The 72,089-nt window shown below is 40.6% G+C and overlaps 4 protein-coding genes and 1 non-coding gene across 7 annotated transcripts in view; 1 reads left to right on the top strand and 4 right to left on the bottom strand.

Annotated features, from left to right (window-relative positions):
- The window catches only part of LOC141614617 (F-box protein SKIP23-like), a 1,170-nt gene extending 187 nt beyond the window's left edge, over window positions 1-983 (bottom strand). The window contains exon 1 of the mRNA XM_074433364.1: window positions 1-983. This exon is cut by the window's left edge and continues 187 nt beyond it. Within this exon, the coding sequence (XP_074289465.1) occupies window positions 1-983 (983 nt within the window).
- A 16,699-nt stretch (window positions 984-17,682) lies between these two features.
- LOC141616433 (small nucleolar RNA R71) lies at window positions 17,683-17,789 on the top strand. The gene has a single exon (XR_012530782.1). It is a non-coding gene; the product is annotated as a small nucleolar RNA R71 (small nucleolar RNA).
- A 5,660-nt stretch (window positions 17,790-23,449) lies between these two features.
- LOC141612272 (putative F-box protein At4g22660) lies at window positions 23,450-26,533 on the bottom strand. Of its 3 annotated transcripts, XM_074431010.1 has the most exons (3): window positions 26,443-26,533; window positions 24,258-25,245; window positions 24,086-24,169 (listed from the first exon to the last, which is right to left on the bottom strand). In XM_074431010.1, the coding sequence occupies exons 2-3, from the start codon at window positions 25,216-25,218 to the stop codon at window positions 24,165-24,167; spliced, it is 966 nt and encodes a 321-aa protein (XP_074287111.1). In that variant the 5' UTR covers window positions 25,219-25,245; window positions 26,443-26,533; the 3' UTR covers window positions 24,086-24,164. The 3 variants fall into 3 exon arrangements, with proteins under 3 accessions (XP_074287109.1, XP_074287110.1, XP_074287111.1); XM_074431008.1 differs by having other exon boundaries at window positions 23,450-25,245; XM_074431009.1 differs by lacking the exon at window positions 26,443-26,533 and adding an exon at window positions 25,710-25,781 and having other exon boundaries at window positions 23,450-25,245.
- LOC141612270 (synaptotagmin-5-like) lies at window positions 23,450-47,514 on the bottom strand. Its single transcript, XM_074431007.1, has 13 exons — window positions 47,313-47,514; window positions 46,915-47,019; window positions 46,773-46,823; window positions 46,536-46,656; window positions 46,288-46,409; window positions 45,631-45,732; window positions 45,397-45,471; window positions 44,950-45,029; window positions 44,711-44,861; window positions 44,098-44,622; window positions 43,872-43,985; window positions 43,332-43,652; window positions 23,450-23,793 (listed from the first exon to the last, which is right to left on the bottom strand). Exons 1-12 carry the CDS (start codon window positions 47,415-47,417, stop codon window positions 43,467-43,469), a joined length of 1,737 nt encoding a protein of 578 aa, XP_074287108.1. The 5' UTR covers window positions 47,418-47,514; the 3' UTR covers window positions 23,450-23,793; window positions 43,332-43,466.
- LOC141615297 (F-box protein At2g17036-like) lies at window positions 27,620-41,705 on the bottom strand. The gene is made up of 2 exons (XM_074433706.1): window positions 41,528-41,705; window positions 27,620-29,094 (listed from the first exon to the last, which is right to left on the bottom strand). The coding sequence occupies exon 2, from the start codon at window positions 29,065-29,067 to the stop codon at window positions 27,916-27,918; it is 1,152 nt and encodes a 383-aa protein (XP_074289807.1). The 5' UTR covers window positions 29,068-29,094; window positions 41,528-41,705; the 3' UTR covers window positions 27,620-27,915.
- Window positions 47,515-72,089: the final 24,575 nt, after the last annotated feature.

Raw genomic sequence — 72,089 nt, 5'->3', positions numbered from 1 at the left:
TTGGCCGAAACGGACATTGTAGAATTACTACCTACAAACAATGTCGCATGATCTGTAATTTCCTCCCATCTTCTGTCTTTAGTATCGAGTCTATAGACCAAAAAACGAAATGTTTCATAAACATCAGGATGGTAACCATTCCCATCTGAATCCAACATTTCTTCCTTGAATCGTAACACCATGAGAAGATCACAACCTGATTCCACCAAATATAGTGTTCCTAACCCACTTATGAACTCCTCAAACATTTTAAATTCTAGTAACGAATATTCCATTGGCCTTATAAGCTCATGACCCTGGAAGTCCTCGATATTCCAATATACAAGCGATGCATCATTGTACAAAGCAAATACATAACCATTCATAGCCACGACATCAAACATCCTAATACCATAATCTTTCTTGATGAATACTGATGTCCACGATTTATCCCCCTGTTTAGCAAAAGCTAGGTGATCAATAGTAATTGCTATAATAACAAACTCATTTTGAGCCACTTTGAGCACGACGAGCCTCCTCATAAACAACCTCAAATACCAACTAATATATTTTTCTTCATTCTCATCGATCTCTTCGTTATATGGGTTTTGATCTGGGATGGTTGTCACAGATGGGAAATGAATTTCAGCCTTAGTGATCGGATTGAACAAGCGTACATCAAGCTTACGGTCAACCATTGCAACCCAACCATAGCCTGAACCCCAACACTTTGCTCCAAAAGTCTCAGGGAAATTCAGTTTGTAACACTTATTATTACTAGGATTAAAAATCTTCCGTACACAATGCGGATTATTGCTAGTGTTTTCAGATAGTAAAAGCCATGGCACTGGTATAGGTCTCCATTGGTGCTTTATTAAGGATGAAACATGATTCCAAGAGGGACATACCGCTGAAAAATAAATAAAATCTTCTATCGTTTCCAACTTCATTGCAATGTGACCAAGAAGATCGAGAGGCAATGTCGACCAATCAACAGCAGCCATGATCTTGCAAAATAAAAATCGTCGAATCTAAAAAAATGACAACAGCAGTATCAGTAACAATAACAATAATAATGATAGATCTGCGGGTATCTATTAAATTCAAAAATCACAAAGGAATATAAACAGAAGAGTAGAATAAACAATCTAAAGTTATTAACCTATGTATTTTCTTTGTGTGAGATTAACTATTTATAAGGGGTTTAAGGTTTCACCCCTACTAGTAGTAGTACAATGTGAGTTAAAGTTCTTTTCCTTAACTCAAATTATGATTTCCTTGTTTTTTTTAGGAAACCATTGTTTACCCCTAATCTCGTACCGAGTATATATTTGGAGAATAATGGTTTTCAAAGCTTTTTCTACCAAAATGCATCTTCTTAAAACAAGGAAACTCTCTCTTAGATAAGGAAGTTAATTAGAATTTATTCCATTAAAATTTTAGTTTAGCTTTTTCTTCATTTTAACAAATCGAGTAGACGGAAAATCTTTAATATGCAAAGAATTTGAATTTACAAATACGATATGAATGTGGAACATTTTTGTACAATTTCAAATAAGTGTGTAAGGTATTAGGCGATTTTATACGAGTATTTGTGTGGGGGTGCCTAAATTATAATTAAATAAGTTTAAACAAGTGTTTGTGATGTCCCAATTTGAAAATTGAACAACTTTTATCTTTGCTACTTTCTCAATCCGTTTATTTGTTTGACTTTGGTTTTGGCGCAAAAATAGTGGAAAGAGGGAGGGACCAATTTATTACATGACAAGTGGACTCATTAAAGGCATTTCTAAAATTAAAAAGTAAACAAATGACCGAGAAATTCCAAAATGTAATAAACAAACAAATAAACAGAACTGACGGAGTTTTTTTTTTTTTTCAAAATTGCACGTTTTTTTATTAAATATCAAAACAACTCTTTTAATTCAATCAATGAAAGGGTAAGAATTTAATTAATTTGACTATCTACTTTGTGTATGAATTTAAGTACACCAAATAAAGTTAACCGTTGAAACTGTGTTTTGAGAAAGGAGAGGAAGAAAAAGAGAAAAAAATAATAATACCTCAAGTCTGAGGATGGTAATTATTCAAGAAGCTTGAGACAACTAATTTTATGCTAGACTGCTAAGGGGTCAGAATTTCCCCTACTTATAATATGGTTTCCTTTCCTATTTAGGAAAACACTTCCACCGAATAAAAATTGGTGAATTACAATTATTTACAATATCGGTCCCAGTTATTTGTTATCCTATTTTATTTTGACTGTCATAGTCAATTGTTGTACTTTCTATTTTAAGAATGAACTAATGAGCAATTTGAACAATCATATTCAATATTTGGTCAACTTATCATTTACTCCGTAGTAATTAATTCTCTCCTCTTTAATCTTTATATCAAAACCAATGGAAAGAACAATTAGCATAAAGTAGGCAAGCCGGGTTTGGTAAAATACTAAAAGTCCAATTGTAAAAATTTTAGCATATTAATTTGGGATTTTTGGTAAAGAGGAATAGTAATAGAGAAAGGGGGTGGCGGGAAAGATGAGCTAAGGATTAAAGAACTAAGCTTGTCTACGATAATAACATTACAACAATATTACCGAGTGCCTTAAAGGGATCCCACAGGGGTCGGATGTATGCAATCTACGGGTGTCTACTAGCAGCAGTAGAATTCAAATATTAAACAGAGATCACTAATAATACTACTTCAATTCTTCTAATAATAACACTAATAATATTGAAAAATTACTGTTAAATCAAAATCAAAATCAAAATTATAATAATATTCTACAAATAATACAGCAATAAAACCAATCAAGAAAGGAGAGGAAGAAGAAGAGAGAAAGGATACTTGAAAATGGTAGTATACAAGAACGAAGAAGCTTGAGAGCCAGAATTTGCCGTCTTTGGTAAAACTCGTACAAATTTTAGCCTATTTGGGATTTTTGGTATTTTGGCTTTTTGACAAGGTAAACGTAAAAAAATACTACTCCGTATTTAGTAGATTGATCTTTTGTGGTATGAGAATATCCTATGAATCTTTCCTTATTTGGTTTATTAATGTGTGTCCTAAGGGCACACGTTAGAAAAATCCATCTATTATATGTTCATTAGGCATAAGATGAGAAACCCAAAAGAGAAAGAATTAATGATGTTTTTATGGGAAATTGCAAATTAATTCTTTTCTTTGTGGATTTTTTACCTATGCCTAGTGGGCATTACGGTTTTTCTATTATATGCCCACTAGGTATAGGATAAGGATGATACCATATATATCCATTTCATCCTTTCAAATAAGGATGGTAAGTTTTATAGCCATTAAATTTCAAAAGAGTTGGACTCGGTGCAGGTTATAAAGTAGGAAAATAATGTTTAATAATGACTTACTAAAAAAAATGAAGGACTTGAAATTTTCCATGGAACTCAGACCTCACAATCAGGTCAATAGGGTTTGGGTTAGTCATTTCGGGTTTGTTATATTATCGAGTTAGTTCGGGTCGTTTCGAGTTTCGAGTGTTTTCCGCGTATGTTTGTCCGGTCATTTTCAGGTCAAGTAGGTCGGGTGTTTTCCGGGTATCTTTACTTTCAATACATCTGAGGTAATACATCTGATGTATGTAACACAATAAGGTGGGATATTAAATGACTTTTAAGAAGACTACCTTTGGTAGGGAGACCATTAACATAAGTTTTCCTAAGGAAAATTTTTGACTTTGGAGGCATTTTTAATTTCCAAATCCATTAAAATTCGCATTTATCAAAACTTTGATCGAACAAATCTACCCAAACGTAGTTGACCAATCTAATATCTAATACTCCCCGCATCTCAATGAAATGTTTGCATATGATGGGGCATATTCTGCACCCTCTGACCAAGTCAACGTATTGAGCAAGGTCAAAGATATCCACAGCAAGTCAACGGCTTGAACAGCCTAACCGACGCAGCCTGTCGGCCTGTCTCTTGTGTCTCGGCTAGGAAAACTAGCCAGCCGGGGCACATATCCGCGAACTCATATCCAAGACCCCTCGGCGGCGAGTCAACAGGGTCCGCCGGCCTGCCATAGGTCCCTCGGCCGAGGGTAGCTCAGTCTTTCCACCTGCTAGCCACTTGGCCACTTGGCCACTACGTGACAAAAGGTGAAAGTCTATAAATACTCCTCAACCCTCATTGAGGAGAGGATCCACATTTTAACCTAAGAATCACTATTCATCTGGTAATATCTTCCTTATCTCTCTACAATACATACTTCGCCAAGTAACAACAACTTATCTCTCTAAGTTACTGACTTGAGCGTCGGAGTGAGTTCGCTCGGTCCAAAGCCGAGCCCTCGGTTTGTTCACTGTTTCAGGAGACCGAAAGGAGGATTCAACCAAAGACGTCATTCTACAAGCACGGGTGGTAACAAATAACTGCTCTGGAATTACACCCGGAACAATTGGCGCCGTCTGTGGGGAAAGATACTAGAAGCTAGTCACATTCATTCCCAAACAAAAAAAAAAAAAAACAAAAACCCACCCAAAAAGCTAAGAAGATGTCGAAACAACAAGAGGTATTCGTAACTGACGAAACCGAATTCCAACAAGATGATACCGTCCACAATTCTGGAGTTGCGCAGCCCTCCACCGGCCGGGTAATTCAACCGGAGTACGGAATGCCAATAATACCAGATACGCCGCTGCCTGCCAACCAGGTCACCATCATGGGACATGTGGTTGATGCAAATAAACCGAAGCTACTCCTGGATATATATTAGTACGTACGGCTCACACTTGTCACACCGACAAGAGCGACGGAACCCGTCCCAGAGACCGGGGCCCGAGAATGTGACTACAAGAGATTTGAACGTAGCACCGGAAGAAGCGGCCTGTCAAGACGCGGGGGAGCCCAGAGCGCTAGTGGCAGACCTGAGTCCTTCCCGCACTCACGGGAGGACGGCGTCGCCGCAGCGCCGACGAGGCATTCCCCAGCGAAGTGGAAGAAGTCCGACTTACCAGAGTCGGAGAAGAAGTCCGACTCACCAGAGTCGGGGAAGAAGCCCGACTCACCAGAGTCAGGAGAAGAAGCCCTTCCCGCCACGGGGAGAGGAGCCGGACTAGGGATGTGAGGAGCCGATCGCCGCGTGCCGTTCGACACGTGGTCAGACAGCCCCTCAGCGCCTACGTCCTAGATACCCCGGTCCCGACTAAGCTGAAGTTGCCACCCATAGCATACAAAGGGGAAGGCGACCCAACCGACCACGTCGAGGCTTTCGAGTCTCACATGTCGGTATGGGAGCAACCCGACGAGGTTTGGTGCCGAATCTTCCCAACAACACTGCAGGGGATGGCACAAAGTTGGTACAAGGGGCTACCCGACGGGTCGGTATACTGTTACGCCGACCTAAAGGACGCATTCCTAGCCCAGTATTCTTGCAACAAGAGGAGGGCCGTGGAGACATCGGACCTCCTGACTATCAAGCAGGAGGGAGGCGAGTCTCTCCGAAGCTATGTAAAGAGGTTCGACGCCAAGGTTCAGCAGATCCGCGAGCTGAACAGCGAACTGGCGGCCTTCGCGCTGATGAAAGGCCTCCCGCGAGGGGACCTAAAAAATGAGCTCATCAAGTGCGGCGGCCTGAACCTGGAGTCCGCCAGGAAGATGGCCGATCAAGCCATAAAAGTGGAGGACTACCCCAAAACCTGGGTAGGCCCCAGCGAGGCCGAGCCCTCAGAGAGAAAGAGCCTCCGGGAGGACAACCCGGACGAAAGACGCCGTGACAATAATAGGTCACGGTCGGACAGATCTGCCAGAAAGCAGAGCTCGGCGGGCGCCGGGGGGAGTTCGGGAACGTACCACCAAAGGCGGTACAATGATCACACCCCCCTGGTTGTATCTGCCGCCGAGGTCTTCGCCCTGAGCAAGGGCGAGGGCCAGAAGTGGGAAAGGCCCTCCAAGCCGAAGGGAGACGGTGACACGAGCTAGTACTGTGAGTACCACGGCCACACCGGTCACCTCACTGATAACTGCCGGCATCTGAAGAATGCCATAGAGAAACTGATCCGTAAGGGGAGCCTCGGCAAGTATGTTGCCAAAAGTCAAAAGACTGATGCCGGCGGTTCAAATAAGAAATCCTTCTTTGAACTGATAGGAGTGATCCATGTTGTCATCGGGGCAACGAGAACGGTGGGTCCGCTCATGGGCACAAACGGCACCTGAACGAGCTGTATCAAGCCATCAACTTTGTGCCCAAAACAGCGGTCCCCGCTTCCAACATCCCCGACATGACTATTGGGAAGAAGGACTACGAGGGAGTCATCGCCCCTCACAGCGACCCACTTGCAGTCCACTTGGACATATCCAACCACCTGGTCAAGAGGTGCCTGATTGACACAGGCGCCTACACGAACATCATGTTCAGGGAGTGCTTTCTCAACCTCGGTCTGAAGGTTGATAACTTGAGCCCTTGCACCAACCCCTTGTACAGCTTTTCCAGGGCCGATCTGGTACCCCTGGGGTCAATAAGACTGCCGGTGATGTTCGGCGAGGGGAATGCGGCTAAGAATATCCTAGCCGAGTTCGTGGTCATCGACGGCTCGTCCGCCTACAACGTCCTCATAGGCCGAGTCACTCTAAGCGAGGCCGATGCGGTAATGTCCGTCCGGGCCCTGACACTGATGTATGTCTCGGACCGGGGGGAAGCGCATAAGCTCACCTCCAAGGACGTGAAGGACGAGGTGGTCAACACCGAGATATCCGCCAGAGGATGCAACATGCAATCCCTCAAAGTGGCAAAGAAGTCAGAGAAAGGGAAGAGCCCATCCTTGCAGCAGGAAGGCGACCCGATGAATACCAACGTCGGCATGGTTGAAGGAACCCCGACCGACCAAGAAGAACCGCATCTCGGCGTATGGGAAGTAACTACCGGCAGGTCCCCCACGGCGAACAGCTCAGGAGTCGGCATCCTTATCACCAGCCCAAACGGGGACGTGTTTGAGCACGCTTTGAAATTTGCCTCCTCGGCCTCAAACAACGAATCCGAATACGAGGCGGTGATAAAGGGAGTCGAGTTAGCTAGGGCTGCCGGGGCGGAGCACGTCGTGGCGAAAACATGCTCACTACTGGTGGCCAACCAAATCAGAGGAGAGTATGAAGCTCGAGACGACGGGATGGTAAGATACCTGGAAAGGATAAAAGCCGACATCGCCAGATTGAAATCCTTCCAGATACAGTGCATTCCCAGGTCCGACGCTCTCTCAAGACACACCGGCTGACAGACATGGAGGGTGCGCCTTTGATGAGCCATTAGGACGCTGACAATCTCAGGAAAAATTTTGTATAGCGGCGGAGGTGCCCAAGACAGCTGTGGGCACCCCAACGCATGTTTATATCTAATGAAGAATCGTCCAAGTTTTCCATGAAAGTGTTCATTTCCCCCCATAGTCATCATCAGAAACAGACACCGGCTCACACTGTCACACCGACAAGAGCGGCAGTCATCATCAAGAAGCAGGCGCCGTCGCAGTCACCCCAAGTAGTAGACGCTACGGCAGTCACCCCAAGAGGTAGACGTCGCAACAGTCACTCCAAGTGGTAGACGCCACGGCAGTCATCATCAAGAAGCAGGCGCCATCGCAGTCACTCCAAGTAGTAGACGCTACGGCAGTCACCCCAAGAGGTAGACGTCGCAGCAGTCACTCCAAGTGGTAGACGCCACGGCAGTCATCATCAAGAAGCAGGCGCCGTCGCAGTCACCCCAAGTAGTAGACGCTACGGCAGTCACCCTAAGAGGTAGACGTCGCAGCAGTCACTCCAAGTGGTAGACGCCACGGCAGTCATCATCAAGAAGCAGGCGCCGTCGCAGTCACCCCAAGAGGTAGACGCCACGGCAGTCATTACCAGCACAGCTGATACTCGCAAAAGCGATCAACATGCCTTGAGAACGTTAAACGCAGTTGAGATACGCACTCTAGACTGCCTCGGCCAGGCCGAGGCGAAAACAAAAGAGGCGCTCAATTAATAACGTAAGAAGACAACTCAGACGAAGACGAGAAAAGACCTCGGCCAAGCCAGAGGCAAAGTGAAAACGTTTACAGTTAAGATGCTCAACTATTAGCGCAAGAAGACAACTCAGAAAAATGGGGTAAAGACCTCGGCCAAGCCGGAGGCAAAAGAAACGAACTCTTATTAAAAATGTTCAAACAGGTTACAAGAAATACAGACGACGGCCGTCCCCATAAGAATAAGCCAAAACACAACCTACCAAAGTTGTACAAAATACAAGCAAAAGAAAGGCAAAAGGTTACAGACATATCATTTACGCGCCAAAAGATGGCAGGGAGGAAAGGCTTAATAATTGGCCCCCGAACAGCTAAAGCTATCCGAGACGCCGGGTGAGCCTGGTGACGACCGCCCGTCTCCCTATGTTCGTTGCTGCTTGCCATCGCAGCGTTAGCAAAGCATCGTCCTTAATGGGCGACCCGGAAGTCTGTCTCGGCGAGTCTCGGCTTTCTCGGCGACCCACGGCCTCAAGCGGCCTCGGTTTGCCTTCATCCTCTCGGCTTCCTCCTTGGCCGCCTTAGCCTCCTCAGCAAGGGCCGCCTTCTCCGCGGCCGCCTCTTCCTCCTTCTTCACCCTTACCTCCTCCTTGGCCTTTTCCTTCGCGGCTTCCTCCTTAGCTTCGAGCTTGTCATCAAACAGCTCGTCAAATCTGTCCCACGGAAAGGAGCCATCAAGAGGGAAAAGCTCCTCAATCACTTCCCTGGCAGCTTCTTCGGCCAGGTCCCGGTATTGGGCGCACATGTTAGGGAGAAGAACGGTTTGGAGTCTCTCAATGTCCTCCTCCCTTTGGGCGATGATAGCATCCTTGTTCCGGACCACCTTCCCCTGGCACTGGAACAAGTCCCTAAATTCGTTCCTCTGCGTAAGGTAAAGGTCGGCGTGCTTTTGAACGAGGTCGCGCATCTCCCGCAGCTTAGCAGCTTCAGCCGCCGCAGCCTCGGCCTTGGCCCTCTCAGCAAGTACTTCCTTTTCAGCGTCCCCCCTGAGTTTTCTCTCAAAGACGGACGCCTCTTGACCTCGGCCTTGGCCCTCTTAGCCTCCTTGTTCGCCGCGTCGAGTTCCAGCCTTAGCCGCTCGAGCTGTGGGGCAGCTTCAGCCATGGTCTTCTCCTGCTCCATAATGTGGGAGCCGGCTAGCTGAGTCCATTTCGCCAGCCTCTTGCCTATTCTCATCCCCTCTTGATCGGAGCCATTTGGTGTTCACAATTAAGCATATGTGGTCGTTGGTCAATGGTCGATACAAAACACAATTTATACTTCACAAACAACTCTACAATTAGTAAAGAGGCAAGTAAAGGTCGGATCCCAAGGGACGGGTATTGAAATGAAGATTCTATTGTAACTAGTGGTGTCTAGGGGTGTCACAAATTGGGTTGATGTAGAAGGTTACTAAACTAAAATAGCAATGAGAATAAACTAACAAGATAAATAAAATAAGGGTGTAAACAATTGATTAAAAGCACTAGGGTGTCATGGGTTCATAGGGGAATCATGGGATATGATCATACAAACATGTTCTCAAATTATAAGCAAGCAATTATTGTTGTGATGGATTGAGTTGGGTTATATCTTACAATCCTAGGAAAGTTTGGGTCCCGGAGCCGAATCTCTTGGATTGTACAACACCTACAAGTCGACTTAATCTTCCCTACTTAACACATGCATGGTCTAACAAGACTCGAGTTGGGTTATGTCTTACAAGTCAAGTTGAAAGGATAGAAGATGATAGTAAATGCAAGGATTCATAGGCTTAGCATTTCATCAAATATAACATGTGCATGTATTAAGATCAAAACAAGCAAGCAAATAAGATATGAAAGCATATTAATTTAAGCATGAATCATTCCCCATGTTGGTTTCCCCTAATCACCCATTAAACCCTAGCTAAGAGACTACTCACTCATTATCATATTGATCATGCTAGAAAGGTTGTCAATCATACTAACATAATGAAACATGATGAATAAATGAAAGTAATTAGCAATAATTAAAAAGGGATTAAGAGATTATACCTACTAATGATTCCAATAATAAAGCAAGAATAATAGAAGTACTTGAATCCTAGATTGAGAGGTTGTCAATCCCCCAATAATAACCCAAATAATCTTCAATTACCCAAAATAAAGTAAGAACAAGGGAGAGATTTAAAGAACTAAAACTTGGATTAAAACTTGATTAATATTTGATTACAATATTGAAGAGAGATTTGATTGATATTAACTACACTAATTATTGATAAGAAGAACATACTCCTCTAATTAGACTAATGGGGTATTTATAGTGAAAATTAGGGAGGATGCATTAGGGTTAACTAAGGGCTAAACTAGTAATTACACTTTTTAAGTTGAGCAAGGAGCCTCCGGGATTATCCGAGAGAAGGGCTTCTCTTATCGATGCTTGAGGAATGAAAACGTGCTGTGCTGCGATCCGTGCGGATGGGAGTCGGGACGGCCGGCTCTGGGCTGAGGAATCCGAGCGGATTCTTGTGCAAGACGCTCGGACTGGCGAGGGGGAATCCGAGCGGATTCCTTTGCGGGACGCTCGGATTGGCGAGGACGGACGGATTCTCTACAATCCGTTCGGATTGTAGTTCAGCAACTTTCCTTCTTCTTTTTCTTCCCTTTTCTTCATGAATTCCTTGGGGATTTCCTTGGGGACTCAAGGATCCTTTTCTCAACAATGCTCTTCTACTATGCTATGTACAAAGGCCTTCTAGTCTTGTCTCTCCTTGATGCTTGGTCATTGAATATGATCAATTTAGCCTTGTTTTGCCATGAAAATGCAAGATTCTTACTCCTTTCCTACCAAGGGATCAAAATCTCAAAGAATATGCAAAACAAAGAACTAAAGATAAGAAATGACCCAAATAGGCACTAAAAAGCATAGAAACAATGGTAATTCGGGGGCTAAATATGCGCCAATTATGGTCACATCAAATATCCCCAAACCGAACCTTTGCTCGTCCCGAGCAAAGAGGTGACAAAGACTAGGACCAATACTAACCTAACCTAATAATAATAGCCGATATGAGACAATTAGCGGGTCTCACTCCGCCCCTTCAACTCACAACAAGACAACCATGAGGTAGGATGCCTTCTTGCAAGGCAAGGTGGGTCTTGCCAAAATGGCGACACATCCAAACATTAAGCACACAAAAACACATAATGGATGCATCTACAAAAATAATAGCCACTTTCCTCATCTAAGTGGCGGAAATTATCTACAAGGGAAGCAATTCAAGGGTACACAATCCTTCATAGATGCAATTTGTTCAAACTACTAAGCCTAGAAGGATACCAATAAATCACCTCCAAAAGGTGTCAAGCTAGGGTACCTTTGTCCTCAATCGTTAAATGCTTTTGTCAAGAGTAGACTCCCTATGGTGTTAGAAACACTGGAGGATCGCGGAATTCCCCCTCTTGCCTAGACAAGAAGAAGGGTCGTCCCCTCTCTACCATGCACAAAAATGGATATGATGGATAAAGGGATCAATAGATATTTGAGTTTCATTTTGGGAGTTTGCTTTCATTTTTGTTTTCCCCCCAAATTTCTTTGGCATTTGACTTTTTGAGAACACTTTCTTTGCCATTCTTTTTGATTTTTGGCATTTCAATACTTGACAACTTTCAACTTTTGCATTTCTTTTTGAAAATTTTCAAAGTCACCCCATATGTAGGGAGGGTGGCTTATATTTGAAGCATAGGAGTTTTCATTTTTGTTACTCCTCTTTTCTTTTGATGCATTTTTGCAAACTTTCTTTCATTTTTCATTTCATTGAACTCAAATTGATTTCTTTTTGTGCCCATTCCCTTTGATGACAAAAATGTGGTAGAACATGGATGATGGATGGATGGATGCATGGTTTCAAGGGTCACCTTGGAATAAACGGTAGCCAAGGAGTTATCACACCACAAGGTACTCTTGACTAGGCCTTAATCCATGGGTCAAAGGATACTAGCATGACACATCCTAGGGTGTTTTACAAGTATTCTAACAAGCAAAGTCTTAAGAATAAAAAGCATCTACTAGGGCCTATATACACTTGTCAAGCTTCCCAAGTAGACGGTTTCGCAAAGTTTTCCTAACATGCAACTACATGCCATGATGCAACTAACATATAAACATCCTAATGCAAATGATTCTACCGACTAATATGCCAAATAAACTAGATGCAATCCTAAGTTCACATTGTTTATACCGCATCAATCAAAATAAAGCCACATAGTCATTAACATAAAGAGGAAAAAGGAGATTGGAAAGATCATACCATGCGGTCTTCAATATCTTCATGTCTCGGATGTGGCGTAGTCAATCAAAGTGAACAAGGATGAACAAACACAATATATACAAGACAATATATACAAAGGAAATGAACTTGTTTTTGGTTTTTCAATTTTTCAAATTTTTATGATTTTTTGAAATTTTTTCAATTTTTATGGTTTTTGAATAAAAGTTAAGTGTTAGAATTCCCATCCCCACACTAATATGGGCATTGTCCTCAATGGCCAAAATGATGGAAATTATGCAAGAATGATGCATGATTTCTATACTAAATGCAATTCTACACTAAGCTTATACTACATGATGCATGGTTTTTGTTATGACGGAGAGGATAATTTAGATTACCTCCCGTTGCGTATGCATTAACTTCCCCAAACCAAATAAGACACTATTGCTAATGTCAAAGCATGGGGGAGTTCATGCACACACTATGCTATGCATGAAACTAGATTGTCATTTTGGATTTTCAAAAATGGGAACAATAAAGAAAGAACACCTCAATGGAACCGAGGTGTGAGTCCTTTGATGTTGCTAGGACTAAACCAACAATGATCAAAATGAAATAAAATACAAAGAGATATAGACAAACCGTGGGAGAGTAGGAATCTCCAAGGCTAGTCTTCCATCATGCTACTATCACCATCACTTCCCTCATGAGAAGTGGTCACATTGCCACTTTCCTTGGCACTTTCTTCTTTGCTTTCTTCATCACCATCTTCACTATCTCTTTCTTCATCTCCACTTGCTTCTTCCTCAATATTATCGTCAATCTCTTCATCATTTCCAACAACCTCATTGTCTTCCACCACTTCCCTAGATGCACCCGGAAACAAGGCTTCTTTATCCGCCCAACTAGGCAAAGGACAAGATGGATCAAGGAGTCCTTGCCTAGCTAGATGTAGGAGGGGAGGATATTGAGCCAAATATGCATTCTTCCGATCTTCATAAGCTTGCTTGTGCATGGCTTGCATAAGAAGAGTTACATAGTCTTTCCCAATTTCAACTCCTTGCGGTTTGAACTCTTCATAATCATAGGGGTAAGGTGGTATAACAATGGAAGAGGAGGGGGTTTCATGATCACCCTTTTGTTGTTGAATGATGTACTCGGCTTCTTCGGATAGGGGAAGTAAATAGTTGGTCCGGTGGACACTAAGACGGCAAATCTTTGCGGGTAAAGTGAATGATCGAGCCTCACTTGTAAGCCACCCATACTTGGTATCAGGGGATTGTGAGCAACCCACTTAAACTTGTTAATCAAGATGGACATATCAATAAGATGGCCACCATCCTTAGCCTTGTACTTGCTATCCTTATTGAAATTAGGATCAAAGTGCTTGGCTAGGACCGTGACAAGGCCGCCATTAACAATAACGGTTTGACCCTTCTTCCCACTATCTACATGGAGCCATCTATCAACCAATAGCCTCAAAGAATTGTAAGGCTTGGTGTGAATTCTTCCAATATTCAAAGTTGATTCAAGGAGAATAAAATCGAGTCCCGTGAAATGATTGGTGTCTTTCCTAGCAATTATGGTATTTCCCACAACTTTGTGCCATATTCTTATGCCCGGATGATGGACCAAAAGAGCACGACAAGCTTTAAAATCTTCAAATTTCTTCCCGGAGATTGCCTCCCAAAGAGGCTCGGGATCATACTTCCCATATTGCTTATAAAATTTATGTTCATCGCTAAGACCCAAAATTTCACCCAATTCCGGAAAGGTAATGCGTCTACTAGTGTTAGCTAGACGAAACTCAATATTTTCCCTATTCTCAACTTTTGTCACTTTTAAAGAACTTAAGAATTCCAAGACAAGGGAGGGGTATGTTACTTCCTTCATTTCAAACAATTTCTTTAAACCCATGGCATTGAAAAAGACTCTTGTTTGTTCAAGAACACCCAACTTCTCTAAAGCATCTTGGCATATGAATTTGGTGGATTGAATTTGTTTCATAGCAAACTTGACAAATGTATTTCTATGGGAATCGGAAATGAATGTTACCTCCGGGTAATGCAAGAGTTGATTAATTACCGGAGTAGAGGGTGATGCTTCCATAGGAATTTGTTGTTGTTGTTGCACTTCCAAGCTTGGTGTTGATACCACCATTGCCAAAGCTTTCTTCATTTGTAGAGCTTTTTGCCTTTGAGAGAGAGTTGTAGCCTTTGGTGCCTTTGTTGCCTTTGCTTTTGCTTTTGTTGCTCCCTTTGTTCTTGCCATTTGATGAACTAACCAAGAAAAAGATCAAAAATCTTCAATTTGTAGAATGCCCAAATCGATTTTGAAGGTGAAAGGCTTTGCCTTTATGAGAACAAAAATCGATTCAAAGGTGAAGATTTTGTTCTTGGTTTTGATTGTTAATGAAGATGGAGTGATTGATTTGTTATTTGAAAGATGGTTTGATTTGATTTTGGTGAGTTTTGTTGAGGGTTTTTGTTTTTGAGATGGAGAGGATGAGGGTTTTGATGTTGTGGGTAGTGTTTATGAGTGAATGAATGAATGAATGAAGGTGGGGTGGGTATTTAAAGAACTCGACAATTTTAGGACGCAGGGGCAATCCGTGCGGATTAGGCGCAATCCGCTCGGATTCTTCAGCTTCAAATTTTCAAAAATCCCGCCTAGAGACGGGCGGATTCTGGGGAATCCGCTCGGATTCTTCTGAGATGAGACGGGCGGATTTTGCTTAGGACGGGCGGATTCCAGTCCAGAGATTTTTCTTTGTTTTTCTTCAGCTGCAAGACGGGCGTCTTTTTCAAAAGACGGACGGATTCTGTGAGACGGGCGTCTTTCCAGGAATCCGCTCGGATTCTTTGACAGTCAAGAAATTTGCAGTTTTCAGCTCAGCCCAAGACGGGCGTCTTCTCAGCAGGACGCTCGGATCCTCTGCAGACGGGCGGATTCTTAGGAATCCGCTCGGATTGGTCCTTGTGTACACGGATTCAGTTCCATCCGTGCACAAACGCATTCCCTTATCATTCTTTCTTTCTTTCTTTCAAATCTTGTGTTCTTCATTGCGGGGGCACTACTAAGGCATGAATAGCCTAGGCAATTGCCATCCCCACACTAAGGTAAAGCACTACACATCAATTAAAATCATTAGTCCCTCCCTCACTTCTCTCTTTTCATGACAATTATTTTGATCAAAGTAAATAAAATCCAAAAATGACAAAAAAAATGCAATATAAAAATTGAAAAGTAAGTTAGGGGGTTAGAAATATTTACAAGTGGTGGTTTAGGGAGGACTCCACCAAACTCTCATTCTTGATGAGATGTCAAGGAGGCATGTTCAAGGTGTTGTTGATGTTGCTCAACACCTTGAAGAAGTAATCAAAAGCTTGTTCATTGTTATGGTAGAGGTCCTCAATAGACCGTGGTTCTTGTTGTTGATCATGATCGATGGCATGCCCAATGTAGGGATTAAAGATCCCTTCAAATTCGTCGTCCCAAAGACCACAAACTTCATTGAGTTGATCATTGAAAATCTCTTGCTTAGATGGAGACAACTCTCCCAATTTCTTTTCTTGGCCAATGAGGCCATCTTCTTCTTCCTTGGTTGATTTTGATGAGCTTTGCAAGCTCTCCTTGTCAAAATTCACTTGCTCTTTGAATGGAGCATCTTCAATTTTCTTCCTCCATTGGAGTTCCGATTTCTTCTTTTCATCTTTTCGGCTATAATGATCAATCATGAAACATGGCTCATGCAAACGAGGAGCTCTCATGGTCTTGTCAAGATTAAAAGTTATGCTTTCATCTCCCACTTCTAGAGTGAGTTCTCCATGTTTCACATCAATCACCGCACCCGCGGTGTGTAGGAAAGGTCTTCCTAAGATGATTGGAATGTTGGAATCTTCCTCCATATCAACTATGACAAAGTCCACCGGGATGAAAAACTTCCCAATTCGCACGGGGACATCTTCCCATATCCCTAGCGGTGTCTTCGTCGATCTATCGGCCATTTGAAGAGTGATATTGGTACATTTAAGCTCTCCCATTCCCAACCTTTTACTTACCGAGTACGGCATGACACTCACACTAGCCCCTAGATCACATAAGGCTTTGTTGATCGTTGTGTCGCCAATGGTACACGGTATTGAGAAGCTTCCCGGATCCTTTAACTTTGGAGGTGAACTCCCTTGAAGTATTGCACTACTCACCTTGGCGAAGGCGATAGTCTCAAGTTTCCGGATTGACTTCTTCTTTGTGAGGATATCTTTCATGTACTTTGCATAGGCCGGAACGTGATTGATTAATTCCGTGAAAGGAATTAAGACTTCTAAGTTCTTCACAATCTCCATGAACTTCCCAAGTTGATCATCAAATTTAGGCTTGGCTTGACGACTTGGAAAAGGAAGTCTAATCACAATGGGCTCCTTCTCTTTGGCCTTCTCTTCATTTTTCTTTGAACTTTCTTCTTTTGATGATTCCCCTTCTTTGGGACCTTGCACCACAACTTCATTCTCACTAGCTCTCACAACTTCATCCTCAACTTGCTCCTTCGGTGCTTCATACCTTGTACCACTTCTCAAGTGAATGGCACTAACCGTTTCATGTCTAGGGGGATTACTTTGTGGTGGTAATTGCCCTTTTTGTCTTTGTGAGCTAGAAGATGCTAGTTGAGTTAATTGTGTTTCCAACATCTTGGTGTGAGCTAGAATGTTGTTGATGGTGGTGTCTTTTGCTTGGCTATCTTTTTGCATTTGGGTGAAAAATTCTTGTTGATTCTTTTGCATTTGGAGGACCGCTTTTTGGACATCAAAACTTTGGTCATTGTGGTGATTGTATGGATTTTGATTTTGGTAACCTTGGTTTTGATTGTAAAAGAGTCTTTGATTTTGATTTCTCATGGGTGGTGGAGTGTATGTTGTTTGAGGGTTTTGGACATTTTGGCTTTTGTATGAGAGATTTGGATGGAACTTGGTGTTTTCATTGTAAAAATTTGAATAAGGGGTACCACTTTTGTAAGCTTGGAAAGCATTGACTTGCTCGGTTGTTCCCCTACACTCACTTGAGTCATGACCCAAGGTTCCACAATTCTCACATATCCCGCTTGGGATTGATGAGGATGCCGTCATGGCATTGACATGATGCTTTGATGATTTTGAGTTTTCCTCAAGTCTAGCCATAGCTTGTTCAAACTTCAAGTTGATTGTGTCAATGTGAGCACTAAGTTGAGCACCCAATTGAGTAACGGTGTCCACTTCATACTTTCCTCCTCTAGTAGCCTTGCGAGGCCTACTATATTGCGAATTATGGACCGCCATTTCCTCAATCTTGTTCCATGTTTGATTGTCATCAACTTCGGTGAACATTCCATTTGATCCCATATTGAGAATGTTCCTTGAATCTTCATATAAACCATTCCAAAATTGTTGCACTAAAAACCATTCGCTAAGTCCATGGTGAGGACATGAGCGACAAATACCTTTGAACCGCTCCCAAGCTTCATACAAAGATTCTTCATCCCTTTGCTTAAAACCCGTAATTTGAGCTCTTAGCATATTGGTCTTTTCCAGTGGGTAGAATTTTTTGTAGAAAGCTAGAGCTAGCTTCTTCCAAGAATCTATTCCAAGGGTGGCCTTATCAAGGCCCTTCAACCATTGCTTTGCGGTGCCGATTAACGAAAAAGGAAATAAGACCCATCTTATTTGGTCTTGAGTCACGCCCGTTTGAGAGATAGCTTCACAATAATCACAAAATGTTTCCATATGAGAATGAGGGTCCTCACTAGGCATTCCCCCGAATTGGCTCCTCTCAACTAGTTGGATGAAGGCGGACTTGGCAATAAAGTTTCCGGTAAGATGTTGTGGGGTAGGAGTACCATTTGGTAAATCCTCCTCGGTGGGTATAGAGTGTGACGAGAATTTAGGCATTGTAGGTGGATTTTGTGTGGTATTGTTTAATGGGTTTTCTTCTCCTTCTATTGCGAAAGGATTGACAAACTCACTAGTGGGTTGAACAACTTCACCAACACCTCCCAAATTCCTCCTAACAAGTCTCCTATTATTCGTCAAGGTTCTTTCGATTTCACGGTCAAAAGGTAACAAATCTCTTTGTAACCTTCTAGACATGCAAAATATCAAACAACTCGAAAACAATTAGAACAAACCTTGAGGAGTTTTACTTCCCCAAGGTGAAAAAGACATAACTAAAAACAATAAAAGAAATCTTAAATCAATTAAACACCGTCCCCGGCAACGGCGCCATTTTTGATCGGAGCCATTTGGTGTTCACAATTAAGCATATGTGGTCGTTGGTCAATGGTCGATACAAAACACAATTTATACTTCACAAACAACTCTACAATTAGTAAAGAGGCAAGTAAAGGTCGGATCCCAAGGGACGGGTATTGAAATGAAGATTCTATTGTAACTAGTGGTGTCTAGGGGTGTCACAAATTGGGTTGATGTAGAAGGTTACTAAACTAAAATAGCAATGAGAATAAACTAACAAGATAAATAAAATAAGGGTGTAAACAATTGATTAAAAGCACTAGGGTGTCATGGGTTCATAGGGGAATCATGGGATATGATCATACAAACATGTTCTCAAATTATAAGCAAGCAATTATTGTTGTGATGGATTGAGTTGGGTTATATCTTACAATCCTAGGAAAGTTTGGGTCCGGAGCCGAATCTCTTGGATTGTACAACACCTACAAGTCGACTTAATCTTCCCTACTTAACACATGCATGGTCTAACAAGACTCGAGTTGGGTTATGTCTTACAAGTCAAGTTGAAAGGATAGAAGATGATAGTAAATGCAAGGATTCATAGGCTTAGCATTTCATCAAATATAACATGTGCATGTATTAAGATCAAAACAAGCAAGCAAATAAGATATGAAAGCATATTAATTTAAGCATGAATCATTCCCCATGTTGGTTTCCCCTAATCACCCATTAAACCCTAGCTAAGAGACTACTCACTCATTATCATATTGATCATGCTAGAAAGGTTGTCAATCATACTAACATAATGAAACATGATGAATAAATGAAAGTAATTAGCAATAATTAAAAAGGGATTAAGAGATTATACCTACTAATGATTCCAATAATAAAGCAAGAATAATAGAAGTACTTGAATCCTAGATTGAGAGGTTGTCAATCCCCCAATAATAACCCAAATAATCTTCAATTACCCAAAATAAAGTAAGAACAAGGGAGAGATTTAAAGAACTAAAACTTGGATTAAAACTTGATTAATATTTGATTACAATATTGAAGAGAGATTTGATTGATATTAACTACACTAATTATTGATAAGAAGAACATACTCCTCTAATTAGACTAATGGGGTATTTATAGTGAAAATTAGGGAGGATGCATTAGGGTTAACTAAGGGCTAAACTAGTAATTACACTTTTTAAGTTGAGCAAGGAGCCTCCGGGATTATCCGAGAGAAGGGCTTCTCTTATCGATGCTTGAGGAATGAAAACGTGCTGTGCTGCGATCCGTGCGGATGGGAGTCGGGACGGCCGGCTCTGGGCTGAGGAATCCGAGCGGATTCTTGTGCAAGACGCTCGGACTGGCGAGGGGGAATCCGAGCGGATTCCTTTGCGGGACGCTCGGATTGGCGAGGACGGACGGATTCTCTACAATCCGTTCGGATTGTAGTTCAGCAACTTTCCTTCTTCTTTTTCTTCCCTTTTCTTCATGAATTCCTTGGGGATTTCCTTGGGGACTCAAGGATCCTTTTCTCAACAATGCTCTTCTACTATGCTATGTACAAAGGCCTTCTAGTCTTGTCTCTCCTTGATGCTTGGTCATTGAATATGATCAATTTAGCCTTGTTTTGCCATGAAAATGCAAGATTCTTACTCCTTTCCTACCAAGGGATCAAAATCTCAAAGAATATGCAAAACAAAGAACTAAAGATAAGAAATGACCCAAATAGGCACTAAAAAGCATAGAAACAATGGTAATTCGGGGGCTAAATATGCGCCAATTATGGTCACATCACCTCTGCCACAAGCTCGGTGGGGGAAACCTTCTGGAGTAGGGAATCGACGGTGACATTTCTATCACCCGCCTTCTCAGGCTGCTTCTCCAATTGCCGCACAGTGAGAACGGCGGCTGCCGACGGTTGATCTACAAAAAATCAATTAAAACATCCGTGTCAGTATGCATGGACGTATCGGAGAGCCTGTCATCAGGAACGCCTAATTAACCGGCTAAGTCTGAGCCACAGGATATATCTGTACCTTGCTTGGCCTTCTTGCTCGGAGGACGCATCTCCTCGCCGGCAGCAGTTGCAGCAGTGGCAGCAGAAGTATCAGCAGCAGGGGTGGGCACTTTCCTTTTACGGACAAGGGGAGATCCCTCCGCATCGGAGTCCCCCCCATCGGTAATGTCAACGATCTCCACCGTCTCCTTCTGGACTGAAGGGATGGGAGGTGGAACGGATGTCGACGCCGTCGCCGCCGAAGACTTTGTTCTCCGCGTTCGGCGCGACATGTTACTAGCAACCCTCGCCTGGGCCGCCTCCACATTCAGGCCTTTCAGCTGCTGATCCATCAGATCATTCGGCGACGTCCTGCGATCACGGGCCAGAGCCTTAGGGTGCAAATCAGCAACGGTCTTATCCTTGTGCAGCCCCATTCTCCGAAGGATATCCTCAGACAGGTCCGGTCCAAAGTGGTCTGCAAAGGAAGCAAAGTAAGAGTTAAGTAGAAGTAAATAAAAATTCAAGAAACAGAAACGTTGAGAGCAGAGATGGGCCCCACACCGACCCCACTCACCCTGCGCTAGGGCCGGTATGAGGCCGACATGGCAGAGCGGTTCATCCTGAAGAATGATCTGCGTCGGGGGAATCCATCTTTTCGACACCCCACTCTTGTCCGTCTCAAAGAGCCTCATCGCCAGCCTCTCATCCTCATTAAGAGGGACCTTGTCGGCGTCCATCTTAAGTTTTTTTCGTTTGACCCATCTGTCATGCTCCGCCTCAGTCTCGCACCGCAAATTAACTTGGTGCTGGAAGGACCGGGGCAGCGGATAGTCATCCGGCACCTCAGCGTACACCCACCGATCTTTCCAGTCCTTGCAAGAGGAAAGCTTGTCAACAGAGATGTAACCCGGCTCCACTTGCACGCTGTACCATCCGACACGACCGGAAAACGACGGCCGAAGGTGGTGAAGCCGACGGAATAAATTAACCGTTGGGACCTCCCCCTTGAAGAGACAGAGCCAGACAAAGCCGACTATGGTCCTAATAGCCAACGGGTGTAGTTGGCCCACGGCGACGTTCATGGCTCTAATGATAGCCATGACGTAATCATTCAGCGGAAATCGGAGCCCGTACTCCAAATGCCGGATGTATACGCCGGTGCAACCCGGTGGAGGACAACAGATGGCCTGGCCCTCCTCAGGGATAACAATTTTGTACTCCCTGCCAAAGTAGAAATGGCCCTCGAAAAATGTCTCGCCGGAACAACTGGCGAACTTATGGGTCCAGACACGGTCCAGGCGGATCTTACAGGCCTCGCCGTGATCCATAACGTACTGCCTCCCCTCATCAGGATGAGCCCTTTCAGCATCATCACCGTCGTCATCATCATCATCATCGTCCTCCCAATCCTCCAAAGCCTTTGGATCGACTTCGGGAGACGGAGACCTAGGGCCCCCAGACCTTATCGGGATGGCATCTAGCATCTCCTCCTCATCAAGACGCGGCGGGGAACCCCCCGGCGCACGGTTACTAGGACCGGCATCAGCAGAAGACATGATTCACAACGAAAACTTAATGGGAAAAGTTAAAAATTTGATTGTTTACCTTGAAGGAAGATGCTACGCCGGAGTAACAAGTCTGAAAGCTAGAGAGAAGTTTCGTCAAAGAAGGTTAGAAAGAAGAAAATTTTATAGAAAATGAAATTGGTGGCCAATTTCAGGGACTAACTTCCCTATTTATAGAGGAAAGCCCATGAAGAAGGACCAATCAGGGCACAGCCCATGAAACGTCGACCAATCGGCGAACGACGGACACGTGTCGGACATGCGACCACGGAATGTCAATCGTTGCAACAGTTGAACGTCAATCAATGCAACAAGAACAAGCGTCTTCAACACGCCCCTTCAAATCTCTCCTTTGTTCACCTTCCTCAACAAATTCCTAAGTATCGTTCTCCGCCGGCCACATGATCAACCAAGCTTGTCGACCGGCCGGGGGGGCAATCAAAAGCACACGGCGCTCACAACCTCGGTCGGCCAAAGACTACTTTCTTTTCCACATCTGATGTCCATTACACATCCATGTGGAGGGGGGATATGGTACGGCCTAAGCAGAGCCACGCCGAGGTAGAAGAAGCCGGGGCAGAAAAATTTTGTCACGCAGAATATACGCTCAACGTACATCGGAGCCCATACCACGGCATAGACTACGCTGGGGGCAAATTGATGGGGCATATTCTGCACCCTCTGACCAAGTCAACGTATTGAGCAAGGTCAAAGATATCCACAACAAGTCAACGGCTTGAACAGCCTAACCGACGCAGCCTGTCTCTTGTGTCTCGACTAGGACAACTAGCCAGCCGGGGCACATATCCGCGAACTCATATCCAAGACCCCTCGGCGGCGAGTCAACAGGGTCCGCCGGCCTGCCATAGGTCCCTCGGCCGAGGGTAGCTCAGTCTTTCCACCTGCTAGCCACTTGGCCACTTGGTCACTACGTGACAAAAGGTGAAAGTATATAAATACTCATCAACCCTCATTGAGGAGAGGATCCACATTTTAACCTAAGAATCACTATTCATCTGGTAATATCTTCCTTATCTCTCTACAATACATACTTCGCCAAGTAACAACAACTTACCTCTCTAAGTTACTGACTTGAGCGTCGGAGTGAGTTCGCTCGGTCCAAAGTCGAGCCCTCAGTTTGTTCACTGTTTCAGGAGACCGAAAGGAGGATTCAACCAAAGACGTCATTCTACAAGCACGGGTGGTAACAAATAACTGCTCTGGAATTACACCCGGAACAATATGCTTTATATACTAAATTTCGTGTCGGTTTGGGTAGAGCTTCTAAACACAAACCCGACACAAATGATCTATTTACTAAAGTTATCCTATTTTTTTTTTATCCTGCATCACATAAATGTATTTAGACTTTCCAAATATTGACATAAAACGAAAACATGACACGAATCCGACACAAAATTAACGGGTTAGAGTTAAAGGTTGGTGACTCATTTGTGTAAGTGTAAATAATGTCCAATGAATTCAGCATACATAATTAGGTGTTCATATAAAAGCTTCCATGAGACACCAAAACATAAAAGCCTCACTGAACATTACAAAAACATCATAATGCACAGCCATAGCAACCTTAAACATTGTTCTAAACCAAAGCTTCCTTCAGTGGCAAAGCGAGGGAGGGGTTAATAGGGACGATCGTCTCCTTAAGCAATGAAAAAATTGAATTAAGTTGCTTTATTTCATTAGTAATTCGTCTCTTCCCCTCCCACATTTTCGAATGACTTCGTATATTTTAGGCCCTTCGAAACTTTTTCTCATCATGGCTCTGCATGCAACTGTGTGTATCTTCCCAATATGAACTCCAGGAACCGCGCTCGAAGATCATCTCTATTGTATATATCCAAGTTGAAAGCTTGTCATCCGAAAAGTCAAAGAAATGAGACCATTCGAAATTCAGAAAGTTGTACCCAATAATTGTTGATTGAAACCCGTTATTGCATTCTTGTATATGTCGTATGGTGTTCTTGAATCTGCTGTGCTGCAGCAAACTTCAAAACAGTTGAGGAATAAACCAGGTTGGTGGATTAAATACTTCCCCGGCGCCGATATCATCTCCTTCATAAAATTGCCATGTTTCCTCACTTTTGGTGTCATAAACGCCCATATCATGTGCACCAAGCTCTTTCACCCTACCAAAGAGATCAAATAAATCATCGGCGAAATATATACAGTTAGGTTGCAAAGATTTGGCCGAAACGCACATGGTAGAATTACCACCTACAAACAATGTCGGATGATCTTCAATTTCCTCCCATCTTCTATCTTTAGGATCAAGTCTATAGACCGAAAAGGCATATGTTTCATAAGCAATGTCAACATCGTTATCATTTCCACCTGAATTTGATACTTCTTCCCTGAATCGTAATACCATGAGAAGATCACAACCTGATTGTACAAGATATAGTGCTCCTATCCCAGTTATGAACTGCTTGAACATTTTAAATTCACTTAACAAATAATCCATTGGCTTTACGAGCTCATGACCTTGGAAGTCCTCGATATTCCAATATACAAGCGTTGCATCATTGTACAAAGCAAATACATAACCATCCATCGCCACCACATCACACATCCTAACACCACGCTCTTGCCTGACAAATACCGATGTCCATGATTGATCCCCGTGTTTAGCAAAAGCTAGTTTGTATAAATCACCATAAAGTATCACAATCACAAACTCAGTTTCAGACACTTTGACCACAATGAGCCTGATCAAAAACATTCCCAAAATCCAATTAATATAATTTTCTTCCCTCTCATCGATCTCTTTATCATATGGGGGTCGATCTGGGATGGTTTCGACAGATGGGAAGCGAATTTCAGCCTTAGTGATTGGATTGAACAAACGTACATTGAGGTCACGGTCGACCATTGCAACCCAACCATAGTCTGAACCCCAACACCTTGTTCCAAAAGTCTCAGGGAGGTTCAGTTTGTAACACTTATTATTACTAGGATTAAAGATCTTCCGAACACAATGTGGATTATTGCTAGTGTTTTCAGATAGTAAAAGCCATGGTATTGGGATCGGCCTCCACTGGTGCTTTATTAAGTACGAAACACGATTCCAAGATTGACATACCGCTGAAAAATAAATAAAATCTTCTATCGTTTCCAACCTCATTGCAATGTCACCAAGAAGATCGAGAGGCAATGTCGACCAATCAACAGCAGCCATGATGTTGCAAAACAACAATCGTCGAATCTAAAAAATGATAACAGCAATATCAGTAACAATAACAATAATACTAATAAATAGGAACAATAACAGAGGAAGGGGACGGAGGGAAGAAGAGCTAAGGATCTAAGAAGTAAGCTTTTAAGGTAGACAAACATGGAGAAACATAGAGTGATGCTAATATAACAAGCATAAACTAAGCAAAGCTTTATTTCATTCATGTCTTACCCAATTAAATCAACCAATTCGGACAGCAAATATCTACGAGTAAGCATTCAGTAGCATTACAACAACATTACCCGAGTGCCTAATTTAAGAAACACAATCATTCAACACAATTAAACAACCAGAGGTATAATCTCAATCACTAATAATATTACTGCTAATAATATTGTACAAATAATAATACAGCAATAACACCAAATTAAGTTAACTGTTGAAACTGTGTGTTGAGTAAGGAGAGGAAGAAAAAGAGAAAAAAAAAAGAATACCTCAACTCTGAGGAAGGTATTCAAGAAGCTTGAGACAAGTAATTTTATGTTAGACTGCTAGGGGGTCAGAATTTGCCCCTACTTATAATATGGTTTCCTTTCCTATTTAGGAAACACAAAATCTCATTGAAGACGACACGTATCCGTCACTTTGGAGTGACGGATACCATTTCCTCTCACAAATGACCCAAATAGAGGAGAGATGGAAGCACATGGGGTGCCCTACCTTGTCCCCCCTATCCATTTTGTGAGTAGCATTACTCGTCACTTGCTCCAACCCGTCTTCAGCAAGACTAACTGGGAAGGAAAACACTTCCACCTTTCCTATTTAGGAAAACACTTCCACCGAATAAAAATTGGTGAATTACAATTATTTAAGATATCGGTCCCAGTCAATTGATTTTTGGTAATAGAGAAAGGAAGTGCCTTAAAAGGATCCACAAATTGGATGTACGCAATCTACGAGTGTCTACTTAAATTATTTACGCCCTTGGTCCCAGTCAATCTACTAGCAGCATAGAATTCAAATATTAAACAGAGATCACTAATAATACTACTTAAATTCTTCTAATAATAACACTAATAATATTACTGTTGAATCAAAATCAAAATTATAATAATATTCTACAAATAATACAGCAAAAAAACCAATCAAGTTATATGGGTTGAAGCTGTGTGTTGATTAATTATAATAATTAGAGAAAGGAGAGGAAGAAGAAGAGAGAAAGGATACCTGAAGATGGTAGTCTATAAGAACGAAGAAGCTTCAGAACCAGAATTTGCCCGTACTTCGTATTATTTAGGAATGGATGGTGAATTAAGTAGGCAGTGTTTGGTAAAAGTCGTAAAATTTTAGTAGCATATTTGGGATTTTTTGGTATTTTGGTATTTTGAATTAAGTACTCTGGATTAGTAGATTGATGTTTATGGTAGGATTTATATATCTCATCTTGGTAAGTTTTGAAGTCATTAAATTTTAAATAAATTTCAAAGAGTATCAGTGAAGGTTATAAAATCAGTTGGACGAAGGAAAATAATGTTTAATAATGACTTAGTCAAAAAAGTGAAGGACTTAGAAATTTTCCACGGAACTTAGACCTAGCAATTGGGTCAATAAGGTTTAGGTTAGTCAATTCGGGTGTATTATATTATCGAGTTAGCTCGGGTCAGGTTGTTTTGGGTTTCGAGTGTCTTTCGAATATGTTTGTCAAGTCATTTTCGGGTCAAGGAGGTCGGGTTATTTCGGGTTCGGGTCAATGATTGAGAGAAAAAAAAATATGTTTAATACTATTATCTATTTTAAATTTAATTTTGATAATTGATTCTTTATTTTTAAAGTAAATAATATCAGTGTGCTTTCAAAATAATCATTTCAAGTATTTTTTTTTTCAATTAGAGTTATATTTTGTCGGGTCATTTTCGGATCTGGTGGTTCCTGATCGTGTCATTCCAGGTAGGGTTAGCTCAGGTCAATAACACAGCTTGGGTCATATACTTTGGACGCATATTTAATTTCCAAATATACATGGTATACGTGGTTTGCAGGCTATCACGTACACCCGAGAGTTTACCCAATGCACATCAAAGGTAGAGGCTGCGAGTTCCCTCCTCACCCAAAAACAAAAAAAATATACCCAAGCGTAGTTTGATCAATCTAATATCTAATACACCCTCCATCTAAATGAAATGTTTGCATATGCTTTATAAACTAAATTTCGTGTCGGTTTGGGTAGAGCTCTCTAAACACGAACCCGACACAAATGACCTATTTACTAAAGTTATCCTATTTTTTTTTATCCTGCATCACATAAATGTATTTAGACTATCCAAATATTGACATGAAACAAAAACATGACACGAATCCGACACAAAACTAACGGGTTAGAGTTGAGGGTTGGTGACTCATTTGTGCAAGTGTAAATAATGTCCAGTGAATTCAGCATACATAATTAGGTGTTGCTTCCATGAGACACCAAAACATAAAAGCCTCACTGAACATTACAAAAACATCATAATGCAGAGTCATAGCAACCTTGAACATTGTTCTAAACCAAAGCTTCCTTCAGTGGCAAAGCGAGGGAACATTACAAAAACATCATAATGCACAGTTATTGCATTCTTGTATAAGTCACATTGTGCTCTGCGAATATGGCTATTATTTAAGTCCTAAACACCATACCAGCCTCTCTCAGTCACTTTCAACAATTTAAAGTTGAGGAATAAACCAGATTGGTGTATTAAATACGGAGCGGATATCATCGCCTTCATAAAATCGCCATTTTTTCTCACGTTTCATGTCATAAACACCCATATCATGTCCACCTTGCCCCGGAGGAGTGAGATCATCTTCATCATCGGTGAAATATATACAGTTAGGTTGCAAACATGTGGCCGAAACGGACATAGTAGAACTACGACCTACAAACAGCGTCGCATGATCTTTAATTTCCTCCCATCTTCTGTCTTTAGGATCAAGTCTATAGACCGAAAAACTAAATGTTTCATAATCAACGTCAAGCCTGGAAACCTCTTTCTTAAATCGTAACACCATGAGGAGATCACAACCTGATTGTACCAAATAGAGTTCTCCTAGCCCTCTTCTGAACTCCTTGATCATTTCAAGTTTACTTAAAGAATAATCCATTGGATATACAAGCTCATGACCCTGGAAGTCTGTAATATTCCAATATACAAGCGATGCATCATTGTACAAAGCAAACACATAACCATCCATCGCCACGATATCAAACATCTTAATATGAGGGTACCATTGCTTGACGAATACTGATGTCCACGATTTATCCCCCTGTTTAGCAAAAGCTAGGTGATCGTAATTACCATATATTACCGCAATAACAAACTCGGTTTCAGACGCTTTGAGCACAATGAGCCTAATCAAAAAACACCCCACAATCCAAGTAATATACTCTTCTTCAGTCACTTCGTGGACTTCTTCATGTATGGGTCGATCTGGGATGGTTTTGACAGATGGGAAGTGAATTTCAGCCTTAGTGATTGGATTGAACAAGCGTACATTGAAGTTACGGTCAACCATTGCAACCCAACCATAGTCTGAACCCCAACACTTTGCTCCAAAATACTCGGGGAGATTCAATTTGTAACACTTGTTGTTACTAGGACTAAAGATCTTCCGTACACAATGCGGATTATTGCTAGTGTTTTCAGCTAGTAAAAGCCATGGCACTGTCGGCTTCCATTGGTGCTTTATTAAGGATGAAACACGCTTCCAAGAGGTACATACCGCTGAAAAATAAATAAAATCTTCTAAAGTTTCCAACTTCATTGCAATGTCACCAAGAAGATCGAGAGGCAATGTCGACCAATCAACAGCAGCCATGATGTTGCAAAACAAAAATAGTCGAATCTAAAAAATGACAACGGCAATATCAGTAACAATAACAATAATACTGATAAATCTGCGGGAATCTATTAAATTTTAAGATCACAAAGGAATATAAACAGAAGAGTAGAATAAACAAAAGGAAACATGAGGTGATACAAATTTAACAAATTCAACACAATCAAACAGAGACCTCTGTTACAGATTAATCAAGCAACAAGTTAATATTTTAACCAACACAAAAATTGAGCTATGTACTTTATCAAAACACAGATCAGAAGAGAAAGAGCAAACCAAACCAAACCTCGGGATGCTATTGAACAAGGTATATCAAAATCTAAATTATAGATTGTCAGAGTGTCAGGTACGGCAATCGAGTTGATGACCTTGATGTTTATCTTTGCTACTTCCTCAGTCCCGTTCATTTGTTTGACTTTGGTTTTGGCGCAAAAAGAGTGGAAAGAGGGAGGGACCAATTTATTAGATGACAAGTGGACCCATCAAAGACATTTCTAAAATTAAAAAGTAAACAAATGACGGAGAAATCCCAAAATATAATAAGCAAACAAATAAACAAGACTGATGGAGTTTTTTTTTTTTTTTTTTTTTTTTTTTTTTTCAAATTTGCACGTTTTTTTTTTATTAAATATCAAAACAACTCTTTTAATTCAATCAATGAAAGGGTAAGAATTTAAGTACTTTGACTATCTACTTTGTGTATGAATTTAACTATTTAAGTACACCAAATTAAGTCTGAGGATTGTATTCAAGAAGCTTGAGACAAGTAATTTTATGCTAGACTGCTAGGGGGTCAGAATTTGCCCCTACTTATATTATGGTTTCCTTTCCTATTTAGGAACACACTTCCACCGAATAAAAATTGGTGAATTACAATTACTTACGGCCTCGGTCGGTCCCAATTATTTGTTATCCTATTTTATTTTGGGTGTCATAGTTCATTATTGTCCTTACTATTTTAAGAATAAACGTAATAAACAATTTGATTAATCATATTCAATTTGGTCAACTTATCATTTAGCAATTACCCCTCCACTTTTATTGGTTTTTACGTCAAAACCAATGGAAACAACAATTGGCCGATACGGAGCCGGGTTTGGTAAAAGTCCAATTGTAAAAATTTAAGCAGATTTGGGATTTTTGGTAAATAGGAATAGTAATAGAGAAAGGGGGTGGTGGGAAAGATGAGCTAAGGATTAAAGAACTAAGCTTGTCTACGATAATAACATTACAACAACATTACCCGAGTGCCTTAAAGAGATCCCACAAATTAGCAAGGTACAATCTACGGGTGTCTACTAGCAGCAGTAGAATTCAAATATTAAACAGAGATCACTAATAATACTAATGATGGGGCATATTCTGTGCCCGCTGACCAAGTCAACATATTGAACGAGGTCAAAGATATCCACAGCAAGCCAATGACTTAGACATCCCAGCCGATGCAGCCTTTTTCGGCCGCCACACTGGTCTCGGCATGGCAACCTACCTACCCGGCGGATACCCGCGTACTCATATCCAAGAACCCTCGGCATGGAGTCAACCAGGCTCGCCGGCCTGCCATAGGTCCCTCGGCCGAGGGTAGATCAGTCTTTCCACCTGCTACGCCACTTGGCCCACTTGGCCACTACGTGACAAAAGGTGAAAGTCTATAAATACTCCTCAATCCTCATTGAGGAAGGGATCCAGAATCTAACCTAAGAACCACTTAAATTGGTATTATCTCTCTCATCTCTCTACAATACACGTCATCAAGCTACATACTACTTAATCACAATAAGTTCACTGACTTGAGCGTCGGAGTGAGTACGCTTGGCACAAAGCCAAGCCCTCAGTTTGCTCGTTGTTGCAGGAGAGGCCGAGGAGAGCAGTCAAGGCTAGAAGAGGCATTATTCGACAAAGCTAGCGTGGTAAACAAACCTACTTCGGAATTCATACCCGGAACAATTGGCGCCGTCTGTGGGGATACAGATACTAGAAGCTAGTCATTCCCAAACACAAAAAAAAAAGAAACCCACCCAAAAAGCTAAGAAGATGTCAAAAGAACAAGAGGTGTTCGTAACCGAAGAGCCCCTCCACCCAGAGGATACCGTCCACAATTCTGGAGTTGTGCAGCCCTCCACCAGCCGAATAATTCAACCGGAGTTCGGGATGCCAATAATGCCAGATACGCCGCTGCCCGCCGACCAGGTCACCATCATGGGGCGTGTGGTTGATGCAAAGAAAGTCGGGCGACTCCTGGACACGATTGTCGCCGCGCCGCTCACACACCGTCACACCGACAAGAGCGGCGGGACCCGTCCAGGAAGCTAGAGCCCAAAAGGTGACTCGAGAAACCCGAACGAAGCACTAAGAGAGGCCGAGCCTACCAAGACGCGGGGAGCCCAGTGTCGGTGGTAGAACTAAGCCCTTCCCGCACTCGCGGAAGGACGATGTCGCCGCGACGCCCACGAGGCATGCCCCGGACGAGCGAAGGAGTCCGACTCACCGAGTCGGAGAGGAGTCCGACTCACCGAGTCGGAGAAGGAGTCCGACTCACCGAGTCGAAGAAGGAGTCCGACTCACCGAGTCGGAGAAGAAGCCCTTCCCGCCACGGGGAGAGGGGCCGGACTAGGGATGCGAGGAGCCGATCGCCGCGTGTCATTAGACACGTGGTCGCATGACCCCTCGGTGCCTACGTTCTAGAGACCAGTGCCGCCAAAGCTAAAGCTACCGTCTATATCATACAAAGGAGAGGGCGACCCAACCGATCATGCCGAGGCTTTCGAGTCTCACATGTCGGTGTGGGAGCAACCTGACGAGGTCTGGTGCCGAATTTTCCCAACGACCTTGGTTGGAATGGCGCAAAGCCGGTACAAGGGGCTACCCGATGGGTCGGTATACTCCTATTCCGACCTAAGAGACGCGTTTTTGGCCCAAAAGACTCTACCAATAAAAGGAGAGCCGTTGAGACATCGGATCTCCCGACCATCAGCAGAGGGAGGCGAGTCACTCCGAAGCTATGTGAAGAGGTTCGATGCCGGGTTCGGCAGATTAGGGAGCCGAACAGCGAACTAGCGGCCTTCGACCGATGAAAGGCCTCCCGGAGGGGACTTGAAAACGAGCTCACCAAGTGCGGTGGCCGAGCCTTGAGTCCGCCAGAAATTGGCCGACCAGGCCATTAAGGTCGAAGACTATCACAAAATATGGGTAGGCCACGGCGAGGCCGGGCACTCAGAAAGAAAGAGTCACCGGGAGGACAAGCCGGATGAAGGGCGCCGTGACAATAATAGGTCGCGGACCGACAGGCCCGCCAGGAAGCATAACCCAGCGGACGCGGGGAGTTCGGTCCGTACTACCATAAGAAGTACAAAGATCACACCCCCCCTGGTCGTATCGGCCGCCGAGGTCTTCTCCCCGAGCGTAAACGAGGGGGCGAAGTGGGAAAGGCCCCCAAACCTAGGGGGACGGTGACACGAGCATCTTTGTGAGTACCACGGCCACACCGGTCACTTAACCAACGACTGCCGACATTTGAAGAATGCCATTGAAGAGCTGATCCGAAAAGGGAGCCTCGGCAAGTATATTGCCGGAGGCCAAAAGACTAACACCGGTGGCTCAGACAAAAAATCCGTCTTTCAACGAATAGGAACAATTCATGTTGTCATCGGGGGAAACGAGAACGGCGGATCCGCTCACGGGCACAAAAGGCACTCGAACGAATCAGATCGGGCCGTCAACTTCGTGCCCACTGCCGCGGCCCGCGCTTCCAACATCCCGAACATAACTATTGGGAAGAAGGACTACGAAGGAGTCATCGCCCCGCATAGCGACCCACTCGTAGTCCACTTAGACATAGCTAACCACCTGGTCATGAGATGCCTGATTGACACGGGTGCTTACACGAACATCATGTTCGGGGAGTGCTTTCGGGGCTCGGCACGAAAATTGCGGACCTTAGCCCATGCACCAACCCATTGTACACTTCTCCGGCAGGCTTGGTCCCCCCGGGGTCTATCAGGTTACGGTGATGTTCGGCCAGTCCGACGCGGCCAAGAATGTGATGTCCGAGTTCGTGGTCATCGACGGCTCATCCGCATACAACGTTCTCATCGGTCGTGTCACCCTGAGTGAGGTCGATCTTTGTAATGTCCATCCGGGCCCCGACAACGATGTATGTCTCGGACCGCGGGGAGGTTCATAAACTCGTCTCGAAGAACGAAAAAGACGAGGTGGTCAACGTCCAAATATCGGCCGAGGAGGATGCAACATGCAATCCTTCAAAGTGGCAAAGAAAGAGGAAAAAGGGAAGAACCCATCCTTAAGACAGGAGGACGAACCGATGAGCACCAACCACGTCGCCATGGTCGAAGGGGCGGAGACCGAACAGAGATAGAGATTGATCCAGGACGCACCGTGATTTGTCGGTGTCGGCCGGAACCAAAATTCAGGGCCGATCTCCTAGACCCTGCGAGAAGGAACAAAGACGTCTTTGCGTACTCACCGCCGAGATGCCAGTGTAAGCCGAGAAGTCATCGTTCACAAGTCGAACGTACTCCCCCCGCTCGCCCTGTGAAGCGAGAGGGTGAGAAACTCCTCGGCCGAAAAGGAAGATGCCATCAAGGCCGAGGTTGATAAGTTGTTAGATGCAGGCTTTATCATCCCTTGTACATACCCCGAATGGCTAGCTAATGTTGTAATGGTTAAAAAGTCATCAGGGGCGTGGAGGATGTGTGTTGATTTTACGCAACTTAATAAAGCATGCCCGAAAGATTGCTACCCCTTGCCTCGGATAGATAGCTTAATAGACGCAACGGCAGGCTACACAATGCCGAGCTCGCTCGACGCCTTTTCAGGATACCATCAGGTATTCATGGCGGAGGAAGACATGCCTAAATGCGCATTCATCACCATACACGGCACCTACATGTACAAGATGATGCCGTTTGGTTTGAAAAACGCCGGCGCGACTTACACAAGACTGGTGGACAAAGTGTTCCAAAATAAAAAAGGGCGAAACATTGAGGCTTACGTCGACGATGCTATTGTCAAGAGCAAGTCCGACGGCGAGCACCTAGCCGATTTACACGAGACATTTTGTTCACTAAGGAAATACAAGATGAAGCTTAACCCTACAAAGTGCAACTTCGGTGTCCGGGCCGGCAAATTCCTCGGCGTGCTTGTTAGCGCCGGGGGGGAATTGATGCCAATCCAGAGAAAGTCCAAGCAATTCTAGACTGCCGGGAGCCGAGGAATCGCAAAGAGGTTATGATATCGGCCGGGAGGATGGCGGCCCTTGCCCGTTTTATCTCTCGGTCACCACAAGAGCACCCCATTCTTCAAAGTGCTAAAAGGGAATAAAGACCTGGGGGGGGAGGAACAGAGCACGGCTTTCAAACAATCGAAGGCCCATCTCGCAAACTCTCCCGACCCTGTCCGACCGACGCCTGGGGAAACGCTATATCTATATTTAGCAAGTAACCTCGGCCACGGTCGATCGTAATCGTCAGAGAAGAAAACAAGCAGCAGCACCCAATATACTTTATCAGCCATACATTGTTGCCCGCCGAGAGAAACTACCCGCTGATCGAAAAAGCAGCCTTTGCCGTGGTTGTTGCCGCAAGGAAGTTGAAACCCTACTTCGACGCACATCCCATGACGGTCTTAACCGACCAGCCGTTGGAAAAAGCCTTTGGAAAAATTCGAACGATCAGGCGCAGACTTATCAAATGGGCGGTGGAGCTATCGGCTTCGGCATTCAAGACAAACCAAGGCCTTCGATAAAGGGGCGGCTGGCAGACTTCTTGGCCGAGTGCACGTATCGGGAAGAATCGTGTCCCGGCATGTGGGAGGTATATACCGATGGATCCTCCACAACGAACGGCTCAGGAGCCGGCATCCTTATCATCGGCCCAAACGGGGACGAGTTCGAGTACGCTTTGAAGTTTACCTTCTCGACCTCAAACAACGAATCCGAATATGAGGCGGTGATAACCGGAGTTGAGTTAGCGAGAGCGCCGGCGTAACACATCATTTTGAAAAAGACTCTCTCTTGGTGACTAACCAATACGAAGGAGAGTCTGGCTCGGGACGATGGGATGGTAAGATACCCGGAAAAGGTAAAAGCGAGACCTCAAAATTGAAGTCATTCAAAATGCGACACATCCCAGTGTCCGAGAACAACCGGGCCGACGCTCTCTCAAAGCTGGCCAGTTCAACCATAAAGAATATCACCGAACCGTCTTTGGTGGACATCGAGAACGCTAAAAGCATTGACGAAACCATCGGCATGGTGTGCGACGTGGAAACCGAGACGACATGGATGACTCCGATCAAGGGGTATAAACTGTCAAATGAATTACCAGAGGACCGCAACCTCTCACAAAAGATAAAGAGGATCGCAGCAAGGTACTTGGTGTTTGAAGGAGAGTTATATAGGAGGTCCGCGACAAGGCCACTCCTGAAGTGTGTCGGTCCAGCCGATGCAGAGCTAATACTGACAGAAATACACGAAGGCATCTGTGGACATCACATGGGGGCAAGAACACTAGCCCACAAAGCTCTCCGAGCCGGCTACTTCTGGCCCACCATGCTTGAAGATTCCAGAAACAAAACCAGAAAATGCAACAACTGTCAGATGCACGCTCCGGTGATACACGCACCTTCCCGAGACCTGCAACCAGTGCTTAATCCCCTTCCCTTTGCACAGTGGGGAATGGATCTACTAGGGCCATTTCCAACGGCATCCGGAGGAAGAAAGTTCCTAATCGTCGCCGTCGACTACTTCACCAAATGGGTTGAGGCCGTAGCGAGTTCTGCGAGAGGCGCGGCGGCCGTAAGAAAGGTGATCTGGGAAAATGTCATAACTCGCTTTGGGTTACCCCAAGTCATGGTGTTCGACCATGGCCGAGAATTTTGGAGTGACACAATAATGAGCTGGTTGGAAGAACTCGGCATCAAATTTGCATACTCCTCCGTCTGCCACCCCCAGAGCAACGGACAAAGGCGGAGGCGGCCAATAAAACGATCCTCAACGGCTTGAAGAAGACAGTTGAAGACCTCAAGGGAAGATGGGCCGATGAGCTACCCGGCGTTCTATGGTCCCTCCGGACCACGGAGAAAGAAGCAACGGGGTACAGTCCTTTTCACCTAGTCTACGGGTCCGAAGCAGTCCTGCCGATTGAAGCAACGGTGCCAACATTCAGAACGGCCACTTTTAACCCAGATGAAAACGAGGAAGGCCTAAGAACCTCCCTGGACCTGGTCGAAGAAAGCCGAGATACGGCACGCCTCAACTTAGCAAAAGATATCGAGCCAGAATGAAAAGGGCCTACAACCGAAGAGTCCACAAAAGGGACTTAAAAGTAGGAGATCTGGTCCTAAGGAAGTCATTTGCCACCAACAAAGGAAACATCCATGGCAAGTTGACGGCCAATCGGGAGGGTCCCTACAAGGTAGTTGAAGAAATGAGGCGGGTACATACCGGGTGACGGACATGGGAGATGTACCTTTGATGAGCCATTGGAACACCGACAATCTCAGAAAGTACTTTGTATAACAGCGGAGTTGCCCAAAACAATTGTTGGCACCCCAATGCATATTCATATCTAATGAGGAGTCATCCAAGTTTTTCATCAAAGTGTTAATCCACCCCAATCAGAAGGCATACTAACATATGTACACAAAGCAGACAGAGCAAAACCTCGATCATCCCGGCCTTTAACGGGAGTGACGGGGGACGAGCCGATATGCTAACATATGTTCAACGGCGGTCAAAACGTAAACTCCGTTGCCCGTAATCTGGCCGGGAAGAGACGAGTGAAACGCGATCGCCCTCGGCAAATTAAGACCGAGCTTAAAGACGTTAAACACAGTTGAGATACGCATTCTAACTGCCTCGGCCAAGCCGAAGGTAAAAACGAAAAAGCGCTCAATTAATTAACGCGACTGCCCTCGGCAAATTAAGACCGAGCTTAAAGACGTTAAACACAGTTGAGATACGCATTCTAACTGCCTCGGCCAAGCCGAAGGTAAAAACGAAAAAGCGCTCAATTAATTAACGCAACTGCTCTCGGCAAATTAAGACCGAGCTTAAAGACGTTAAACACAGTTGAGATACGCATCCTAAATTGCCTCGGCTAAAGCCAAAGGTAAAAACGAAAAGCGCTCAATTAATTAACGCAAGAAGACAAGTGAGGGAATAAATCAAAAGGCCTCGGCCAAGCCAGAGGCAAAGCAAGCAAAATCTCATTAAGGAAAAGATAACGAGTTACAAGAAGGAGAAACACAGACGACGGCCGTCCCCTTTGGGATAAGCCAAGACTCTACCTACCAAGGTCTTACAAAATACAAGGAAAAGAAAAAGCAAAAGGTTTTGAATTTGGTTCTTTGAAGCGCCAAAAGGATGGCGGGAGAAAAGGCTTAATAGTTGGCCCCGAATAGTGAAGCTATCCGAGACGCCGGGTGAGCCCGGTGACGACCGCCCGTCTCCCTATGCCTCGCTTTGCTTGCCCTTACCGCCATCAGCAGCGTTACCCTCGGTGAGCGACTTAGATGCAATCTGGGCAGCCTTAGCATCCTCAGCTTTCTTGGCGGCCTTAGCATCCTCAGCTGCCTTATCCGCCGCAGCTTTCTTAGCAGCCTTAGCATCCTCAGCTGCCTTCAGTCTGGCGGACTCCTCCTTGGCCGCCCTCGTCTTCTCTGCAAGGGCCGCCTTTGCAGCGGTCGCCTCCTCCTCCTTCTTGGCCCTCGCATCCTCGGCAGCCTTATCCGCCGCAGCCTTCTCTTTAGCTTCGAGCCTATCGTCGAACAGCTCGTCAAATTTTGTCCACAGAAAGGAGCCATCCGGATAGACCTCATCTATCACCTCCCTGAAAGCTTCTTCGGTCAGGTCCCTATACTGAGCACACATGCGAGGGAGAATCGTGCTTTGAAGTGTCTCAATATCCTTCTCCCTTTGGGCAAGGATAGCACTAGTCTCCCTATGCGACTCCGCTTGGAGCCGATACGCCCTTTTCGACTCCTCCCTTTGGGCGACAACAACGTCGTAGCCGCCCTTGTACCTGTCCCGTTCCTCCTTCAACTTGGCGGCGGCAGAACCGCCACCTCTACCTTGGCCTTCTCGGCCGACAGCAGCCTTCTCAACTTCCTCGACCCGCGCTTGTGCGGCAAGGAGGTCAAGCTTAGCCTTCCGGCCACCCCTTTGCGGCAACAACATCGAGCCTCGTTTTGCTCTATCAACGGTCCCGTCTCGGCCAAGGCCTTTTCTTGCTCCCTAATACGAGAGCCGGCCAGGTCGGACCAAATCCCAATCTTCTTGCTCAGCCTTGTACCCTCCGCTGTGAGCTGGTCGTTGGATATCGACGCGAGTACGGAGTCGGCATTTTTTCCCGCCGTCTGCATAGGCCTCTTCTCAACTCGCCGCTCAGTAGTGGGGATAGACTGCGCCGGTTGATCTACAAAAAATTCAACCAAAGAGTCCACGTCAACGTTCATGGACATACCAGAGAGCCGGTCATCGGGTATATCTAATGAGCGGCTAAACCGAGCCGCAAGTTAGACTGCACCGGAGGGCTTGCTCTTCTTGGCCGGTTGACCCGTTTCCTCGGCGCTGGCATTAACATGAGCGACGGAAGCAGAAGCATCGGTGGCATGGGTAGATCTTTTCCTCTTACGCCTAAGCGGAGATCCCTCAGCATCGGAATCCTCTCCATCGACAATGTCAACGACCTCCACCTCTGGTAGAGGCGGAACTGAGGTTAACACCGTCGCCGCCGTAGACTTGGCTTTTCGGACCCGGCGAGGCAAGGCAGCAGCTACCTTGGCCTGGGCCGCCGTCTCGTCCAAGCCCTTCGGGAGGTCGAGAGGCGACGGACGGCGGTCATGCACATCGACCTTCGGATTCTTCTCCTTAACGTTTCCGTCTTTGTCCAGCCCCATCTTCTCGAGGAGTTGCTCAGACAGAACGGGACCAAAGTGCTCTGTAAAAGAAACAAGGTAAAACTTAGACAAAGGGACATGTCAAGAAACAAACAACAAAAAACATTAAAGCAGAAGTGGGCCTCACACCGACCCCACTCACCCCGTGCTAGGGCCGGTATGAGGCCGACATAGCAAAGCGGCTCGTCCATCAAGATGACTTGCGTCGGGGGCAACCAAACCTTCGGCGCCCCATCATCATCGACCTCGAAAAGCTTCGTTCGCTTCTCGTCCTCATTAAGATAGACATTCCGGCGTCCATCTTATTCTTGCCCTTGGGGATCATCTTCTCACGCTCCCCTTTGCTCTCGCACCGCAAGTTAACGTGGTCTTTGAAAAGACCGAGGCAACGGATAATCATCCGGGACCTCGACATACACCCACCGTTCCTTCCAGCCCTTGCAAGAGGTGAGCTTAGGCACGGTGAGATAGCCTGGCTCGTCTCGGGACGCTATACCACCCCGGCCACCTTGAACATTCATTCGAAGAAAATGAATTCGGCGGAATAAGTTTACCGTTGGGATCACCCCCCGGCGACACGCCCACACGAAGCCGACTATAGTCCTAACGGCCAAAGGGTGAAGCTGCGCCGCTGCAACGTTCATCGCCTGAATTATGGAAGAGACGTACATATTGAGAGGAAACCGGAGACCATACTCCAAGTGCCTCATATATACGCCGATGTGACCAGGGGGAGGGCAACAGACGGCTGACCCTCTCCCGGGGATGACAATGTTGTACCCCTCGCCAAAAAGAAGTGCTCTTCGAAAAATTCGAGCCGAGCGTGGCGAGCCCATCGGCCCAAGCACGATTGGGGCCGATGGTGCAGACATCGTAATGATGCAAGACTGTCGCCCTCTCCGCACCGGAAGGATTCCTTCCCTCATCATCGACATCATCTTCCCATCGCTGCTCCGAACTCCGCGGTCAACTTCGGGGGAAGGAGACCTAGGGCCCCTCGACCTTAACGGAATTGCGGCTACCACCTCCTCCTCATCAAAACGCGACGGGGAACCCCGGCGCACGAATCTCGGGACCGGCATCGTAGAAGACATGGTTCACAACAAATTACTTAAACAAAACAAAAAGTTGAAAAGGTTTTTCGGTTTACCTTGAAGAAAAGTGCTACGCCGACGTAAAAATTCAGAAGATCGGAAGAGAGGGAAAGACTTGGAATTTTGGAAAGAAGAAAATTTTTAGAATGAGTGAAATTAGTAACCAATTTCACTTCGAGATCCTGGTATTTATAGGCAAAGGCCCATAAAGGAGGACCAATCAAAACGCAGCCCATGAAGCGTCAGCCAATCAACGAAGAGACACATGTCTGGCATGCATACACGGAATGTCAATCGACGCAACAGTTGAATGTCAATCAAAGCAACAAGAACAAGCGTCTTCAACACGCCCCTTCATATCCCTTTGCCTATTCATCTTCCTCAAAGCAAAACTCCTAAAGTATCTATTCTCCGCAAGCAACACGACTAACCAAGCTAGGCAAAGACGGCCGGGGGCAATCAAAAATACACCAAGCACTCTCAACCTTGGGTCCGCCGCCCAAGAAGACCTTCTCTTCCACATTTGATGTCCATTACACATCCATGTGGAGGGGGATACTGGTACGGCCTGTTTGTAAGTAAGCCGAGGGAGAAAAAGCCGGGCGAGAAAAATTTTCACTTGCACGAATATACACTCAAAGATACATCGGAGCCCATACCACGGCATAGACTACGCTGGGGGCAAATTGATGGGGCATATTTCGTGCCCGCCGACCAAGTCAACATATTGAACGAGGTCAAAGATATCCACAAAGAAGCCAATGACTTAGACATCCCGGCCGATGCAGCCTTTCTACCGCACCGGGTCTCGGCATGGCAACCTACCCGGCCGGGGCGGATACCCGCGTACTCATATCCAAGAACCCTCGGCATGGAGTCAACCAGGCTCGCCGGCCTGCCATAGGTCCCTCGGCCGAGGGTAGATCGATCTTTCCACCGCTACGCCACTTGGCCCACTTGGCCACTACGTGACAAAAGGTGAAAGTCTATAAATACTCCTCAATCCTCATTGAGGAAGGGATCCAGAATCTAACCTAAGAACCACTTAAATTGGTATTATCTCTCTCATCTCTCTACAATACACGTCATCAAGCTACATACTACTTAATCACAATAAGTTCACTGACTTGAGCGTCGGAGTGAGTACGCTTGGCACAAAGCCAAGCCCTCAGTTTGCTCGTTGTTGCAGGAGAGGCCGAGGAGAGCAGTCAAGGCTAGAAGAGGCATTATTCGACAAAGCTAGCGTGGTAAACAAACCTACTTCGGAATTCATACCCGGAACAACTAAAATTGCATTCTTCTAATAATAACACTAATAATATTACTGTTAAATCAAAATCAAAATCAAAATTATAATAATATTCTACAAATAATACAGCAATAAAACCAATCAAGAAAGGAGAGGAAGAAGAAGAGAGAAAGGATACCTGAAGATGGTAGTATATAACAACCAAGAAGCTTCAGAACCAGAATTTGCCCGTATGGCCGTATACTTATATATTATTTAGGAATGGATGGTGAATTAAGTAGGCAGTGTTTGGTAAAAGTCGTAAAATTTTAGTAGCATATTTGGGATTTTTTGGTATTTTAGTAGATTGACGTTTATGGTAGGATTTATATATCTCATCTTGGTAAGTTTTGAAGTCATTAAACCTCTTATACTAAAAGAATAATAAATCTAAAAATTTTCCCATTTAAATGCTTTTAGATAGAAATTGGGCCTAACTTTATCTAGATATGTATTGGACCTAGAGCTGGCAAATAATGACACGACACGAACCCGACACGAAATTAACGGGTTTGGGTTGAGGCTCAATGACCCATTTATGTAAGTGGGACGACACGAACACGACACGATATTTAATTGGGTCAGGTTTGGGTTGAACTCTCTAAACACGAACCCGACACGAATGACCTGTTTAATAAATTAATCCTAATTTTTTTATCTTTCATCACATAAATATACTTAAAACTTTCCAAATATTGACATGACACGAAAACACGACCCGAACCCGACACGATATTAGCGGGTTAGCAAAATAATCATTTCAAGTATTTTTTTTCAATTAGAGTTATATTTTGTCGGGTCATTTTCGGATCTGCCTGATCGTGTCATTCCAGGTAGGGTTAGCTCAGGTCAATAATAACACAGCTTGGGTCATATACTTTGGACGCATATTTAGGTGTTGTTTGGCATTGCTTATGGAAAATGACTATTTTCTTTTTAAAAGTAGTTTATTCACAAGTTACTTTTCGAAAAAGTTTTAGTTGTTTGGCCATACTTTTATAAAAGCGGTTTCCACAAAATTTATTTGTTTGGCCTAATTACTTTAATACAACTTTTATTTGCTTATTTGGTTCTTTATGTAAAAAGTAGAAGTAATAAATATCTACTTCTCCTTCTAGGGGTGAATAATCAGTTTCTGACTTCTCAAAAACACTTTTAAAACTTTCTAATTTACCATGTTTAGCCAAACTACTACTTTTTCAATGACAACAACATTTTTTAAGCTTGGCCAAACAGCACCTTAATTTCCAAATATACATGGTATACGTGGTTTGCAGGCTATTACGTACACCCGAGAGTTTACCCAATGCACATCAAAGGTAAAGGCTGCGAGTTCCCTCCTCACCCAAAAACAAAAAAAAATATACCCAAGCGTAGTTTGATCAATCTAATATCTCAATGAAATGTTTGCATATGCTTTATATACTAAATTTCGTGTCGGTTTGGGTAGAGCTCTCTAAACACGAACCCGACACAAATGACCTATTTACTAAAGTTATCCTATTTTTTTTTTTATCCTGCATCACATAAATGTATTTAGACTATCCAAATATTGACATGAAACAAAAACATGACACGAATCCGACACAAAATTAACGGGTTAGAGTTGAGGGTTGGTGACTCATTTGTGTAGGTGTAAATAATGTCCAATGAATTCCGCATACAGAATTAGGTGTTCATATAAGCTTCCATGAGACACCAAAACATAAAAGCCTCACTGAACATTACAAAAACATCATAATGCACAGCTATAGCAACCTTGAACATTGTTCTAAGCCAAAGCTTCCCTCAGTGGCAAAGCGAGGGAGGGGTTAATAGGGATGATCGTCTCCTTGAGCAATGAAAAAAATGATTTAAGTTGCTTTATTTCATTAGTAATTTGTCTCTTTCCCTCCCACATTTTCGAATGACTTCGTGTATTTTAGGCCCCTCAAAACTTTTACTCATCATGGCTCCGCAACTGCATGTATCTTTCCCATATGAACTCCAGGAACTGCGCTCGCAGATCATCTCTATGGTATATCTCCAAGTTGAAAGCTTGTCATCCAAAAAGTCAAAGAAATGACACCATTCGAAATTCAGAAACTAGTTTTGATTCTAGCTTCCATTTTCTCCATCGTATTATCCCTCATTATTGGTTGAGGCGCCCATTTCAAATGCAATGCGAGTCTTCCATTCTTCGTTCCGTCTAATGGGAAGATATCATAGAAATCCCCTTCCAGTAATGCTCTTGTAAGGGTCATTACAAACCTCCCCATATAATTCTGCCATATTCAATTCCAAGTTAATACTCGATGGAAAGAAATGGAGACGATTAAAAAAAAAACGGCCTATACATAGTAAGTGATATATAAATCTTGTCGACTTTTGAGGCCCTGTATTGTTTCGACAAATGAAGTTTTACCTTCGCTAAATTCGCTTAGTATTCGACTTTTCAGCAAAAGAGACTGTAATAAAAGGTCGATGTAAATATAAAAGATCACCTTTCCGATTGTGTCATGATCATAGACTTCAAAGATGAGTAACTCATGCAAAGCATCCTCAATAACAAAATCAAATGTTTGATTCCATACCGGATTTAGAGTTTTATTTAGAACCTGAAATTGCAAACATAAACAATAAATTATAAATCGCTGTCAAATTCCGAATCTCAACTATTTCTGAAATTTATGTACTGACAGCACCAAATTCATAAGACAGAAAACATACCCTGGTTTTCATTTTTGTTCCACCCTTTTTCAGTGTGACTACCACATACGGGTCTGACTTACCGGACATGTCCATAATTGGTAAACTCTCGGCCGATACTACTGTTACTGATAGCACTCCTCTAAGAATAACCTCACACTTTCTCTCGGCTTTCTTTCTTTCCATATCACTGGCATCTTCTTCAGGTTCTTCCTTCAACACCCTTTCTATGTTTGTCAGTGGTACATCGGGATAGAAGGGATTCAAAATCTGATTTCCGGTGCCTATTGGACAGTACAAGAGTTCCAGCTGTACCTGCCCTCTATATTTCGTATCTCTCTGTACCTCCACATCCTTGACAAGTTTTAACCACAAGGATTTCACTTTACCCGGCTCAAGCTCAGTTAATGCGATTTGAGTACAACCAATTATTTCAGCAGGTTGCAGCCCTTCATCATCATAAACTCTCACTGTCAAATGTTGTGTCGTTGCATCCTCTACTACAAAGTCGAAACTTTCATTCCATATTGGATTCAATTGATTGTTCTGAAGAGATTATACAATATTAACCAAGACCAACCAACATAGAAAACTCCCATGATTTATTATAGGATAAGAAAGAATAAAAACATACGATTGTTTTGCTTTTTTGGGTTTTGCTGCGTAATGGGCGTATAAATACAGCAGCAAAAGGATCCGACTTTCCAATCAAATCTTTATTGGACAGTTCTTTAGCTTGCACTAGCTTCACCTCTAATAGTCCACACGGCTTCAGTTCTAAGTCACTGAACAAGGAGTATTGGAATACATAAGGAGTATTGGAACACCCTTTTGACTAGAAATGTGGAATATACAGGAGGAGACACTACTTACCTGTAATCTCCGGGTATTATTGGTATTATCTGGCGAACTGGCCACGTTATTGAATCTTCTACAGCATCTGTTATCATTTCCTGTACAAACATTTCACAAACATGCTAAATACCCATAAAATATTACGAGTACATTACGACAAGCAGTCCAGATTCTAGGCAGTGGACACTAATGTAATTGCTCAAACCGATTTCAAGTGTAAAATATGTTTTATATATCTAGAATGTCGGCTGCAATTACAGTCCGAGGCATTTTATAAGAACAGTCTATGACAAGAAACTCGTTTCTTCCTTTTGGCCTACCAGAGAAGCATGAATTTTTTTCAATAATTCAGGACTCAAGTAGGCAAAGTTTTCACTGAAAGCAGACAAGAATTTCAAGCTAAACAAGTACACATCATAACAGACATTCTTGCTCTAGTATACTTAAAAAGCGAAAATTTCTTACATTGATGGCATCAGAAAGCCCCGGAATTGTTGAAATGTCACCACCAATTATTTTGAGTGTGAAATCCAAGTCTTTCTGAGTTTAAGATGAATTAGTTAGTTTGGTAGAAAACAAAAACGACGATAATGTGCTTTAATCAAAGTTTAGAGCTAAGATGTTCGACAGGTAAGCTAGAAGCAAAATAACTACTCAGTTAAGATAATGCTAAGATCAAGAATATTATTAGTTACACACCTTTTTCCTTAATGAGAAACATATAGCACCAAAACACGGAAGCTCGTTCACAAGAGGTTTGAGGATTATCCTGAATAGACCAGTAAATCCTATATTTTTCACCTAAACAAACAATGGCAAGATAAACAAGATCAGTGACTGCTCCTAGTTTCCTACATTGAGCCAACCTATAACAAATTTGAAGATCAATGTGTACTGAAGATCAGATTTCGACAATGCAAATAACTGTTTACAATTTCTGATTCACACATACACCCAGTGAAACTTTTTCAAAGTAAATTTTATAGTTATGAGTGACATGAGGGTAACACGAATTCTCACAAGAGACAGTCTCAACTCTCAAAACATTATATTTCGCAAAGCCACTTCATTTCCTCGTTAATTTCCCATTATTGAAGTCCACCTTTACAAGTTACAAATCTTATACAGACTAGTTTCTATACGTGAGACGCTCATAATGACTGATGTTACTATTTCCTAAACCAGGTAAGTAGTATCTCCTCCTGTAGATTCCACATTTCCTAAGCCAGTTAAGTAATAAAGTTACTATTTCCGACCCCTAAGCCAGTTAAGTAATAAAGTTAACTGATTCACATACTAATTAAACATCAGAGCTCGTCAACTCATCAGGCAGCAAAGGAAGGAATAGACCTATACCTGCACAGGCAACGTAACACCGACATGTGTTTTAATATCAAGTACAATGTTGGGGTTACCATCCCACTGCATCTCTATTTCCATGATTATCTCCCCTGGATCACTGTCGATAATACCAATCCCTAAAAATGCAAACATTCTCCACCACTTGATATCAGTAGTCACTAGGAACATTATTATTATTATTACTAACCGAAATGAACATAGCAAACATACAAGTTTCAGAAACTCGCAATTACGATACAAACCTGTAAATTGGGGTGCAACAGTCCCAAGAGTAAGCGTCTTAAACGTAAGCGAGGCCAAAACAGCGGGTCTATATTGTTCAAGAACTGGCTCAACAGAGGTCTTTATAAGCTCTGATGCTGCCTAATGCAATTTCCACACCTCACAGAATCATTCTTTGATCAATCTCACTCAAAAATGCATAAATAAAACTCCAAACTAACCAATATTAAACAGAATGAAATCAGATGAAAACCGACCTCATCAATGTATGGCCAAAGTTTTTCTAGCTGAGAATTAAGCCATTTTAACTACACGAAACATCCCGACAATGATATCAGAAACTATAAGTAGTTTATATATGTAAGAAAATTGAGAATAACCTTACATCAAAGTGATTACCTTCTCCATTTTAGGGAAAACAACCCAACTTGGGAAAACTTCAGGTGTTAATATTTTCCTGGCATCCTGTATTGTCATCCTAGTAAAGGAAGCCACTGTAGCAGCCTTCATAATTCAAATATCAAATTAAAGATTCAATCTTTATAGTTCAAATAAATATATATTCAGCAAATTCTAACATAGTAATATTTTGATTAATCTTTTATGAGTCGCACTAGTGGCAGAACCAGGATTTCAAGTTAGTGGGGGCGTAAATCTTAATAAGGGTTTCAAAATTTTCGCTGTCCAACGAGAGCGAGCGTTCCTGCTAACGCCACTTGACATTATTGCATTAAACGAACGATCAACATTGTTATTATAACTGGGAAATGAAAAAGAAAAGGAAGATGGAAAGAGACCAATTCATTGCGTTGTTTGGCGCGAATGTTCTCATAATACGCGAAAAACATGATCAACCCAATACCTGATGCAATCCCAAGTATAATTCCCAAAACAAAACCCATTTTTATTTGTTTTTGAAAATTTAAGAGAAACCCAGATAAGTTGTTAGGCTAAATTCAATTGCATTTCATTGTTTTAATTTGTTTGGTTAAATATGAAGAAGAACATATGTCAGGGAAAATGGAATTTGATGGTGTTTTTGTTGGGTGACACATTTTGTAGAAGTCTATAACGGGCTCAAAGGTCATGCATTAAAGTGGGGTCCCGTTGAGTTGGCAATCGGGTAGGTCGGTTCGGGTAAAGTCGGGTAAAGAAGGGTCGGGTTAGGAAAATATCGGGCTAGTCTAGCTCAGGTAGTTAGGTCATTTCAAGTCAAATAATATATCGGGTCAGGTTGGGTTTGAGTATTCAATAAACTTATCATTCTCGATCATCCATCACGGGAACTCCACTTTATTATCCAGCAATACGTCCTTGGTGTCGATATCCCTCACTTGTTAGTTTTTTTTTTTTTTTTTTTTTTTTTTTTTTTTTTTTTTTTTTTAAGGTTCATCCTCTCTTATCGTATAAATAAATAACTATGGCGGTGATGATACACATTCTTTACTTTGAGCACCAATTTGGTTTATTTCTCAATTACATTAGTTTTTAATCCGTACAAATTGCACGGGTATGCGGTTTAAATATTATTATTCTAATAATTTTATTTAAAAAACATGATTAAGTTTTGTATGTATATTCAATTTATATTTACAAATAGGAGTTTCTAAATGTTGAATTTAAGATATAAGAAGCATTAAGTTTAACTGTTTGAGTATCCGTTGAAGTATGAATTGTTCTTTTGATAGCTAAAGTGTGAGTTGCTCCTTGATATAGTAATCGAGAGATTGAATAAAAAAGGAGAAAAATAAAATGAAGCGAATTTTTATGATGACCTAAGCCAGGAGTAATAAAGAACATATGTTAGGGAAAATGGAATTTGATGTTTTTTTTTTTGGGCGACACATTTTGTACAAAGTCCATAACTGGCTCAAATGTCATGCGTTAAAGTGGGGTCATGTTGAGGTGGCAATCGGTTAAGTCGGGTAAAGTAGAGTCTGGTTTGGGAAATATCGGGTCGGTCTAGCTCAGGTATAGGTCATTTTGAGTCAAATGATGTATCGGGTCAAGTTGGGTTTGGGTCGGGTCGGGTTGCTATTGGGTCTAGCGATTTTATCTAATTACTTCAACTTTTAGCATTAAAATTAGTTTTTCTACCGTTATTTGGTTTAATTATGAAGTCAAGGGTATCAAACTAAACAGGATATCCCTTTCAATTTGATCAGTATTAAGCTTAATATAATTATCGGGTCATCAATTTAATCGGGTCAATAACAAGCCGGGTACATGTCGGCTCGGTTCGGGTTCAGATTAGTGATTATTGGGTTGTGTCAGGTTGGTTTCGGTTTGCAATCTTCGTGGGTTCTATCGGGTTGGGTTTGATCGAATTTGGGTCCGGTCAGACGTATCAGCTCTAGAGTTCTGTGAGGACGATTTTGCCGATGTAACGTTAGAATACAAATGCGAGAATGAAGAAATCAAGGGCGGCACCAACTTGGTTGCCGGTGAAGGAAGTAGTGGTTGTTTCCTTACCGATGATAATGATATATTTGCGGTCACGAATGTGAACGACGTGTCTTCCAAGGAAAAATGGATATTAGATTATGGTTGTGTCAACCATGTTTGCACCCGTAAAGATAATTTTAATGAGCTCCAAGAAGGCGTGACTAGTAAGTTGAGTTTGGCTGATAACTCAACAGTTAATGTCATGGGTGTTTGGGTGGTAAAAATAAAATTGTCAAATGGGATGGTGCACACTTTGGATAAGGTTGCCTATGTTCCAAAGTTGCGGCAGAATTTAATTTCACTTAGTTAACTAGACTCTGAGGGTTATGGGTATAAAGCTCATGGGGGAGTAATGAAAGTGACTAAGGGTTTTATGGTCCTCGTGAAGGGGGAGTTACGTCGTGGTTTATACCGTCTGGATGCATATGTAGTAAAAACCTCACATGATGGCTGAAAACGGAAAGTCGTGCACGTGTTTCGTTCGCGGAAGAGGCGGCGAAGGTAGATTGTTTTCAGGTTATAGACGGGCGCAAAGGTAAAATACTTGCTGATAGAAAGGTGGAGAGCAAGAGGGTTCTCTTCGGAGTCAAGTAACGTCATTGACTCGGTTTCAGTTGTAGATGGTGCATTGGCCTTGATATTGTGTTAGGGGTGGGGACCAGATACTAACTCGGGTGCGCAGCTGGTGATTTCAAAAGGCCAATGGTTGATTCCTCGGTTATGTTCTCTTATGTTGGAAGGGGAGATTTGTTGGGTGAAACATCCAACGCAAGGCATTAAGTTTGTAAGTGTTACATGAACAAATTATGGATTATGTACATGTAACATAAGGTGTGAATAAAAGATGTGAATTCATTTGTTTTTACATTACGTGAAAAACATATGAATTATTTTAATTCATTCGTGAGTAACATGAAGTGATTTTATTATTTTAAATTATAACGTCACTTCACATTACTATTTAAAGGACGTAAATCCTTTGGAAAAACATCTCACAATAAATATCAAACAAGGTGACTTAGCTTGGTAGAAAATAGCAAGTCGGGTGTAAGGGTGAGAGGCGGTACAACAGATATTTTTATACAATAATTTAGGAGGTTGCTCTAGGGGTGATATTAGTGGCATTGACTAATATTACTGGAGGGTAGAGGTTGTTATCTTATATTATTGTGGGTTTAGAATTAGTATTAATTTGGGACGGTTACGTTGTACTGGTACTATATTATTATAGTGGATTCTAGTCTATTTGCCTAGTGGTTTTTACTTCCGGTTTGGAAGGTTTTGCCCTGAGTTTGACCCTAAATATTGTCTCATCTTAATATTGCTTACATTTATTTACTTTTATGGTTTACTTGCCGATTGGTTGCTTCCGTTGCGCGTGAGAGATTGACACTAATTTTTCAACAAAAGCTAATACAAATTAATATCCAAGATTGGAGTAGTAGAAATTTGATGATGATGCCTCAAATTATGTCATAGTAATTCACGGTTATAACGTTAGAGGGAAATCCGTCTATATCTACTAATCTACTATATATTCACGGCACTAATTTTTTCAATCCTGCGCACTTTTGCCTTTTATTTCGAATATACCCCTCTCATTTCTCACTCACTAAAGAGAAATAAGAGAGAGAGAGGGAAAAAAAATAAAAAAAAAGAATCCAGTATACAACGATTTCCATCTACACCCAAAACCAACAACCCCTTCCCCTACCGTCTGCCACCTTAAGTCGCGCTGCTCACTCCTCTCTGCCCCTACACCGACGTCAACGACCCACCACCGCGCCGAGAACCGCAACCCTTGCGCGCGTACTGCAGAGACTCATAACCGTAATAACCGGACCCTTTGACCACCGCACCAACCTCCCAGCGTCGTCGACCACCTTGTTAACGTCTCCCCCGGCACTCCGCAAAAGAATCCACCAGTAGATCTAGGGTTTTGGCGGTCGTCGTTGATTAACCGCTCCAATGGTTTATGATTGGGTGTGCCAACCATTAATCGTCATTTTCTTTTTCTATTGCTAATCTTTAATGTCATTGCACCATGTCATATGTTCCTTCATCCAATTAGATCAATCAATGGAGCATCAAGTACATAAATGAACCAATTGATTATCTTCACTGGCATGCACAAACTATTTTTATGCGGGTCGAGTATTGGAAGGAGTGGTCGACAATGGGATTAGGGTGTGGAGGGGTGGTCGGCGGCGTTGAGAGGCTGGTGGAGAGAGTGTCGGTGGCGGATATGGGGGTGTATATTGGCCTTCTCTCTCTTGTGTCTTTCTTAGAAGGGTGGGAAATGAAGGGTATAGTCGGAAAAAAGAGGGATAATGCGCGGGATTGATTAAGCAGTAGGTCTCATGAGAAACCGTCTCTCACTAATTTAGTGAGAGAAATAATACGGAAAAAAAAATCAGTGGGTCCCTCACTCTCATCATGTGAGAGCTCTCTTAATGACGCTATTGAGAGACCGTCTCTCCGAAGTTTTTGTGTTGAGTAAAACAGTGTGCGAGATTTAGCAAGTTCCTAAAGTTTTTGCTCTATAAGAACATCAACATATATACTAAACCACATTATGTAACAGGCTCGTCCACATTAAAAATAGGATGTAAAATTTGATGTAATTAACGTGATAGGTTAGAATATGTCTTGAAGCGGTTCAATTCTCTCTCTCTTTCTCTCTCTCAACCCAACACCGTTAAGATTATTTGTTAGAAATTCGTGTGTTTAATTGGTTTTTTTGTATTCTCGTTCAAGCATCATTCATAGAATGTTAGTACTATTATGAACTAGATTTTGTGTCCGTGCGTTGCACGGATTTTAAATTTGTCTTTCCTCTGATTTTTATGGACCTTTCAATATCATTTTAAATGATACGTAACAGTTGTGTTTCAATTACTCAAATAAGGTACTTTGTACCGTTTTCCCAAATTTTCGAAATTAAATTTTAAACTAAATAACTATGTCAAACAATAACACATGGGATTTGCATGATTTTCTCATATATCCTAAAACTAAGACTCATGCTTGTTTACTTGCACATAGTATTATAACTTGGACTCTGTTGGTCCGACACTTAGAATTTTTTTTTTTGTTTTTTACTATCAAATCAATTTTTAATTTCTACTTTTATATGCCAGATAATAAAAGAGCCCGTAGTTACTGTGTAAGACGGTCGTTACTCGGTTTGTGATGCCATCTCCGACAAATTTATATCCAAAACATAAGCTAAAGCATATGATAAGTTGATAACACATAATGCATACCTCGTTACTCGGTTTGTGATGCCATCTCCGACAAATTTGCTTATTGTTAATAGTTACCTTTATTTGTACATAGACTATGAAAACAACACAATAATGATTGGAATTCCATAGAATGTATGCAATTGACCTGCAAAGAAAGAAAAACAAAGAAATTATTAATGTCAATACTAATGAGCAAACATAAAAATTACGTACTAATGAGCAAACATAAAAACTACGTAGAACAATGATATAACAATTGATCTCCCTTGTGACGGGTTACCATTTGTGACGGATATTTTGTGAGATAAAATGGTAACAAAATGGGTTAGTGGAGAAAGGGGATCACATGAATAGTGATGCAGAGAGAGAAAAAGTGGGTATTCGTCTCTTGTTTGTGACGGATAGGTGCCGTCACAAAGAAGAATTTGTGATGATATAAAGAAGTTGAGTGACGATCAAGCAAGGGCTTTTTTTTTATATATAGCATTGGAGGTATATATTTGAGTTGTATTAGATTTCTAACATAATAAATCTTAATTATTGGTGATGCACTTTTTGTATCGCCCATAAACTCTTCTACGTATCTTTTAGGGAGTAGTTTACTCACAAATTCTTGTTTGTGACGGCACATATCCGTCACTCTTGAGTGACGGATACCATTTTACCTCACAAAGTACCCACTTTTTCTCTCTCTGCAACACTATTCATGTGGTCCCCTTTCTCCACTAACCCATTTTGTTATCATTTTAACTCACAAAATATCCGTCACAAATGGTAACCCGTCACAAGGGAGATCAATTGTAGTTTACTAAGGTAATATCGCTTGAAAGTATTCCAGTAAAGTTGGACTCTCTATAATCGTTCGAAAAAAGCTTCCTTTATTAATATAGATAGATAGATAGATAGATAGATAGATAGATACTGATTTTTTTGACTTTGAATGTTATCAACCCTTGAATGAAAAACTTATATTCGCTCATATTCACTATTTTTTTCCCTATTTATTTAAACGAATTATTCAGATTTTCTCCCCCTTCTTTATTTTTGAAATTTTTACTCTTATTTTACTCATTCATCTCTCCTATCACCAGGCCCACCCAACTCTTTTACCCATATTTTATTACTTTTCTTAATGTTTTGGCACCACAATTCCTTATTTAACTCCTAATTATTCATACCTCTCTCCTATCACCAAACCTCAACCAACTCTTTTACTCTTATTTATTGATCGCCTTAATACACGTGTCCACAAACAAAGGGAAAAAAATAGAGACTAGGAGGGAGTAATTTTTACACTTCGGTTAAATGAGACACTATTTAGTAGCACGGGCAAGAAATCTAGTAATAATAATAACCGACAACAACAAATTAGGAAAGAAATATTAACATATACTCGTATTTTATAAAAAGTGTCTCTTAAATAAACTTCCAATAAGTTTTAATTCATTGCATATTTTCAATTGATTCATACAACTATTTTCCTTTTATTATTTATTTCCAAAATATTTTGGATCACCACTACCTTGATTTGGGTAGAAATTATGATTTCCTAAAGAAAAAAGGAAATCATAGTTTGAGTAAAGAAAAGTACTCCGTCATTAAGTTAAGGAAAGCCGTAGACAGTTAGTTGATCCTTATAAATAGTCACACCTAAGAAAATCTAATAGCAAAGAAATCCTGTTTTCTTTTGTTAGCAGACTAGTATATATCCCGCGCGAAAGCGCGTTTTTTTAAATAGGGATATCAAAGAAGGTAACAATTATATAACTGACTAGTATTGGTGCCCGGCTTCGCCCGGGCTACCTCTACTTACTATTATTTTTTTTTTCATTAAATAAAATTACTTAAAGTTGCATAACCCATAAATTTATCATTAATATATTTTTTATAACATATCCTAAAATTACGATGAAATAAATTTTAAGACAAATTCACTATTCCCGCTATCAATATTTTACTCTTATTAATGAAACAATAGTAATAACAGTTCAGTACTTGCCCGTAATCATTGTTACTTTCACTACTCCCGCCTTAATTATTGTTACTGTCACTACCGCCGCATTAATATTGATAATTTCACTACTCTCGCCGTAATTATTGTTACTTTCACTATTGCCGCATTAATATTGGTTTATTTCATTACTCCCGTTGTTGTTTCTACCACTCTCACTAATCTCGTTGATAATATTGTTACTTTTACTATTCAAATGAGTGATTACTATCATATAACTATATCCAATGTTACTACAATTCTTTTCTTTACTGACGAAATTACTTTTACTACTTAGGCATGCAATTTTAAGGGGGTGTTTGGTTCACGCGTGGGTATGGGTTTGGAATCGGGAATCATACCTGATTGTATCGGGTTGGAACTTGATACCTCATACCTTGTGTTTGGTTCAATTTTGAGGGTATGGGGTTAAAAAATCAATCAAAGCTAAAAAATCTTCAAAATACAATATTTTTAATAATAATTTTTAATACTATTAAATCATGTAGATAAAATTTAATAATTAGTCTTGCTTATAACCATTGTAAATTATAACGGAAGGGTGTATCACCCTATCACCCCGAAAAAAGGTGTTGGTTTGGTTGGATTTATACATTCGTTGTAAATAATAACGGATGTAAACAAGAATTTGTGAACATTTAATCAAATAAATATATAAAAAGATTTTTTTACAATTGTTTTTATCACTTTTTAATATTTCTAGTTTGATACCATGGGTATCAATCTCATACCCACCCCCCTCCCCGGGTATGAGAAACCCATACCTCATGGGTTTGAGGTATGGGTAGGAAACCTTCATTCTCGTCAAACAAACACATGGTATGGGTTTGGTTCATTCCAAACCCATACCTCATACCTATATTGGGTGAACCAAACACCCCCTAAGAGGATTATATATTTATATAAATATATTACATATATGCATTAAATCAAATCGAAAGAATTATGCAATATTATATATTATGGAATCTAACTTGAATTATTTATAACCTACATATTATATTTTTGTATGTTAAATAATTAACATTTATATACATCTAATAAACTATAAAGTTTAATAAAATTGCATAGATTTTAAATTTAATATATAATTTTATGATGATAATAATTAATACCATAAGTGTGCATGTTTATACTAATTAATTATTTTATCTTAAGGAAATTGATCATATTCTAGTCTTCTATAATTAATTATTTTATTTTAAGGAAATTGACCATGTTTAGGAAAATTACCAAGCTTCTATATAATTTAATTTTAACCCAAACTATATAATATTTGCATTTAGATCCCTTAATCGGGTCCATCACACAGTGCTATTGATTTAAAACTATATAGTATAATTAATTTGTATAACTTTCTTTAATTACATTAAAGTCCCTTGGTTTCTGGATTTAATATATAGTATTGATATCAACTCAATTTAAAATTTAATTGTAAAATTTATTATTATTAATGTTTTGTATTAATCGGTGCAAACGGAAAAGTTCAGTATAATCCTGTTGTACATATAATATAATGAAGCCCAATTACAGATATGAAATAATAAAAGCCCAATTATAGTCAAATTCATTTAGGCGGAAAAATTTGAAGATCTCTTATTCTTTTAGTATAAGGAGGGTGGCTAGAGCTAGAGATTGGTCTAAGATGCCTCTTGATCTTCTTGTGGCCATAGCAATGAAATTGGAAACTTGTGAAGATTTTATTTATTTTTTTGTGGTATGCCGATCCTGGAATCACATTGCGTCTGCAATAAAGAATGACTAAAGGGCTACACCAACGCCATGGCTTTTACTAGCCGAAAACAATAAAGAAAATCCCAAATGTCTTCGCAAGATCTTCAATCTTAAGAATAATAAGTGTTACAAGTTGAACCTGCCGGAGTTGGAGACTTTTAAAACCAGGTGTTCGGGTTCAGCTTATAGTTGGGTTGCAATGATTAACCGCTCTCTAAATATTAAATTGTTTAATCCAGTCTCCAAGGCTCATATTCCTTTCCCATCTTTGGAAAACTTCCCATGTATAGAGGGCTATGATCCTGACATCCACAAAACAAGAGATGAGTACATTACTTGGTGTTTGAATGGTGATTAGTAAAATACTAGGTCGCTAAATACTAGAATTAAACTACCAAATTAACAATTTATAAGCCAAACTATACTCTAGATTACTCTAATGGATAAAGCAATATAGTACAAGTAAGGGTCGATCCCAGGAGAATGACTTTTAAACTAAAAACTTGAATTGTAAACTATTGAATACTAAGCAAGACTCTACTACTAATTAAGACTCTAATGACAAGTTTATAGCCACACAATGGTTATTAACAATGACAAACAATAGATGAACATAGACCAAAAAGGGGATTTGGGTTGATTGGTAACATGAATGTAAGGTAAGTTGCAATTTTTTTCTAACAAGGCAATAACACAAACACTTAATGAGCACAAAGTAATAAAGAGAAAGAATTTGGTGTAATCTCTTCTTAGTCACCAACAAATGACAAAGCTTGACTCCTTTTGCTCTCCTAAGGTTATCTACCCAATACTACAATATCAAGATATTAGCATACACAAATTAAATCATCCATGTATCCTCTTCAAGTTTAGCCAACTATTCACTAAATCATGAAGGACAACTAAGCATGAGCATTAAGAACCTTTACCAAGATATTCAAGCTATGATCAATTCTCACAAGATTAAATCATACAAATGAGAAAAACACACAAACTTTCCTACTTGTTATATGAATCCTTTAAATCAAATCAACACACAACAAGGTTGCATCAAACAATCCTAGATAAATTAAATCACTTCTCTAGAATTTGCAATAATCAAGTAAATAAGATGCAAGGATGATCAAACCACACATTCATTCACTCAACATAAGAATTAAACCCAAGGAAAGAGTATTAGATAACTCTAAAGGAGAGTAAAGAGTCTTACAATACCAAAGTTGATGACTTTGAAAGAAATTACACCAAGATGAAAGACTTAGCCAACCATAGTTTGATTACAACCTAATTTTTGTGGAAAGATTACAATGAAAATGGAAAATGATTAAGGTCTAATTATTACAAGATTAAGAACCAAGCATAAGATTTTTGAAGGTAAGGAGGTGAAAAGGGATCCCCAAAACCTAATACAAACCATGTATTTATAGTGTAAAAACAAGGCATAGGAAAATGGGCTTTCAATAGGAACATATGACGGAATTAAGAATCTCGTTTCCAAACAAACGACAGTCTGCCGTGGTCTTGGCAGTCTGCCATGGCAGATTGTCGTTATTTTGACAGACTGCGGTTTTTCCTGTGGCAACAACTTGCGAGAGCCATAACTCTCTCGTTTCTTGGTCAAATAAGGCATGCGACCTACCGTTGGAAAGCTAAGATCATAAGCTCTCACTTCCACACTGTTTATACCTCAACTTTAAGTTATTTAATTTTTAAATATAGTTCTAGTTCTTTTTTACTTGTTTCGGGAGGAATTAATTATTTGTTTTGAAATTCTTTATAAAGAAAATTTGGTACAAGTATTAGCAAATTTGTATTGCTGTAATTGAAATACGACATAACTCAATAAATCAAATACTTTGGATGTTTTTACATGGCAACCTTTTGATCTCTTTTTTACTTTTAGATACCAAATTATCCATAATTATACATACAAATATAGACTATGCTATATTAATATGGAAAATTTGAATAACCAAATTAAAGGACAACTAGTTTTGTGGCCCGTGAAAAATCACGAGTGTCATTTAAAGTTATGTTTTCATTAAGACATTTTTCTTAATCTATTGTACATCATTTTACATAAATTCATGCTACTGACTTAGTGTGTACCAAATGATGATATTTGGTGTTGTATTCATGCTAATAGGTTCGTCTAGTAAGATCTAAATAAACACGCACTAATGAAAGTAGGAATACAATGATACATTTTTTTTTCTTTTTTTTTTGACAGAAGGTGAATAACTTACATTATTGTAACCAATACAAAGTAAGCTACTCGACTAGGTAGCACCAGACCCTTGACATCTAGATCTAGCAGTACAAAGCCATACATCGAGATTACATAACTATTATATAAAAGGAAAGCTACTACATTAAGATAACCAAGATTAGCGACGGTAGAAAGGCATGAGACAGCAGCTTGGTGACGAGCGTTGATATCATCTCCATTAACGCGGAAGACCTCCAGAAACCGTCGATACATACAAACGCCGGAGTGACAATAGCAAGGTGTACTTACGCTCTTGCAAAAAGAACGTAGAAAGAAAGGGTGAAAGGCAAGACGAATTCTGACCTCGGCGGAGATAAATCTCCTACACCTTAGAGACCGCACCCATTGGTTATAGGACAAACGGACCGAGAAATCCAACATGCAATGTGTAACACAAACCCCCGGAGACACAAGCACCTCAACACCAACACCGTTCAAGAGACTTGGCTTACCACTAACGAGACAACTAAGACTCCTATAAGAGGAGATTATTATGAGATAAAAACAAGGCAGGAATTTAAAGAGAAACACCATTCAAAAGACGAGAAGACCACCACCTCCGACCCCAACCAACACCACTGCCGAAAACCCAACACCACCCTACCCAACACACCTTAAAACAGAAAGAGAGTACCCCAGCAAACAAAACCCCACTCCAATCAAGACACTGTCAGACCCGACTGTTCCGGGTGTAGTTCCAGAGCAGATTTGTTACCACGTAAGCTTGTAGAATGATGACTTTGCTTGACTCTTCCTTTCGGCCTCTTCTGAAACGATGAACAAACTGAGGGCTCGGCTTGGTACCGAGCGAACTCACTCCGACGCTCAAGTCAGTAAACTTAAAGGGATTAAGTTGTTTGTTACTTGGCACAAAGTATATTGTAGAGAGATAAGGGAGTTTATACCAGATTAGTAGGTTTATTCGATTATTTGCGGATCCTTTCCTCAATGAGGGTTGAGGAGTATTTATAGTCTTTCACCTTTTGTCACGTAGTGGCCAAGTGGCAGAGCAGGTGGAAAGACTGTTCTACCCTCGGCCGAGGGACCCATGGTAGGCCGGCGGGCCCTGTTGACTCCATGCCGAGGGGTCTTGGATGTGAGTACGCGGATGTGTGTCCCGGCTGGCTAGTTGCATGGCCGAGACCCAAGGGACAGGCCGACAGGCTGCGTCGGCTAGACTGTCCAAGGTGTTGACTTGCTTTGGATATCTTTGACCTTGCTCAATATGTTGACTCGGTCAGCGGGCGCAGAATATGCCCCATCACCGACAAACCATCCCCGAAATACACGGCAGACATGCAACACCCAACCAAACACCAGACCACTGAGACTCCAAATTCCAAGCTAACCCCCACAGGACCATCGGCAGACATGCAACACAACCACCATAACCGCAACACAGCGACAAAGACACAACCGGGAAAAAAAGGACCGATCTGGTGGGGGAGGGGGCGAAGGGGATGGGAAACACCATATCATCCCTAAATCACCACCATTAACAGAAAAAAGCCACCAAAATGAGCTATGCTCATCAACCAGACACAACAACAACCAACATAAAAAACACCAGAACATACCAGGGGTGGGGAAAGGGGTGGGGGAAAGGGGAAACACCCCTGGACCGCATGCGACGCTTTCGATGACAGGACAGGGGAACCCGGAACGGGACGACCTCAGAACAACCACGTGAAACCGCCATCCTAGCCCACCGGACAGACGGGATGAAAAAAGCAATCCGAACTAGAATTGATAGGAGTCAGGCCAAAAGGGGTCCGCCACTAAGGAGGTGTGTACAATCACTGGAGATGGGTCAAGGAATGACCTCATCTCCGACGATGGGTAGGGGGAGAAGGGGGAGGTGAATGGCAAGGAGAGGCGGCGGATCAATTTGGGGATTTAGGGTTTTTTTTCTTTTTTTCTAGAGAGAAGAGGGAGGATTAGTTCTAGAGAGAAGGCTGAATATCACCAATACAATGATACATAAGCCAACTAAATTACTGTGGTAACATACCAATCAATTGAGCGTAAAATGATACATGATACGAATTTAATAAATAACCAAATTATTTCCATAGTCGTTGTCTTTTCGATATCCAGAACCATAATGGTCCAAAATTATTGTCATGTATTGGTTAAAATAGAAAATCTCCCAAAAAAATTCTAGGAAAAAATTGAGAAACATGCCAACTCATAAAAATTCACATACTTGTAAGTTGTCATTTTTTATGTATTATTGATATCCAAATGTGTCTTCCTTTTGAAATTTATCAATTGTACATACAAATCAGTATTATGCCAAAATCAAATGCCCAAGAAATATAATAAAACATTATCAAATGAGAGTAAATGAATATAATGGAAATTAAAGGAGAACATGAGAAAAACAAATTAGATTTAGGATGATACAAAAAAAATGCCTATCTATTGTTATGCTTATGGAATGAATATTATCATTTAGAGATAAAAAAAAGTAGGAATTAAAAAGCCATAATTTCATGAAAGTTTTCAAGGTAAACTAAAAATATGAATCATTATAAAGGAACTTGAGGAATGAGTTATGGAGAAAGAAGATAAAAAGTGTAGTTAAAAGTTAATGGTGAATTGAATTAGGTATTCATGTAGAGGGAGATAAAAAGTTTATTACCTTTATTATAAGATTATAATTGTAGGAATAAATATTAGAGGAATTATTTAAAACAAATATGATATTTATAAGATTATAATTGTACGAATAAATATTAGGGGAATCATTTAAAAAAAAAATATGATAAGACTTGCAATATGACTTCTTTGAAATCACATGGTTATGCCACTTAGCTTATCACTTAAAATGTGAGTAATTTTGGCTTTTTTATATTATTGTATATGTTTCATGTTATGTTGTCAATAATTAAATAATCAATAAAAATTATTGGATTCGGAAAATATCCTATGAAATAAATTTTAATGGTATTATCTAGCCTTTTATATATATTGCATAGATTTATTATTATTACTTATAGATTTAATTATAATTCCATGTTATGCTGTCAATATTCAAACAATAAGTAAAAGTTAATAAATTCTTGAATTTTAAAAATTTCATGTGGATGTGAACCCTTCAATCCTACATTTTCATTTAATTATATTTACTTATTAATGAGTGAATTAAATTAATGTCATGTAATTATAAATTTATAATCCATGTCACATTAAAATTAGCCATGTCATATTAAAATTTGCCATGCCATATTTATAGGTGTCATTTTTTTTTTGGTGACGAGGGGTTGAATCCCCCCGGGCACATGCAATACCCTGCAAACCACGTGTGCCATGTAAGACATCCTTTAGGATGACAGGTAACCGCAGCACTCCCGTGTAGGAAGTCGAACCTGGGACCTCTCAATTCGTTGCCATTGCAACGCTTTGAGGCACTCCCAAACTCCACTACACCCAAGCCACTTTGGTTTTATAGGTGTCATTTTAGTTACCCTTTTAATAATATTGTATAGTTTTTTTTTTTTTTTTTTTTTTTTTTTTTTTTTTTTTTTTTAACAAAATCTTGTATACAAGAGTGGTTTAAGATATTATCATATGTAATTAAATATGACATATAGATTATGGTAGATAGTTTGGCTTGCCTTTTAGTTAGATTTATAGATTATAGATTTTTTATTTAGATTATAGAGTTATATATTTTTCTCAGTATTATGAAGTCCAATATATACATAAATATGGTGTAAGGAGAAACGGAATGTGAAAATTTTGCTTTATTATTATTATTATTATTATTATTATTATTATTATTATTATTATTATTATTATTATTATTATTATTATTATTATTATTATTATTATTATTATTATTATTATTATTATTATTATTATTATTATTATTATTTTACACAATCTACTTTGCATGAGAATGGTTTAGAAATTATCTTTCGAAATTAAAATATGACATGTAGAATAATAATGACAGATAGTATCGCTTGCTTTTCAATTATCTTATGGAATTAAAGTTAAATATATAGGTAGATTAATAACCAAATTTATGAGAGGAAAATAAAGAGTTTATATTAGTTTTTGTGTTTTTAGTGATTGCAACTACTATTTTTTTTTTGGTACTTATAAGCATTTGACAATTTTAGAGATAATTAACTTTTTAATACATAGTTTTGCCTTTTTATAATATTGTATAAAAATAAATAATTAAGTAATTAATATAGATGAATTAGTTAACCTCTATAAAAATGCCATGTGAATTAAAATTAAATGTTTTGAGTAGCTTTTTAATAATATTGTATAGATAGATTTTACCTCAATTTCGTGCCTTTTGTATTTCTTCCCTCTTCAAATTACCCACGTGATGCTTTGTCTTATCTGTATTCACATATATTTCACGATGCTTTAAAATTCATATAAAAAATATATTGACCAAAAGGTAAAACATCAAGATGGTAAAAACTTCACAAGCAAAATAATGTCATATGTAAATCATTGAAATTAAACCAAATGGAAAACATAAATTTAAATATAAATCAAAGGATTTATAAAACCAATAACATAACAAATTAAAATATACTTTATTGGGCGTAACAACAACAATACTCAATAATAATAGTCAATATACTCTCTATAATCAAATAAATAAAATAAACCATAAAATATAATCCACAACTTAGAAGCTCATGGGCAAATGAGCAATAGATTTTAAATAAATATTGGGAATAGAAACTGTCATAGGTATTATAGATTTTATAGCCATCACACAACCATAGACTCCCATATTTTAATTTTATTTTTAATTTATTTTGTGGTATTATTAAATTAGATAATTGATTATTGAGCAACTTAAGATGTGAATTAAATAAGGAAAATGTTAATGAAAATATGGGTATTAAGTAGTATAAAGAAATCTAATCAATTTATTAACATATTATATTACAAAAATTAATTAGATAGGAAGAAATTTTAATTAATTTGGTAGGTGTTAAATATTATGAAGAGTTTTAATCAATTTATTATAATGTTTAATTAAAAAAATGAATTAAATAGGAAAAAGTGTAAATAAAAATGGTGGGTGCATATTAAGTAATATGAAAAGTTTTAATTTATTAACATGTTTTATTACCAAAATTTCAATTAAAATGTCAATTTTCATTATAAATTATGACATTTATTAACATGTTTTTATCATAAAAGTTCAACTAAAATGTCAATATTGATTATAAATTATGAAATTTTGATGTAAATTTGTAAGAGTTACATATATTAAATTAATTTATTGAAAAATGAATTAAATCTATAAAATAAGACAATTACGTGGCAATGAGTTTTGATGCTCATATTTACGTGGCATTTACGTGGCATTTTTGGATCCTACGTGGCTTTGTCTACGTGGCGTTTATTAGTCATTTTAGGGTAGCCTTTTAATTATATTTTATAGATTTTAATTATAAATTATGACATTTATTAACATGTTTTTATCACAAAAGTTCAATTAAAATGTCAATATTGATTATAAACTATGAAATTTTGATGTAAATTTGTAAGAGTTACATAAATTAAATTAATTTATTGAAAAATGAATTAAATCTATAAATTAAGACAATTACGTGGCAATGAGTTTTGATGCTCACATTTACGTTGCATTTTTGGATCCTACGTGGCTTTGTCTACGTGACGTTTATTAGTCATTTTACGGTAGTATTTTAATTATATTTTATAGATGGAAGAGAGGTAATATGGAAAGTCTCATTTTTGGGAATGATCAGTAAGGAAACCAGACTAACATACGGACATTAGAGAAATCAGAGGAACAAAGGAGCAGATTATATGAAAAACAAACTCAACACGAGACGGAAACTACTACAACCAACCCAACCACCTCAGTTACCAACCCAAACAAACCACCTCTGTAAGACAGCGACCATGGTAGAAAAAGACAAAAAAGTAATACACCGTCCAAAGATACCATAAACTGTCCGCCTCCTACCAACCAGAGACTCGTCTTAACATCGAATGATTTCAGGACTTGGGGATTAAAATAACAAACAATTTAATGACTAGAATGCTAATAAAACAGAGATGTGGAGCAGTTCTACAACATTATCACTTTATGATATTAACACCAGATTAAAAATCAGATAAATCTGCCGACTGTATTACATACCAAAGTAACATTCAAATGGATGCCGACAATATTACATACCAAAGTAGCATTCAAATGAAAGCAATGAGCCATAACGAGACTAGAAATCTACTATAGACAGATCTGGAGATAAGTACACAATTGGGACCTAAAATAGGGAGAATGATAGCTATAAGGACCTCAAATACCAAGGCAGAGCTATAAGGACCCGAGTAACGCTTTCCGTCCGAAAAAAATTCTTCCGTTAACTTAACCTTTTCTTGTGAAGTTTGAAGTTGAGAGAAAGCTTACAATTCTTCAATTTTTTCAGCAATGGCGAGAAATCGAAGGACTGTAAATAATAATAATACTCCACAAAACACAAAGATACTAGTTCATCAAATAATAAACACAAAAATAGTAGTAATACGATACATATTACAGAATTAAGAGAGATTGCTGCTGAAGTTACAGCAGCCGAGAGTTCTAAGACAGCGGAGTTACGATCATTTAATTTGAGCAAGGAAGTGAGTGCAGTACCGGAAATTATTGTTACGACTGAAACGGAGTGGAAGACAGTTGGCGCGAAAACAGGAACGCCATTGGAACAACCTCGCGTCAAAATTGAAACAGGGGACGTCCAAGGTGAGCTTGAGTTCTGGTCTTCGTCTGTATTCTGCTTTGTTTTGGGAACTAATCCTCTTAATCATGTTATGGATGGCTATGTTCGAAGAATTTGGAAGGATTTATCAATTGATAAAGTTGCATTTCAAGCTAATGGTGTTTGCATTGTTCGATTTAGTAAACAAGAGGATAAGGATTCTGTGCTTCAGTCTGAACAGTTATTGTTTGATAATAAACCGTTTATTATTAGAGATTGGCAACCTGATGTGAAATGTGTGAAGGATAAACCTGATTTGGTGCGAATTTGGGTGCGATTGTATAATTTGGACCTTAAATTTTGGGGAAAAGCTTTACCTAAGATAGTTAGCATGATAGGTACACCTATTAGACCTGATCGTGCTACTGAGAAGAAGGAGTATTTGGAGTATGCCAGGTTCATGGTGGAAGTGAAATTGGGGCATCTCTTACCTGATAAGATTGAATTCATTGATGATAAGGATGTGGTGCAGTTGCAGGAGGTCTCCTATGAATGAAAACCCCTGGTTTGTTCTCAATGTTCAGGCATTGGACATGATGCTGCTATGTGTAGGAAGCGTGCTGCTGAGGTTCGTAAGAAACCTGCTCAGAAAGTTTGGAGGCCTAAAGCTCAGGTACCTGTGAAGCCAGTTGTTGTCCCTGTGCAGGTTGCTCCTGTGCAATGTGTGGAGCCTGTGCAGGAAGCAGTGGTTCTGCCAAAGTGTAACCCCCCTGTGATGGTTACCCCCATCTCTTTCAGAGGCAAGGAGATGGCTTCACCAGCTAGTCTGGTTCATCGCATGTCTAGATTAGGGAGGGGAAGCAGTCAGGGAGGCCCTACTGTACTTGAAGTTATTCAGCAGTCCTTGAGGCAAAGTTTGTTAAATAGTATGGGGAAGGGGAGATCAACAATCATTCGAAATGGTTAATATAGGATTTTGGAATGTTAGAGGCCTTAATAAGTGGAATAAGCAAGGTGATATTAGGAGATTCTTGCATATTAATAAATTAAGCCTGTTTGGTTTGGTTAAAACCAGGGTCAAAATAAAGAATAAAGATAGAATTCAAGCTGGGTTTAGCAGTCCCTGGCATATTATTGATAATAGTGAGGTAAAAGATAGTGGTAGAATTTGGTTGATGTAGGATTCCTCACAGGTTATGGTTACTTGTATTAGGAAGGATCTGCAGGTCATTCATGCTCAGGTTACTAATTTGGTGAATGGGTTTGGATGGACTTGCTCTTTGGTGTATGGGTGTAATGCTGATTCTGATAGAGTTGCTCTTTGAGACTCTTTAATTGCTATGAAAGCTAATGTCCATGGACCTTGGCTTGTAATGGGGGATTTTAACAATGTTATGTATGTGGATGAAAGGATTGGGTCTCAGGTGACTGATGCTGAGGTTAAAGGGTTTCAGAACTGTGTGGATGTGTGTGGCTTATATGACCTGGTCTCTAAAGGTGCCTACTTCACCTGGAACAATACACAGGAGGGTGATGCTAAGGTTTATAGTAGGATTGATAGGGTTCTGGCAAATGATGAGTGGATCTTGAATGGTCCTAATGGTATTGTTACTTTCCTTCCTGGGGGGCTTTATGATCATAGTCCTTGCTTGATTGAGCTAGGGGAGGTTATTGAGAGAAGAAAGGGTCCTTTTAAATATTTTAATATGTGGAGGAAACATGCTGAGTTTAAGAACATTGTCATGGAGATTTGGAAACAACCTGTTTATGGCTGTTATATGTTTCAGCTGGTCAAAAAGCTCAAGTATCTGAAGCACCCCTTGAAGAAGCTGAATAATGGGAGATATGGGGATATTGATAATTCTGCCATGGTTGCTAAATTGTTGTTGGAAAGCATCCAGAAACAGTTGCACAATGATCCTAGGAATGTGCAGCTTCAAGCTGAGGAGAGATTTGCAGCTGATTCCTACAAAGAGCTTGATGATGCCAGGATTCTTTTCCTTGTACAAAAATCTAAAGCACAGTGGGTTAATCTAGCTGATGACAACACCAGGTACTTTCATAGTACCATTAAAGCAAGACGTGCCCAGAATAAAGTTCTAAAGATTAAAGATATGCATGGAGTGATGTGTACTGAGGTTGCTACCATTGAGCATGCCTTTGTTGAGTACTATCAGGAGTTGTTAGGTAGCTCTACTGAGGTTGTCTCAGTGTGTCCTGCTGTTGTTAAACAGGGCAGTGTAGTGACTGCTGAGCATGCTAGAGGGATGGTTCAGCAGGTAACTGATGATGACATTAGGGCAGCACTCTTCTCTATTCCTGTGGAGAAGGCTCCTGGCCCTGACGGCTATTCTGCTGGTTTTTTCAGAGATGCGTATGACATCATTGGAGATGATGTGACTAAGTCTGTTAAAGAATTCTTCAGGACTGGCAGACTGTTACAGTAAGTGAATGCTACTGTGCTTACACTTATTCCAAAGGTGGATTGCCCCAATTCAGTCCATGAATTTCGACCTATTACTTGTTACAACGTCATTTACAAATGCATCTCAAAACTCATTTGTAAAAGGTTGTCTGGAGTGTTGATGGACATTGTTAGTATGAATCAGAGTGCCTTTATTAAAGATAGAGAGATTGTTGATAATATTCTTATCTGTCAGGATTTGGTAAGGCTTTATGGGAGGAAATCTTGCACACCTAGAGCCATGCTTAAAATTGATCTCAAAAAGGCTTATGATTCCATTATATGGGCCTTTATTAAGGATATGCTGATTGCTCTTGAGTTCCCTGATCAGATGATCCAGTGGATTATGGTGTGTGTTACCACAACATCCTTCACCATTTCTTTGAATGGGTCACACTTTGGGTATTTTAAGGGACAGCGGAGTTTGAGGCAAGGGGATCCCATATCTCCTTTGCTTTTCACGCTGTGTTTAGAGTATTTCTCTAGGATACTCAGGGTTGTTACTGAGAAACCTGATTTCAGATATCATTCCTTATGTAGGGGACTGAAGCTAAGTCATCTTGCCTTCGCAGATGATCTTTTGTTGTTCTGCAGAGCTGATACAACTTCCATTACTATCATTTTGAGAGCTTTTCTGACATTCTCTGAAGCATCTGGCCTATGTATGAATAAGGCCAAGTCAGACATGTATTTTAATGGTGTTGATGACAATCTAGCTACTCAATTAGTCAGGCTTGCAGGTTTGAAGATGGGGCAGTTCCCTTTTAGATATTTGGGTGTCCCAATTTCTTCCAAGAGACTGAGTGTTGCTGATTGCAATAAGGTAGTGGACAAAATTGTAGCACGGATTAGAGGTTGGGGAGCTAAACATCTTAGCTATGCAGGGAGGTTGGTCTTGGTTAAGGCAGTACTAACTCAGATGCATGCTTACTGGGCTAGGATCTTTTTGTTACCAAAGGGTGTCATCCACAAGGTAGAATGCATCTGCAGGAACTATCTTTGGGCTGGGCATGTTGAGTATAAGAATTCTCCTCCTGTTGCTTGGGAGACTTGTTGTTTACCTAAGGAACAGGGTGGGTTAGGTATCATTAATTGCCATCTGTGGAATGTTGCATTGATAGGCAAATATGCGTGGTGGATTCATAGTAAGAAGGAGAGTCTCTGGGTTCAATGGGTGCATCACATTTATATAAAGCATCATGAATGGTGGATGTACGAGCCTACTCAGAATTCTAGTTGGACGTGGAGACAGATTTGCAAGGTTAAGGATATCCTTAAGCCAGGTTTTTTGAATGGAGTTTGGGATTGGAACTACTCTATTCAGAACGGGTATCAATGGTTACTTGGTCCTTGTTCCAAGAAAGATTGGGTACCTATGGTTTGGAATAGAGTTTGCTTACCTAAGCACAACTTTAGTACTTGGATTTATGTCCAGCAACGGTTCTTAACGCAAGATAGACTGCAAAAGTTTGGTGCTAGTACTGCTGGGGTGTGCTACTTGTGTGGAATGCAGTTGGAAACCCACAGACACTTGTTCTTTGATTGCGTGTTTAGTATGCAGTGTTTGATACATTTGCAGCGTTGGCTCCAAATTCACTGGCAAGGAGATGTAATGGACTGGATTATTAGATGGAGATGTCGATCTTTGATGAAAAAGCAGGTGGTAATGGCTGCAATTGCTGGTCTCATTTACAGTATTTGGAACTGTAGGAACAAATGTAGATTGGAGAATTACATTACCCAACCACGACATGTTGTGAAAGGAGTTCAGCAACTGATTAAAATTCGAGTGAACAAAGGCGAGTTTGATAAGGGAAGCATGAAATGTAAGGCTTGGCTACAAAATGTACTAGCTTAGTAATTTAGCTTATGATGGATTATGATAAGTGTATGGTGTGCTATACTTGATTTTAATGAGATTCACATTTTCACCAAAAAAAAGAAGTTTGAAGTTTGGACTTCACCACTAATTATTCATTTTCTATTAACACAAAATCAAATTGAAGACGGCGATATCCGTCACAACCTTGTGACGGATACCATTTTCTCTCACAAAATACCCATAAGAGGTGAGTGGCGGAGCACATGGGGGTGCCCCATCTTGTCCCCTCTCTCTTTTTGTGAAAGGTCTTCAGCTTGTGACGGGATTAGCCGTCACAAGCAAGACGTTTTGTTCTATTAACTGTTAGAAATCTATATCTCATTATACTCAACATATTCAAATATGTTATAATTTAATTTTGTCATAAAAATAAATTTAGATCTTATGCATGCAAACATAAATAAATATAGAGAAGAAATCGTTTTCCTTACTATAAAATTTCGGATCAAAGGGCACAAGTAAGATCTCCTTCTTACTTGTTCTTGAGCTTTCCTTATATGGATGAACAAAGATTCAAAGATAGAATCTCTCCCAAAGATGAATACCCAAGATAACCCCTTAATAGATTAATATTATTAGATCTAGAATAATAATAATCTTACTAAAAATTGACCCAAAATATTTATTTTGTAGTCTATTATTTCGGTAAAATAGAGGAAGGAATTTTTGGAGTTTTTATCTCTCTAATTTCATAAGATGTGTAGAGAGTTTTTATTTCTTACACTAGAAATAAGAATTGTACGAATGAATAATGAAAGAACCCATTTGGCTCTCTTTAGAAGGCAAAACCAGTTGGTGTGGGGAGGGTGCCCTATGCATGGGCTTGATTCTCTAACCAAGAATATAGGCATGCAAGGCTAGGTGTAGGTTTCATAATTATGTTTTCCACTTATAAATAATCAACACAATTTTATCCTAATACACCCTCCATTTCGGTATACACACATAAAATGGATGAGTCCATTTTATTTGTGATTTTGTCAATATGTCACATGTGACACATTACATGACATCTTATATATAAAATGTATTTTTAACAATTAAAAATCAACATATTAATAAAATATGTCACTTATAAAAAATTAACATAGTAATTCACAATTACTTGTACCAAAATGGTTTAACAATTTATAAATCACAACATCTTGTATTTATAATAAATTATTCATTCAGTTTCAATTGTTTCTGTAAACAATAATTTCATCTAAGTAATAAAACAATTCGATTACTTAGACCGTATCTTATTTAATCAAATTACAATGAGACACGTAAATATTACTTCCAAAATCGTCCGTCAGTTTAAAGTAATTTAATTAACTCGTATCGTCATACGATCAATTAAATATTCAATTAAGAGTGTTACCCTTTAGGTATGACCTAAGGGGATCAACTGATCACCACCGTCGCACGACAGTAATGTCAAACTCTAGTCAGCCAATCATTACCGATATGTGTGGACCAGTTGACTGTAAAATATTACATCCCACATGTATTCTTAAAACGAGATTTAAACATGTGATCCATCATGATCAACAGTTGTGATCGCATTATTGTCGGAGGACACATAGTCCAACAATCTCCCACTTGTCCTCGACAAGTGTGCGTCACCAATTTTCTTGTCCTATTACTATCTCCCACTCAATGCAGGGTGTCTTTCAGGTCGTACTTGCAAGTGATCATATCGAGAGTGGTTTCCTCGATCTGGAGAATAACTGATTGACCGGAATTATCTACCATAGATACCTTCCGAGCGTGGCCACGCATTTCCAGTTCATTGCTCCTCGAGTGGCCCTGAGATATTGTTTTAACCCTGAAAAGAGGGTGGACAATTCCTATCGCACTATTCCCTTCGACTAGCCACAGCCATCATAACCCAAAATATGCCCATTTGACCCCATTTACGAAGGTCGTAGTAACATAAATCAAAGTTAAACTGAAATTGTGCCACCTTAGGCGAACAGTCTTTAGTCAAAAGAATCGACTCATTAGAATACTATAGTAGCTCTCGCCATGACCAGACTATATAAATTTGCCAGAACTCTATAAGCGGTCATAAGGCTCGACAAGGTGTTCCTAACAGTCTGCCTATGTGATCGACTAGTCATCTCACATGACTCTATGGCACTTGAACTTACCATCAATCGCATCACACTCTAGTCACTTCGAGACGTCACCTCATGTAAGTGACTATGGGCGAATTCAATGCTAATCCGTGTTCACTTTAACGGGGTTCAATTGTCTCTACAACCCGTTTAGATGTAACAAAGTATAAAAGGAGTTTTCAGATTTAAAAACTCGAACGACAAATGTGATTATCACATATGAACACTACTTCATATTTTTATAATCCAATTTCATCTTATATGTAGTTGTTCATCTCAATGCAATTGAAATGACATATGACATGACTCATCATGTTAAGCCCATGAGAAGGCTTTGGTTAGTAGGTTTTATCAACTTCTTGTACCTCATTAAACCTTACTACATACTCGTTTTCCTTTGTAATGTATACATTTGCATAACAAAACTTTCTGAGTACGTGTCTAGATCCAATCTAGACATAGGCCATCTAGCCTTAGAATAGCTCCCACTGTTTTCACAGTGTGCGGGACTCATCCTTCTTGCACATCTCATGATTGCAAGTGTACTCAATTTCCGTTGTAAATATTTCTCATTGTTCTTTATTGCCTAGAACGATTCTAGAAAATATATTTCTTAAATAACATAGCCACAATGGTATCTTAACCATCCTAATGTGTTTTGATTATGGTTTTGTCGGAAACCATGCGCAATCTCAATTGTCAATTG

This window comes from Silene latifolia, chromosome 11, assembly GCF_048544455.1.
Source record: "Silene latifolia isolate original U9 population chromosome 11, ASM4854445v1, whole genome shotgun sequence".
Taxonomy (NCBI): domain Eukaryota; kingdom Viridiplantae; phylum Streptophyta; class Magnoliopsida; order Caryophyllales; family Caryophyllaceae; genus Silene; species Silene latifolia.
This window is presented reverse-complemented; position numbering and strand designations above follow the sequence as displayed.

Coding starts and splice junctions, on each gene's coding strand:
- LOC141612272 (XM_074431008.1), bottom strand. CDS start 25,218: ATGGCTGCTGTTGATTGGTCGACATTGCCTCTCGATCTTCTTGGTGAC.
- LOC141615297 (XM_074433706.1), bottom strand. CDS start 29,067: ATGGCTGCTGTTGATTGGTCGACATTGCCTCTCGATCTTCTTGGTGAC.
- LOC141612270 (XM_074431007.1), bottom strand. CDS start 47,417: ATGGGTTTTGTTTTGGGAATTATACTTGGGATTGCATCAGGTATTGGG. Junction 46,657..46,772: donor TTTGGCCATACATTGATGAG/GTCGGTTTTCAT, acceptor AAATTGCATTAG/GCAGCATCAGAGCTTATAAA. Junction 45,472..45,630: donor GTTTCTCATTAAGGAAAAAG/GTGTGTAACTAA, acceptor TCTTAAACTCAG/AAAGACTTGGATTTCACACT.